At 40.1% G+C, this 72089-nt stretch overlaps 2 protein-coding genes across 6 annotated transcripts; one reads left to right on the plus strand and one right to left on the minus strand.

The window, feature by feature from the left end:
- Positions 1-363: 363 nt before the first annotated feature.
- Positions 364-27762, plus strand: ppp2r5cb (protein phosphatase 2, regulatory subunit B', gamma b). Of its 5 annotated transcripts, none has more exons than XM_071478879.1 (16): positions 364-513; positions 1055-1114; positions 4197-4362; positions 16380-16579; positions 20433-20543; positions 20660-20752; positions 20865-20995; positions 21108-21167; positions 21307-21415; positions 21539-21592; positions 22202-22372; positions 22490-22617; positions 22743-22844; positions 23102-23174; positions 23711-23827; positions 24704-27762. In XM_071478879.1, exons 1-16 carry the CDS (start codon positions 487-489, stop codon positions 24836-24838), a joined length of 1737 nt encoding a protein of 578 aa, XP_071334980.1. In that variant the 5' UTR covers positions 364-486; the 3' UTR covers positions 24839-27762. The 5 variants fall into 5 exon arrangements, with proteins under 5 accessions (XP_071334980.1, XP_071334981.1, XP_071334983.1 ...); XM_071478880.1 differs by having other exon boundaries at positions 4200-4362; XM_071478882.1 differs by lacking the exon at positions 1055-1114 and having other exon boundaries at positions 421-513; positions 4200-4362.
- Positions 27763-45664: 17902 nt separating this feature from the next.
- LOC139621907 (thyroxine 5-deiodinase-like) lies at positions 45665-47155 on the minus strand. Its single transcript, XM_071478875.1, has one exon. It carries the CDS (start codon positions 47028-47030, stop codon positions 46224-46226), a length of 807 nt encoding a protein of 268 aa, XP_071334976.1. The 5' UTR covers positions 47031-47155; the 3' UTR covers positions 45665-46223.
- Positions 47156-72089: the final 24934 nt, after the last annotated feature.

A 72089-nucleotide genomic window follows, 5' to 3' on the forward strand; every position in this document is an offset into this window, starting at 1 on the left:
AGACAGTTTCTGTATGACTCCCACAATGTTTCTGTGTTTTACCTTAGACATATGTGATTTCAAAAACTACATATTCAACTGAACATACTTGCAGCCTCATCTATTTTGTAAACGGGTGTGTGTTGTAGGATCATTTTCATTATTGGTTAGCCAGCCAGTGGTTTTCTGGATTAATCAATAAATCATTGGGTCTCTATAAAACTGTTGAAAAAGTTCAGTTGAAATAGTTGAAAATTGAAATTTGCAAAACCCAAGCTGACATATTTGGTACAAGGTAATTCATCACTTAATCATGGCCAGCAGGGGGCTCCCACCGACTTGCAAAGCTCAGCTTGTCACCCTGAGACGTTGGCGTCAGCTGACAGACAGCAGCCAATCACAGAGCGAGGACGCACTGAACCGCCTTGCGGTGTGGTGCCCTGAGAGTTGTCAAGGTTTTGGTTGTGGAGTATCCGAGAGGGGAGCAAGGGCGGCTACGGTTGTAAAATGCCGAATAAAACGAAAAAAGACAAGGTGAGTTTGAATATTGCTGTAAGATTATGGCGGCAGTGAATAACGTACGCATGCGGTGCATTTCCGTGTAATTATTGATAAACCGGTCTCACAACAAGACATCGAGCTATTAGCGCAGCGTCCCATCCCATTACCGTTAGCCAACCAGCAATCATCACAGCTAGCCGCTATCCTGCCAACATGTTAGCACTTGGTACGTTGTGCTGCATTATTTAAATACCGCGCCGTTATCCAGGAGTGAAATTGTGTACTTTGAATGCTTTGAATACTTTGAATTTCGGTGTAAATGTTAGAACTTTTTGTCTTCAAAGGCTGAAATCCGGGGTCGTGTAAATGGTATTGACGGTGAAGTAACGTTAGCTAGCTAGCAGGAGACTTACCAGTGTGTTCAAACAGGAGTGTGAGACTGGGTGGGCAGGCGTGCTATATTTAGCCGGGATTTGTGCCCGGCGGCATTCACTGATAGACTGCTTATTGATGTTGTCAACCCACTTATCCGCAAATGCCAGGTTGGCTTAAGCACTTCAACTTTTTCTTTCAGGAGTCTCCTAAGTCTGGCAAAGTGGGAAAGAGTGGAGGACAAGAGAATTCAGAGCATGAGGTAGGCTAAACCAGGCCACCTTATAGACATTTTCTGGGGAGGGATAATAGGTTAGTCCTGTGTCTGACACAAGTTCAATGCCACCGATATTGCATTGTCACTGTTTTAAAATGGAGTGCATTATCGGTGAGATAATGGATCAACACGCCCAATCCCTGCATATTCACTGCAGTCCCATGCTGTGATTCTGGTGAAGGTCTAGACAAGATGATGCCCACTGAGCCATAATTTTTTCAACCCATGATGAATCTTGGTTGTATGGCAGAAATATTGTATCCTATTATTTTTCTAATATATAATATAATTGTTATGGTTTCAGTGTTATTTATCTCATATAAAACACAGTTTGTAATAGTATTGTGGCTGAAATAACAGGAACACCTGCACAAAACTGTGTAATCTGCCACTACAGTCCCCTCTTATAAAGCTTGTTTTGATGGTGTAATTACCATTGAAACAGTCAGGGTAATATTGATAACACTGATCATTTTTAGGCAGTAGTTTGTGCCCCAGTAACTGTCTTAACACCCGTCTGTATTTTTCCTCTCAAACAACAAGTACTCAGTGAACCCTTGCTGTTGCCTACTACTGTAAGACAGGTGGGGGGGTGTTACACCTGTCATTTAGTTAAAGAGGCACGCACATGGAGGACAGAAAACCTGTGGAGTGAAAGGACAAAACCTTCTCTTGCATTTGTTTCATGATTCTTTGATTGTATTTAAGAAAGTAACAGCTGTAATCTAGTGCAATGAGAGGAATCATAGGTGTAGATACTCGGTTGGTTGAGGAACCAGCACCAAATCAGAATTTCATATCGATAAAATATGCTGTCAATCTTTGGTTGGTCTGTTTTCTAGCCTCTCCTGGTGAGTATAGCATTCAGTGATAGGACTGGGTTGCACCTGCATCGTGATTGTCCCTGTCCTAACTCATACTGCAGTTTGTTCATAATACTAAATTACTTAGAGATGATCCCATCTAGGGAGCCAGCAAATCAGTTCAGAGGCTTTTCCTCTATTTGAATTGTATTTATAAATAACAGGCTTTCATTCAAAACATTTCATTTGCATTAGTATACTTTACAAATCATTTCCAATACTGCTGTGGTGTAAGATTTCATTTTTTTTTCAAAATTTTGATGATATTGAATATAATTGAAGCTAGTATTGTAGAATGCATGCCTTTGTGCATAGTACCTTCCATATTACTTTACTACCACCTTAATCCATGATGCAATCTGTAGTTCCAAAGACACCGAAGGAGAACATTCTTCAACATCATGGCAACTTGTGGATTTGTGATTTATAAGGCCCGGATTTGTCATAAGACTGCTGTTCAGAAACCACTTGTATCAAAAGCTAATGCTCCAATATGTGTTACCTGTCAAGAAGTACAATAAAACAATTAAAGAATGGTAATATGGCGCGACATGCCATATTACCTGACATTACTGACATTTTTACTTACATCTGGAGTGGGTAACATCTGGAAAGGCCAAAGGGTACCTTCAGCCCACATTAGAAACTGTTAAACACTGTGTTGATCTTGTAATAGCACAAGCATCTGGTGTGAATCATTACGTCAGATTATTGCACTGCATGGCCATATACTGTATTTGTAAAGGAATATGAGGGCATTCAGTGGGACCAGGTGAACATTGTTTTCCTGTGATATTCCTCTATTCCAAGCTTAAAGGCACCTGTCAACAAATGCAGCTAACATCATAATTAAGTCACACTTGCCCTCAGCTATGACCACATCTAAACAAACACTGAACCATTTTGGAAAGGTTTAAATTTCTGGAGGCTCTTTCTCTTTCATTAACAATCCGAAATCTTGCACTCATTCAGCCGACCTCTGTTTGGAAAGCAAAAGGTGGCGCCCCTCTTTACTAGACATTTAATATTGATATTATAAGGGCTACTCACCACCTGTTTGTATTGTATTGACTGCTGTTATACATAGCCCACTTCACTGAAAATAAAATGTCAGTTATCTGGTCCCTGTTTTGGAACCCATATATACTTTTTATTCAAATGTCACTTTAATGTATTCCCTGTATATTTTATACTTTCTGCCTTAATGCTAATTAGTGATGAAGAATTCAGATATATGTTCCTCCCCTGTTTTTCTTTCTGAAGCTGTGGTTTCAGCCTCCTGCCTGCCTCTTGCTGGGTAATAATCCTGCATCTTATTGTGTGTCAGCAGTCATGTAGCAGATGTACGAATGGAGCAACCGTGTGTCAAATTGAAATCGCTGGGCTCCAAGCTGTTGTGGTTACCACCTACCGCCCTTCCTTTTGTCTCATACTTCTGGTAACCAGAAGTGTATGAAACTGAGAGGAGTCTATATACTGTAATAGATAGGAAGTTCCTCATTTTGCTTTCTTGGTATCAAACAGTTGTAAGGGAAATACATTCAAAGCATTAAATTAGAAATTCATAAATGACAGATATTTGTTTCTTTGGATCAATCAACTCGAAGTCATTCATTTTTATCTTCGTATTACATTAGTTTGTAATCTCGTTCATAATAGAGGTCAGCTCAGCTTTATTTCCCACTTTACTTGACAGCTTGCTAGTTGCAGAGCCTAAGCTGCTGTTTTGTAGTGCACTAGACTGAGGCCAAGTTTAGCTGGGTCTTAAATGAATTTGATAAATCCCCTGTGACTCAGACTGGCACAGCTCCACAGCTGCATCTGGTGAAACAAGCTCTGTGCCATCAGGTGTGTACTGATGAATGGATCCCAGCAGGCAGGTAGGACCAGCTGTGAGAAACTTGCCACATTCAGTTAATCCTACATCAGGATTTTATCCTGTACTGTTATATGCAGTATCATAGTGCACTGTGTAAAGTGAGGTTTATGACCTTAGTTACATAACGCAAGGCACTGTCTTTTTGAGCAAATGGTGACACATTGTATATAATTAAAAGTACCTGTCTACCATATCGTAGGCAAATAGCTTGACTAGTGGATACGTGCCAAAAGTTTTATCAGATTCATTCACGTTCTGTGCACCACTGTTCAGCTTGTGCTTGCTCTCACTTCACTGTCACTAATGTGGCTTTTTCTCATTTCAGCAGAGCTCAAACAGGAAGGCTAGCAATAGTGTTCCTCCCACCACTCAGCTGCTAAAGGGGAAACAGCCAGGTTCCCAGACACCTGTCAAAAAGGACAAGAGGCAGAGCTCCTCTCGCTTCAGCTTGAGCAACAACAGAGAGCTGCAGAAACTGCCGGCTTTCAAAGGTATTTACCTGTGCAACAAGTCAACTCTGTCACCTAATCACCTAATGATTTTGGAGGTGTTGCATATACAGATACAATGCTGCTGTTTCTGGGCTGCACTTGGTTGAGGAGTTGATTTAATAGGTTTTGAAGCCTGTATTGAAGAAGTTGTACATTGAACAGAATTTTCCTTCAGGCAACAGAGTTGCCTGTTTGAGTTTAATATGTAAGAAATCCCTGTAATCTTGACAAAGATAAGTGCAAGCGTCACAGACAAATGCTTATTTACAAGCACACACAGTCAGTCATTTACTCAATCTTTCCACATTGAAATGTCTATGAACATCTCCTGCTGCATCGCCCTCAGTTTAATACCAAGCTGAGCATGACATTACGCAATGCAAGGAAACAAACAGAGGACGTACATGGCATGGACTTTGCGCTGGATTTAACCCAAGTGTCTATATTTAGTGGTAATCCAGAGATAAAGCTTTAATTCCATGGTCCTTGTGTTTCAGGATGTTGCCAGTGACCAGATAAGCAATGTCTGACAGCTATACCACTATTCCTTCTCTCTTCTACCCTTTGTAGAAGAAAAATCTGTAGATCTTTGCAGATGTATATTGATGTTTAATGTCTAAGCTCAGTGCTAGCACAGCACCAGATGGAAAAGCATAGAGTGGCCACTGGTGTCAGGCCTCTGGGTAATATTGTCTATGCATGTTTCTGGGTATGCATGCATGAATACACACAACAATGCTGCCCACTTCCTTTTCCCAGCTAACTACCTGACTTGGTGGTGCACTGAAAACAGACAGTTATGATTGCATTATGGGATATTAAATACATGTCCAAATAAACATTTTTTAAAACAAGAAATTTGCAGATGGTAGGGGCAACAAGTCTGACAGCAAGAGAGTCAAATGCTCTGTGGAATGCAGTAAAAAGATGCTCATCAGTGCAAAATGCATAGTCATAATGTGAATGCATGGTGAAAAGATATGAAGAAGAAATCTCATTGAAAAAAAATCTTTCAGTAGCAACTGAAATATCCCCTAATGACTATGCTAAGCAACGTTCCTAAAAGTTTGGACACTGGAGGTATTGCTTGCTAGCTTAAGATGGGATAGGCAGAAATAAAACCTTATCCTTAAAGACAGGTTGTTAGAAAGAAATCAAGATACACCAACTCCCCATTTAAAGCAATAAGGAGCTTGTGTTGTGAGCTACAAACTCATGATATCACCTGAATGAAGTAACTTTTTTCATGACAGACTTTGCCACTAAAACAGGGGCATTCATTTTTTGTTTAGTTATTTTTTTCTTTGAAAATATGTCTTGGTTTTCTTTGCAACTCTTAAGTCTGAATACCCTACTTTCAGTGAGCATCTCATGAGCAAATGCTGCATTCCTCTTTAGTTATTTCTCAAAGTGGAGCGACTATCTGTGACCTAAGGCAACAAGCAGCTGTTGTGTTATTGTGTACCATTTGTTCACCATTTAGTCTTTTCTGTATGATTGGAATTAATGGACACAAAACTGGAGTTCACTCTGCAATAAACTATAGCTGTATCTTTATCTTGGTTAGCCATTACCCTTGTGCTGGGTCAAGCATAACTTAATTTCTGATAAAGGCTGCTCACTTCCCACACCCCAATGAGAGCTTTGATAACATTCTGCAAAACATTATCCCACAGTGGCCCGGTAGATGTTATCACTCAGTCCTGTCCAAACAGGCTCCTCGCTTGGCCTGTTTTCATTCCAGGCATGTTCACCACCTCCTGATGGAAACACATGTCCGTGAGCCTGTCCTGCAGAGCCACAAGGCTGAGGCGAGACTATAAACCCTGACCAGAAGCAGGCTTTTCCCATGAATTCACCCCAAAACCAAGACTACTTGTTGTTACACCACAGTGCATTTTAACTGCCCCAGCTTTTGCATTTTGTAGCACAACAGTTAAATTGCTTTCTGCTGAAAACCTTGTATGGCGAGCAGCTGCTTCTGTCTACACATTTTATAAAGCTTTACCAAAGTACACAAACCAAAAATTGTGTGTTTTGGATCAGTGTTTGCTAGAGATTTTCTAAATGCAGAAAGTAAGGAGGAGATAAATGCTCTACAGGTACCTGTTTATTTCCTTGTGGTCTCATTTCCAGTGTAAACACACTTGCCAAAAAGCGGAGGACAACAGTTGCTACCTCTGTATGTGTTCTCTTTTAAAGCAGGAGCTGTCCTGCATGAAGTTTCTGCCTCATGGGGTTTGTCGCCATCTGCTGGTTAGAGTAAAGCTGAAACACACATTTTTATTGTCAAGACAGAAATATAATCTGCACCTCATATTGTAGCTGTCAAAAACAAACAAAGCCAAGTGGGAGATGAAATCCATTTTTAAAAATTAATTCCTTTATTAGTGAACATTAGTTGAATGCTTTTTGTACAAAATTAATCTTATGAGGGCACAGTATGGATTTATTAAGTGTATAATAATATTATTGCAGTTTACTCAGTATAATTTGAAAGGCACGGCATATACAGGAAGATGAGACTGTGGCTTTTAATGGGCGGATAGTTGGCAGGAATATAACACATTTCCCACATTCCCCCGAAATAAGTAACTGTGTTCAGCTGTCAACTGATTCCAGACATGTTCTCCACCAAAGAAAGAGAAGAATAGAAATGTAGCTGTGATTGTCATTTGAAGGGATACTAAAGCTTTCAGGAAACACTCTCTGTGTTGCATCAGTTACTACAGAGGTTACATCACTTACTATAGAAACAGAGTGTCTGTCATATTGTTTGTTTAAGACAGTGAGTGTACTACAGTGTTTGCTGAACATGTGTAAGACTAATAGTAGTAGGCGCCACATAAGTAGAATCAGACCTGTTGGACAATTTTGTTTAATGTTATCTCATCCTCTTAAAGTCTTTTTTATGTTTTTTTATCAGCCAGGTTAAAACTTAGAAAAGTTCTTAGTACCTTGCAGGGTATCAAAGTTTGACATGGCACTGAAACTCATGCAGGTATTTTTAATGGGGCTGGCAAAGCAGGATGCAGAGGCCAAGGCCGGTTTCAGGGAAGGATTTCCTCTATCACTCCCGTAGGTGGTGGAGGAAAAGACTCACATCTCAGGAGAATGACTTCCCTGGTCACAACATCTAACATAAAAATACAAAAACCAAAAAAATGTAACTCACTATCTGTGATCAGTCTGTCAGTTTGAAATATATGAGATCAATAGCATCACATACAGTCTGACATCCCACTATATGGATGACATTAAATTCTACAGTGTTGGCATGATATCATTCTCGTAATGGTTTTTGTATAGAATGGTTTTTGTTAACAATAGATACACTCAAAGTATACTTCTGCAAAGATCCACCAACACACAGACACACACAGAACAACTCTCCCACTATCAGCTACAAGCAACACAAGTAAATTGTCAGCTTTTGGATGAAATTATGGTAAACTGTTCCTCAGTTATGTAACAGTTTCAGCAGCGTTATTAATGGTGATTTATATTGAGTGTATTCTGCTTACAGTCATGCATTCACAGGTGTTTCCACTTAGCATGTACAGCATTTGTGACTGAGTCCCAGAGAAATACTCCCAATATAACTGCAGCCAAGAATCTGCTGTCTTTCATGTTTTCAGTCTTCATGTGAAAATAATATAGATACAGCATTATATTAAACATGACATCTCTCATTAATGGATCACTTTCTTTAAGTCTTGGAGTAAGCAGATGAATTGAATTGATCTAGGGTACAGACGGTTAGCTTTCTCTCATTGGAAGCTGCTTAAGGGGAAAATTAGGGTTCAGCTACTGTAAAAAGAGCTTGTGTCCTCAGCTGCTTTCATTGGTCTATTTCTCTAAATAGATTTTAGCCTGAAGCACATAATACTGAGGTCCATGACACTGAAAATCAGCAGACCTGTAAATGAACCACTCGGCTATGTATTTTAGGCTGGCCTCCTGCTAATACTGATGAATATAGAGAAAGCCCAGCTATAACACTTCCCATCCCATCCTGTACAGACTCATGATGTCTCACAAGTTCACTCTTTCCACTGCCAGAAGTAGCACGGACATAGCAAAAAGCACAAGCCTGATGAATGCATGTGCCAAAGAAGCATTTGAAGAGTATTTGTAACAAGTGGGCGTATTTACAGTTGTCTTGGCCAGAACAGCAGATCTTTAGATGGGAGGCTGCCCTATGGCTAGAGAACAGAATGGCAAGAAAGAGCCTTTTATACACTCAGATTAGACCCTGCTGCTGAAATACCCCATTATTGTATGTATTAGGACTGGCCAGACTGAATGTTGGAGTTCTGTTTCACTTCTTCATTGTGTTTGATGGCTAAATCATTACAGTGGGGATGCACTCACTCCCATTTGATCAGTGTATCCTAGTTTAAGACATTCAAGGTTTCAAACTGTCTGACAAACATAAATGGCTGGTTTACATCTTGGCAGTGTTGCAAAAGCAAACATTAGTCAAATCACAAACCTGGGAGAGTTAAATACAAATGTGATATCCCCACTTCAACCAACACAATACCTCCTGCACTTATAAAGCAGAAGTACAAACCCAAATGTAGGAGCTGTGACAAACTATTATGTGTTAAAACAGTTGTGCTTTCTGAAATATCAGCAAAAATGCATTTTGCAAACACATTACATAAAGTGATTCTTTGACCTAAAAAAACCCACGCTATTTTGAATGTGGAACTGTTTACAGCTACATCTGCTAGACAGAGGAAGCATTGCTAGCAATAAATAACGATTTAATGGCTTACATTTTTGGCACATAAAAAGACGGATACGAATTGGACTTTTATATGCAACAATATGAAGACTAAATGTGCATGTTATTAAATTGTTTACATGTCACCTTTATATAATCTTGCCCTAACACTGCCAATCACTGAAACATTCAAAATCATAAGTAGTCTAAAATAATGCTCAAACTCATTTTAAATGTGTAAACGTGTTAAGATGTGTACATTTTCTTCTTAAACTGTGAGATAATGTACTTCACAAAAGGGAAGCATACACCAAGGTTAGTATGCTATAAGCTACAGGCTATGTGTTCACATAGAAAATGTGTGTGGATTATCTTTGTCAGTTATAAAATGCTAATCCTCACGGGGTAAGCAGAGCCGGATTGCACAGGAAATGACTTTGTCCGACTCCTTAGTATTTTCTCACTTACTGTTTTCACAGCGTTCTTCAAAAAAAATGTGATACAGTAGTACAACAAGCATTAGCAGATTACACATTTTAGACTAAAAATGCAAATAATATCCACTACATTGTATTTGCTGGGTTCTGCATGGTACGTAGTTGGAGATACAAAAGCCATTAGTTGAATCATTGTACCTGCACCTTGTGTGTGTGTGTGTGTGTGTGTGTGTGTGTGTGTGTGTGTGTGTGAGTGTGCGTGCATGTGAGCGTGCATGTGTGCGTGTGCCCATGATCCTTGCAGCATGATGACACATAAAGTACACAACGGGTTTGGTGATATTATATGTCGTGTATATGGTGCAAGTGCAGTGGTTGGCTGCACACTGTGGCTCAGCCTTACAGCCTGGTAGGATGCAATACAGAGTGTAATGTCTGACTGGGTGAAGAATTATCCTATTGTCAATTAATTACGACTTCTTTATTGATATGCCTTTGCTGTATTTGAATGGCTGGTTTCATTGCGTTCACTGCAGATTTGCCCTTTTCATGTACAGCTTTACAGTGCACTGTTTTGTCCCCAGTGCTGCTGAGGTAGACAGAGTGCTGCTCACTGCATATGCACATCCTGTGTTGCTCACATTGAGACTTCCTGCCTTCCTGTTTCTCTGTCACATACACCTGGGCTCAGGCTGTGCTCCTGGAGAGCCATCTGTCATGCAAAAACAGACACACATGCACACACAGAGACAGCACACACATACAGACGGGAACAGAAGAAAAAAGGGCTTTTATAACAAGCAGTGTTCGGCGGTCTCTGGTCTCGTCTTGAATAAACCTCAGCTACAGTGGCTGTCTAGATTTCCTGTTACCTCTTGGAGCTGTTTTATAATAAGCAAAAATATGCCCTAACTTGTTCTCTGGCTTGCATAATTGATACTTGTGGTTACATGTGTGTTATTTTAAGTGTATTGAACTTTTTTTTGCATCTGATCTAAGTGTTGTAATTTGTTAAATCAGTTGTGGTATTGGGATTTGTTGTTTGATGTTAGGCTTTAAATGAGAAGTGTCACTTTATCCCTCTTCTGATTGTTATAAACAGCCTACATGTTGGATGGGAATGTGTATTTCTTGGCTAACAGGCTAAATTGAACGTGGATCTGTAGTTTGTGCTTTAAAACTCTTGACAGATGTAGCTGCTTTTGCTCCAATCACAGTCACAGTCCCACCCCTTCCCCCTCAGCCCACCAGCCAATCCCTTCCCTCATGTTTATTTATTCTGACAGCCAGCCCATGTGATTGCAGCCAGCCAACCGGGCGGCTGCAGTGGGGGATGACATCACTAACTAGCTGGTTCCCTCCAGCAGCAGGGGAGCTTCATTTTCTGCTCTGAGTGTTCGTGCTAAAATGGAGGCTGGCTCCTCGCCTTAGCCTGGGCTGCCCTCTTCTCCCCTGTCTCCTGCGTCAGCTCACTGATGTTGGCATGTACTAGAGCTGCCAGTGGGATGGTTCTGGATGCACCGAGCTCCAATGGGCCTTTCCAGCCTGTGGCCCTAATGCATTTTAGAGGTGAGAAGAAGAAATTTACCTCCTCTGCTGCTCTGTGTTTGTGGGTTTCAAGGGGCGATAGGCAAGAATGTTGTTGTCATTTAACAACTGCAGCTGCTAATTTGGATTTTGTAGAAGGAAAATATCTGTGCTAGAGGACTTTTGTGAAAGTTACTGCAAGAGAGTGAGAGCATTTATCCTTTTAGCATTGGTGGCATGAGTATTTTTGGAAGAGGAAGCAGGGGATTGTGTCTGTATGTCAACGAGGAAGGGTTTTGCCAAGACATTGCATAGCTTAGCTTCAGTCAGAAAGGGAGGGGGAGAGAGTGAGAAGGAGTGCTAGTTTTGAGTCTCCCATCCCCCATCAAGACTGCTGATGTCATAGGAAGTGAGGTCAAAAAACTTGTCAATTTGTATGGGTCTGCATTGTATTGTATTGTGTTGTATATAGGCTTGTGATGTCAGTTGACACATGTGTAACTTGAAATGCTCTGCTTGTTGTCGCTGAGTCAACAGGAGGCTTCTGAGTTACTGTCTAACCGGACAAGCTGGGACCCACACCAAGTGTACTGGCTTAGAGTGTGGAAAACAGGAACTGACTCCAAATGATTAGGAGTTTGCTTGTGTATTATTTTCTTTACAATCAACCTTTTCTCCAGAAGCTGATGTACAGTGTTCATGTAACATGCAGCTTATTGCAGCACACACATGCTTCTTCTGCTGAGTGATGGTGTTAAAACAGCTTCATGATGTTTAAAAGCAAAGGGATACTTGTAGCCAAATAATAGCAGATAGCCACCTGTCCCAGTTCGCATTGGTTGTTCTATGTCTGCATCTGCACAGAGTTTGTACAAAGTTTTCACCAGTGCTGCCGATTGGGTCATTATATATTCAGCAGTAGACATTGTTTGAGATTTGTACAGGAGCAATTTCCATGACTGGTTTCCTGTGTGCAAGCTGGAGCCTTTAGATGAGTAAAGGTTATTTGCCCATCCATGCAGAGAGGTCTGCGTGTGAAGTCTGCAGTTGCACAGCATGTCCCTTAATATTTTAGGCTGGTTCAGAAACCCTAGTGCTGTTGTGTAACAGGAGCTGCTAGACCTCTTGGCACTGAGGGGCTGATGAGATGAAGTGCTCACAGATGGACCCATGTTTCAGATATAGGTCCAGATACAGGTGTACTGAGCCTTAAAGTTTCCTTACTGATTTAGGGACATCAGAGTAAAACAGATGAATATTTCTGCATTGTTCTATTAATTTGCATACATATGAAGAGCTTTGTTTTCACTTTGACATCTAAGCGTTAGTGTCTAAAAGGACTAAATACTTTTATTATATGCACAGTGTGAGCTCAGGAAGGAGTAGGGGTGATATTACAGTGCTGAACACAGAAAGTGGTTGCATGGTTTTCCCAGAAAAGTTATATGGCTCAGTGATAACTGCTTCACAGTATAAAACTAGAGCGTGTTGGAAAGGAAGACAGAATACAAACTCTCTACTGTGCAGAAACATAAAACAGATCTACATCAGGGGTTTCCATGAATGTTAGTCAAAGTTTAAGGGTGAAATAAATTGCAAGCTGTGTGACCTTTTTATGGTGTCAATTAGATCCTGTTTGTGGCCAGTAGTTGGATAGAGGGAATGAAGTATGATGTTACTGCAGAGCTACTTACAGACTTGTCACTATTCTACACAGTGTCTACATATAGACTCAAAAGTGTTCTGTAATCAGTTTTCCTGACTTCTTGTTTCAAGGTACCGTTCTGCAGAAAGAAGCCCTAAAGGCTGATACAGTCACAGAGCAAGTTGTACTGTATGACGCCTCGTCCGCCACTGCTTGTTAGAGTGCGCTGTTTCAGAGTAATTATAACACAGAAGGTTCCTAAATAGGCAAAACATATCACATTTACAGGTAGCACACAGGTAGCTGTATCGCATGTTGTGTGTTGAGCATCTGTGCCACTGTGACTCACAAAGGTGGAGGTGTAGGGAAACTCCGTTCGATGATGCTGCCAGTCCAGGTTTGTGTGGGAGTTTGCACAATCTACAGTTCTAGATCCCTCACTTACTTCACCACTGCCAAGTTATTACATTTTTTCAGTGGTATCAACTCCGATGTTGGTAACAATGCCCAGGTACATGCTGCAGAGGAGGAAGAGGGCTGCGCAGAAAATGCTGCAAATGAATATACAGATCACTGTAGTTATTGTTGTGATCACTGTTTCTTCAGTGTAAACACTAGATAAGTTTGAATGTCACCAGGATGTTTTAAATACATCTCTTGTAATTGTTTTTTTAAAAGACAGTTTAATGTTCTGTGAGCTAGAGACAGATTATACAAATGATGGTTACACAATGTTGCTTAAACATGTAAGTTTAGAAGAGTGTGCATACACATGTGAGTCATGAGTGTGTGTGTGTACATTTATGCAGAGTTTTATGTATGCATCTATTGTCTATTGGTTTCCTGTTATGAGAAAGTACATATAGAAAATTGGAAGTTGTGTTGTAGGTTTATAGAGACATTATAGAGGGTTTTGTTACCTACAGTGTTTGTTTGTGGTAAACATGTGTGAACATCCTGGTGCTGGTTGCAGTTACATGAGGTTGTGCGGTTCACGTTTTTAACTAACATAACCTCCTTCTTTGTTTGCACAAAATGTCGTAGTATTTGCTACAGAAAAGAAGAATTACGCAAATACACCACTGGGTTTTGCCCAAGTGTGCTGCAAGATGTTTTCTTCAACCTGACAATAGTAGTCTGTCTGATTTTGGCTATTTCCTTTTTTTGTCAACCTGATTTTGTTTGTCTGAATAATAAGAACAATTTTCTAGTCCCCTTTTTGTGTAATTTTGTGGCTTGTCTTTAGGATGTGCTTTGCAAGAACATCTTGGACAGTCCTTTGTCAATTTGTTGTCACCATGATAAAGCTGTGTTATAGGTTCCACCTGTTGCATACCTAATGACATTTCCAGTTTCTTTCTGCTTAATTTTTGTGAACATAATGCAACATTATGGTTTCTGAACACAAGAGCTGAAGTGATAAGTCAATTGATCGACTAGTCAGCAACTGTTTTGATAACTTAATAATTGTTTTAATAATTGTTTGAGTAAAGATAGCAAACAATCCCTGGTTCCAGCTTCACTGATGGTGCTTTGGATATTTGAATATTTTTCGGTTTTGGACTATTAGTTGGTAAAAATAAGAAATTTGAAGATGTCATCATAATTGCCACTTTTCACTATTTTCTGACATTTTATAGATGAACATTTAATTCATTACAAGGGAAGTAGTCTGTAGATTCGATAATGACACTGATTTGATATCAACAATAATGACTCCCAACACCTCTGCATTTCTTCCCTTTATTAACGGTTGAGTAGTAGTGAGTATTGACTAATCGTGTTGAAATACATTCTCTTTAGTAGTAGTTAGAATTGTCCATATTTTACACGGTCAGTTTGGCAGACACCTCCTGGTCGCAGCTGATGGGCTCAGCAAATCAGCAGCATATAACAGCAGCAGGCTGCATGTGTCTCTGAACAGCAACAGTCACCCCCTGGTCCAAAGTCTGATCTCGGTCCATGGTTGTCATGGTGATGTACAGTACACATACAGATTGTTAATGAGGAGAAACGACTGACTGATGAAGCGCAGGCTGTGACAAACAAATTAATGCTGCCCCATAGGTAGGTTTTATAAGGTGATTTTGTTTTAAGCATCTAATCCTGACGTTGGGTGAAAATGAATGAACACTGTTGCATTTCACTTGGTTTCAGGGACTTTTTGTAGCTTGGGAATCTGACCAACTGAGGCAAATTGATTTTCAGGAGAAGCTGTTTCTCTGTTGCCTGCGTGATTTCCTACAGGCTGTTACTGACATCTTGTCAATTTAAAAGCAAAACTATTCTTCTCTTAGTGAAAACAGTGTCTCATTGCAGTATCTACATCATGGTAGAGTATATAGTATGACTACTTAGTGCAGTACATAGACTGGTTATATTAATGGTATCCAATCTCACCATCCCAAAAAGCCATAAGTCAGTTACACCTGATCCAGAACTCTGCTACCTGAGTACTGACAGTGTAGTTCTTAGGTTCTTTTACCTGTTTATAAAGCGATACATGGACTTACAACTCATGTGTCTGAAAAATTTTTGATGTGTGAGTTGGGAAAGCCCTTCAGGTCCTTTGGGAGCAGACTTGTAACGGTTTGAAAGTGCAGAAAAAAAATATTTGGTGATTCTATATTTAGCTTGTGTGCTGCGCTGGCGCTGCCTCCATATTGGTATTTGAGGGATGATGAAAATCTCAATATATATTTTAACATAAAATCAAAACATGCACTCTGGCACAGAATGGATGTTGGCTCATTGACAGTGCAGTAGCTACAAAAACATGTAATGATTTTTAAATTGCAGGTTAATGATTTTACACAGACAGGTGTGGCCCTGTGTTCGTTCAGGCATATGCATTATTAATGTAGTGGTGACACTGTCTTTGAAAGGCTAAATAATTGATTTATGAAGTCTTTAAATGAAGTGTCTGCATGTCACCACATGAACTCCAGCTGCACTGAACTGAATAACTCTTGAAGCTTCAGTACAAATTATCAGTGACTCCTTGAGAGGGGATGGGAGGAGAAAGAAAACAAAGATAAACCTTTGAGCAATGATTTTTGGCAATGATTGCGGTAGCAGCAAACCAGACTCTAAAGCATGTAAGTAATTAACACCTCCTGTGCAGCAGAGATTACATAAACTACTTTTGCATTCTCTATAAAAGACAGTGTCATGCATGTAATTTCTGAAATATCAAACTTCTAGCAACTTTTTGGGCCACTTCTCTCTGATCTCTGTTATGTCTAATATTTAGCCTTCCCTGTATCGTTTGGTCTAGTTTTGGATTACTTGACCGTACAGGCATCTGCCTTGTATAGTTTTTCAGAAAATGTTGGAATGACTTGTTGTCCTTAAAGTGTGATCTCAGCAAGAGTCCCCTCATTGCTCTGAGACAAACACACATGTACACATTTATCCATGGTAATGACTGTGGTATAAAGCATGGTAGTTGATCAGAGTGACAGGCAAACTATGGCTTTGATAGTGTGAAGGATAATTTCTCAGATACAGTGTTATTACACGCACAACTGCATCTTACTGCTCTTGTCTTTGCTGTTAAATAGGATTAACATTCTGCTTTGTGAAGACAATTTGTTCCTGTTCTTCTCTGATAAAAGTGAAATCTTCACACACAGACACCTGTTAATTCCCATCTTGCTTCGTTTCTGTCTTGCAGATGTTCCCCCTGCAGAGCAGGAGAAGCTGTTCATCCAGAAGTTGCGGCAATGCTGCGTCCTGTTCGATTTTGTCTCAGACCCACTGAGTGACCTGAAATGGAAGGAGGTGAAACGGGCAGCGCTGAGCGAGATGGTGGAGTACATCACCCACAACAGGAATGTAATCACCGAACCCATCTACCCAGAGGTGGTTCACATGGTCAGTATAAAAGCAGTGTGAATTAGGGACTGAATAATTTTTATTTCCTTCACAATGCCGGCATTTCTCTCCTCTGTGATGATACAGTATGGACTTTGTGAATAGGTTGCTGTGGCAGGTTGGTGAGTAGAAGCTCACTACCGCTAGCTACTGCTTTTTTTTCTTTAAAGATATTTTTGGGGGATTTTGTGTATTTTGTTTATTTGACAGGACAGTAGAGAGTGACAGGAAAGGGACAGAGAGGGGGGAATGACATGCAGGAAAGAGTCGGGCTGGTTAGGAGTCAAACCAGCGACTCGCCTGCTAAGAGCATCATGTGGTATGCTCCCTAACCATTTGGCTATTGGGTTGCCCTGCTACTGTTTTTAAAAGATGATAAAGAAGTATTGTGATACTTCTGTGTATTAATGACTATATAACAAATCATGGTCTTTTTCTCCAGTCCATAGTATGTGCTGGGGCTTGCATAGAGTACGGTTTTGATTGATTTTTTTTGTATCATTGTATCTCAAATGGTATTCAGCAATATCATACGAACATAAAATACTTTATAGCACTTTTTACTTCCTGTTGTTGATTACAAACATTTACCTCATCACTTTTATCCACAAATAAGGGCCGCTTCTAATGTACCTATATCTATATCTATATATATATCTATATCTATATCTATCTATATCTATATCTATCTATCTATATATCTATATATATCTATATAGATATATAGATTAATTAATTAATTAATTCATCATTACTAAGATAATATATATATATATATCTATATATATCTATCTATATATATATCTATATATATATATCTATCTATCTATCTATCTATCTATCTATCTATATATCTATATATCTATATCTATCTATCTATCTATCTATCTATCTATCTATCTATCTATCTATATATAGATAGATAGATAGATAGATAGATATAGATAGATATAGATAGATATAGATAGATATATATATATATATATATATATATATATATATATATATATATATATAGATAGATATATATATATATTATCTTAGTAATGATGAATTAATTAATTAATTAATCTATATATCTATATAGATATATATATATAGATATAATAGGCTTACCCTACCTAGTGAGCAAGTGAGTCTGCTAGTGTAAGCTTATTTTATACCATAAGCCCATAATATTAAACTCCATAAAACGTACCATGTCTTGCTGTTGTCTGTCAGGCTCAGATAGGTACAGTAGGTCAATCAGGTTTAAAAATGTTCACTTGCATCAGTTACATGGTCATGAGAGTTGCAATAGTTGAGGTGAGAGGGATTTTCTCTTTTGTAAGGCATGCTTGTGAATAAAGCTCCTCTGTGTTTTAGTGGATACATGTAACCTTGAAGAGCCATCTGACTCAGTGGGTTGCAGTTATTGCTTTAATATTCAATTAACCTCTTAGTAATGATGAATTAATTAATTAATGAATGATGAATTTATGAAGAAGCTTCATTTTTCTTTTTCATCTGAGTTTTATTCCTGGACAGTGGTTTCCACTGCCAGCTGTACTTACTGGTTTCAGACCCCTTTAGTCTTTATTCTCTGGCTCCTCACTAAGTCATAGGAAACTCACATGAGCATCACTGACCTCAATTTGAACCCAGAAATCTGTGTAACATAAACCTGACTCAACGGTTACCCTTTAAATCATTGGTAAACCATTAAGTGACCCATTTATTTTGCTTCCCTGAAGTGGTCACTCAGTGGTGTTTGTTCAAAGATCCTTCACCCATTTGAGGTCAGTAAATCTAAATTGTCTGTAGTTCCTACCTCTATAATTCTGAGCCTGTTCACTCAGTGGGGCTGTAGTCAGTGTGGCTGTCACTGAGCTCCTACTGTATATTTATTAGAAATGTGTCCCTCTGAGGTTGTGGCCTGGATGTGTTCATGGTGCCAGGTTTGCTTTCCCAAGCCAAATTAACAGGCCTTTGATGTAAATCAAAGCCCTGCCTCAATGCCACATGGTAAACTACAGATGATCAAGGTGCAAATTTCCCTCCATCCTCCTCGTCGTGGCTGTATTTGATCAATGCAGCAGAAAATGCAACAGAGCTGCCAAATCAACATGAAAATATACTCTTATTCCTGGCGGCCCATTTCCCCTGCCCCCTTAAAGACAAGGACTCTTTGAAGTCCACTGTTGGCTTTCATCATCAAAGTACAGAGATTGACACGACAAACTCTTTTATAACCATAAAGAGTGTATTCTTATGTTAAGACTGTATGCATTATTTTCTCCCATAAGCCCTTGTTCTTCCAGAACATGTTTGATGCCTCAGTGTTGAAGCTTTAGAGCAATATTTGGCAGACCTTTGCATGACACGACACTGGTTGCTCCATTAGTCCCATGCTCTGAGGTGAAGTAAGAAATGGTTTCTGCTGAGAATATAAACATAATGATGAGTGAGTGTGTTTTGACCTCTGGTCGACTGCACTCTGAAGGGACTGTCTAAGTGTGCTGTCTGGAAAGTGATAATAGACTCAGAGGGAAAATAGATGGATGCTTCCCAGTTTGGGGAATGATATTGTCAGGCAAAGCGGCTCTTATCTAACTAACTAACACAAGAAGAAATATTCATTGATCCAAGTTTTCCTTTGTTGTTTTTCATAAGAAAATTATTTTTGTCATTATACATATTGTAAGTAGATTTATATTATATTTCTATTTAATTGTGCATGGAGACAGTTTGAGGCAATATATGGAGTGCTTAGTAAGAGATGTCATTTTTTAGTAGGCAGTTCAGTTTTTCCCAAAGGCAAAATAAATGTGGTGATGAACCAGTTTGCATAGGCTACAGAACAGTGAAGCGATGTTTCTTTGCTGTGGTCTATGCAGTAGAATAGCCAGCGTATCTCACACTTTTAGTCCACTCTGGCATGAAAAGGTTGCTTGACAGAGCTGCAAAGAGGGTTTTGGAAGTCAGTTGCACCACAACCTATTGATTATTATTTGCTTGTCAAATACTGTGCGTGATGGATCAGAATTCCCCAATCAGTTTCATTGTTTCAGCTCTCTGATGTGTTTAAGAAGCATTCAGTCATTGGCTGTCCAGAGTGGCAGGTAGAATAGACAAACCAACAGTATGAGGTAATGTTTACCAGGGTTTGATGATAGCAACTGTTATTTGCTAAATATAAGGCTAAATGCAGTATAAAAAGTAATTGTAGGTCAAAAAGAGTTGTGTTTATTAAAACACACTAATGATGCACAGTCACCTGTTGAGCATCCTGAGTAAACGGTGAAGAAAGACCAATGTCCACTCCTTCCTGAGTGTACATTCAGTTTCTGTAGAGATCCTGTCTTTCTTCAGTTCACAGCCTGATCTGTCCACCAGCACTTATAGAGAGCAACAGTTGCCAGACTTAACTTTGAGATGCTTTTCCTCACTGTTGTCATTCATTTATAATTTTACCAAGCAACAACAGGAACATAATTGTATTTCAAATTATTTAATTAGTCTCTTTTAATTTATTTTGATTTTTTTTTTAAACTTTAAACAGTAAAATGAACTGCACATTCACTGTTAGTTTATAACAGACTAATGCTGGACTAAAGGACCATCTGCATGCTAAATCACCGTAGGCGCAGTCACATGACTATATTTTTCCACACTGAGCCGTTGGATGTCATGGTTCTGAAGAGAATTCTTGTTGTCCTTCCTGTATCTATTGTATTGTGAAATGAACAGATTGACTCTGACATCTGTGTCAGTAGTTGAAATGTGGTATCATGAATCCTTTGTGTTAGTTAAGTATTTTCAAATGTTCAAGTGGTGTAATAAGCTAACCTACCTTTCTTTGTCTGTTCCCCAGTTTGCTGTGAATATGTTTCGAACATTGCCGCCATCATCCAACCCCACAGGTGCCGAGTTTGACCCAGAGGAAGATGAGCCTACGCTAGAGGCTGCATGGCCACATCTACAGGTATACACACACACACACACACACACACACATACAGACACACTACAGACAACATCTTTCTCATTCACTGGGAACTGATGAGGAGAAATCCATTCACCTGTTGCTTTTCTTCCACAGCTCGTCTATGAATTCTTCTTACGGTTCTTAGAGTCACCTGACTTTCAACCAAACATAGCCAAAAAGTATATTGACCAGAAGTTTGTAATGCAGGTGAGCACAAAATGATGCAAGTTTGTGTGTGTGATTGCATGTTTCTTGTCTTTGTATTTGGTGATCAGTTGTATTACCTGTTAGTGGATGAATAACCTTTTCCTGTGCACAGCTCTTAGAACTGTTTGATAGTGAAGACCCAAGAGAAAGAGATTTTTTAAAGACCACTTTGCATCGCATCTATGGCAAGTTCCTGGGCCTGCGAGCATACATTAGGAAACAGATTAATAACATATTTTATAGGTGAGTGAGTATTTGAGTTGGACATACGTGTTAGTGTCATTTGTGCTGTTGTTAAGAATTATGGAGTGTTTTCCACTGATGAATCCACATGTTTCTGTTTACTGTTTTTCAGGTTCATTTATGAGACTGAACATCATAATGGAATAGCAGAATTGCTGGAAATATTAGGCAGGTAAGAAGTAGTTTTACTTTCATTGCAGTTATGGTCATAATGATGTATATAGGTATCTTAAAGTTTCCAGAGTCAGTTGGTGAGAAGCTCATAAGAACTACTACAGCTATTTCCCTAATGACCACCTTTCTCCATACAGCATAATCAATGGATTTGCATTACCACTGAAAGAAGAGCACAAGATATTCCTGCTTAAAGTGCTGCTGCCTCTACACAAAGTCAAGTCACTTAGTGTATATCACCCACAGGTAACTGTTTTGTCAATGTTGCATTATGCTTTGCTCTGCCATAACCAAGACATAATAACAATAGTGTTCATAATACTGTAGTTTGGTTAGCAGTGGAGAAATGATGTTGTCTTTCTCCCTTAGCTGGCCTACTGTGTGGTACAGTTCTTAGAAAAGGATAGCACCCTCACAGAACCGGTAAGATTTGATTTATTAATGTTGCTATGTTGTTAGTATTGTTGATTGAATTATCCTTCAATATCCTTTCTGTTCAAAATAAAACTCTGGTATGAACCCAAGGGCTCCCTCGACAAAGTTGTGATTCATTCATTAATTTCACTTGTGTGCTGAGTTGTAATGTGATTTGTCAGCTACTTGTGGACAGTATATTTGGCTGGCCATGAAAAATATTATGTCTTTAACAGCAAAGGAAAAGCATTTGAATTATTTGATAAAAAATAAAAGGGGGTAAACTGAGAGAAAATAAGATGTAAGCCATTTCCTCGCTGAGCCTGTGTGATTTCAAAACAATAGAGAGAAAAACAAACTTTGAGTCCGCCAAAATCAGATAAAGTCCCCTATCCTGGGAGACAAGCACAATGATATATAAACAAAGTATCTGCATGGCTGTTTGTGCTTTATCTCTCTAAATATGTTTCCTACTGTGTCTGTATTGTGGAAACGCTAACCCTGTCGTCCTTCACAGCAGATTATAAGTTGGACAAATCAGCTGTCTAAACATTCTTCATTAATAAACCTGTTGTCCTGTGTGTATGTGCGCGTGCCTGTGTGTGCGTGTGCCTGCAGACGGTGATGGCTTTGCTAAAGTACTGGCCAAAGACCCACAGTCCAAAAGAGGTGATGTTCCTCAATGAACTGGAGGAGATCCTGGACGTCATTGAACCCTCAGAGTTTGTCAAAGTCATGGAACCCCTCTTCAGACAGCTCGCCAAGTGTGTGTCCAGCCCACACTTTCAGGTCTGACATTTATTTCAGCACACAGATGTGTTTTTTAGTATCAGGGTACATTTTCCTTTTTCTACGAAATGTTGTCTGTGTACACATGTAACCTGTTATGGACTAATGTGTCATTAGGTGGCAGAGCGAGCTCTGTACTACTGGAACAATGAGTACATCATGAGCCTGATCAGTGACAACGCCGCCAAGATCCTGCCAATCATGTTCCCAGCCCTCTACCGCAACTCCAAGACTCACTGGAACAAGTGAGTCACTACAGCGGCTTCGCCCTCTGTCTGTCTCTGTCTCTGTTTGTCTATCTGATGATGGCTTGTGATGATAGTTAAGTGCGTAAATCAAGTGACCCTTGCTAATCTTCCTTTGTCTGCAGGACCATACACGGGTTGATCTACAATGCTCTGAAACTCTTCATGGAGATGAACCAGAAGCTGTTTGATGACTGCACCCAACAGTTCAGGGCAGAGAAAAGCAAGTAAGTCACACGTGAGACATAAAGTCTGAATTTCCTGTGCAGCTGCGGCTCTCTTGGTCTTATAACAGTTACATGCTGCATTGAAAGCATCATAAAACACTATTGAGATGGAAAAAATGACTAAGCAAATAAGTAAACTGAACCACAAACTCCTGAAAGGCTTTGAACTTAACAGATTTGTGATCTCAGTGTATGAGTAAATTCTTCCTTTTGAAGTAATTTTTTGATGATTTTGTCTGTTTTGTTTGGTGTCTCAGAGAGAAAGCTAAATGGAAAGAGAGAGAAGAAGCGTGGCTGAAGATTGAGAATCTAGCAAAGTCAAACCCACAGGTGAGCAAAGAGATACAGCTTTTTTTTTTTTTTTTTTTTTTTTTTCAAAAAACTAAAACCTGATTGGCTCAGCCTCCCCCAGCCACAAATACACAAATGGTCACTCGGCACATGTTAATGTCAAGTGTTAACACAGCCTAATGTATTTCAAGATTGCCTCAGCTAGACACTTTAATCTTGTACGACAACTTTATGTGTCTGTGATTACAGTGAACACCCAGTGTGCCTCGTTTGCACTTGTCCAATCACAGCCTTTGAGTCTGCAGCATACATCAATATAACCAAATTATGCTCATTGAGAGAAAGGAATAGAGACTTCATATGTGTGTATATTAGCATGAGAGGAGAGCTGTTTGACATGTTAGCATGAGAGGAGAGGTCTTCAATTTTCCAAAATGAGTCTGAATATGAAAAATAAAAAATCCTCAAAGTTGATCAAAGACTTAAAGTCAAAAGCTGTAATAACTGAACCTGCACAAAGAGTGATATGGATGGTGTGATGCCCTTTAATATTCCCTTTTCTTCTCTGTGTACAGTTTCTGATGTATGTTGACTCAGTCGGCTCAGGCAGTCCAATGGACATGGAGACAGATGGGCCACTGCTGGACGATGTCAACATGCTAAAGAAAGCTGTTGAGGAGAAAGCAACACAGGTGAGGGATGGTGTGTCAGTGTGTGGTGTAGCAGTGAATATGCAGACATGTCCGCCTGAGGATGGGTGGAGTCCCTGTTCAGAGTGGCTTCCTTATTTAAAAGGGTTTTTCAATTAAATTACATTCAGAAAAATTTGCTCACAGTTGCAATTTGTTTGTTTGAAGAAACACAACTATGCTTTTATCTTTATAGATTTGTGCTTATGCAGAAACACTCCCTGGCCGTTTGCAGTCAGTTCTCAGGAAATAATTTCTCATTTGATAATTACATTACCATAATTGTACTTCAGTTTGCTTTCAAACTCAATGAAGATTTGTTCATTATAAAGATTGGAAACTGCTTCATGTTTTTGAGTGAATGTTGTGTTTGGACAACATAGAGACATCCAGCCATTTAGATGTGGATGGACATTTTGCTGCCAAGCACAGCTCACACACTTGAGGCTATTTCAGGTAACAGAAGGAGGAAATCATCCTTCACTCCATCACTTAAATAATTTAATTTGTCAAGATGTGTATTCAAACCTAACAGATGTGGGTCATGTGATTGACAAAGCATCTTTCCAGCAGTCTTCAGATTTCCAAGTTGAACAGGGGACAAACCAGGAGAATTTTTTTCTTTTTTTTTTTTTTCAACTTTCACATTTCAGAATGAGTTTTGTTGCTCTTGTTGAAAGTGTGAGAGCTTGGTGCGTGAGAAGGCAGACGTGTTTTTGTATGCCTTGGATTTCAGAGGTAGAAAAATGAGAGATAAGTGTCACACTTTTCTGTTTCCCATGGCAGGCAGAAGTTAAGTATCTGTGAAGCAGGCCTGGAGGGTGTATTGTTGTTGAATGTTTCTAATCCCAGTCTGTCCCACTGTCTCCATGTGTCTAGATCCAAAAAGATCAGCGAAGAGAGCGACCATTGATGCGAAGGAAATCGGAACTCCCCAAGGACATCTCCACCGTCACAGCCTTGGAGTTGCACAGGAGGGCCGAGGAAATGTTGACGACGCACGACGGCCACTAAGAGACCACCCCAGATCCACCATAAACCAGCAGCAGCAGCAGAAGCATCCACAGAGGAACCACAGGCCCACAGAGGCCCGCACAACAACAGAACTCTGGTAACTCAGCCCAGCACAACACAGAACTGAAGTCCCAGCTCCACCTGACACAGAAAATGTCTAAAGCCGCACATCTAAGCCCGGTCCAGCTTTCCTGGACCAGCGGTGCTCGGTCCTTACTGACCCCCCTCTCTCCTCACCCCTCACCTGGTTGTTGTCCAGCAGAGACGTCAGTGGTGCTGGATGGTCCTGCATGACCAAGACACACCGTGAACTTCACCCAAGATACTGTAGTGTTGTTTTCTCTTCTCCTCCCTGGTTTTTCTCTTTTCCTGTCCTCTCAACCTGTTGTGTTTTCGGGGTGCTGTGCTGCCCCCTTCTGGTCATTTCTCTCAGGTGTTCTGTTCTGGTTGCGTGTGAGTGTGTGTGTGCGTGTGTGTATGTGTGTGAGCTGTCTTCTCTTCTTGCCTCTTCTTTATAGATGTCAGGTGCTTGTACAAATAATAATATGAGCCCCTCCACAGAGGACTTCTTTTGGTTTAATTTAAAAAAAACAAAAAAAAAAAGCATCAGTTGATGAGAAAATGTCAGTTGTTTCTATATATTTAATATTAGCTATTTTTCTCATAACATTTAATCTAGACAGCTGTTTATATTTTTTCCTACATAGTATATTAGGAGCTCTTCTCAGAGTAAAACACACTTCCTATCTGTATAACTGTTCTGTTTGGAGCTTGCTATTTTTTCTCAGTTCATTTTCCATCAGCTGGGAAGATTCATTGATCATTCTGGTAATCAGGGCAGGGTCACCGGGGACTCGCCAGTGGAGTGCGTCTGGATTAAAAGTGTTCCAACACAGTTCTGTTCTTCAAACAGCGCAGGCCTGACAGGGGTCCAGGTTCCAGGTTTTCCATCCACCAGATGGTTGTCCCTGTGTAGAAGCCCAGTTCAGTGCCAACTTCTCTCACAAATTTAGTTCCTTTCTTAAATAATGATCCTTTTCATTGTGTAGGCAGGTTAACACGGGTTACAGCGCGTGTCTGTGGCTCAAACAGTGATCGGATACATGTGTTATTACATGTTTGGATCCATTTGATTGGTCCTTGGGATGAGTCCAGCTCAAGGCCGGTTTGCTGCACCAGTTACATCAGAGGGGATTGTGGGATTTATTTTTGGTTCCCCGTTGACATCTAGCCATTGTAGGAGTGTGTTAAACATGGACATTAGCATTCAGTACAGGTCAGTGTCATTCATGTGAGGCTCATGAGAGGTCAGAGAGATGTAGTTGCTCGTCTGGGATTTACACAATGTTGCTGTGTGTTGAGTGAAGTCAAACGGGGGCAGATACTGTGCTGATTGTAGTTGCTTTTTCTACTCTTCTCAAGCAAGACCCTTTTGTTTATAAAACACTTGTTAGAGATTAGACTGCATCATAGATGAGGTATGTTTGGTTTGAAGAAGTCAAACATAAGCTTTTCTTTTCACAGTGCCTTTTATAGTCTAAGGGGATATTTGCTCAACTGAGAACCGAGTAGTAGCATTAATGAAAATGTCGGATTATAAAATATTGTGACATTAGTTTCCAAAAAAAAAAAAAAAAAAAAAAATGCGTTCAAGTCTGTACCCAGCACACTCCAGCACATGCCTTGTTGAAGCTACAAAGTCCATTTTGTAGTTAAAAGCTTGAGAGGAGAAGTAGAGTGGTCGCCCCAAACCACTTCAGCAATGAAGCACTTCCTGATAAAACTTGAAAGAAAATAGAAACACAACTGAAAAAGAAAAACAAACTAGTAAAGAATTGAAATCTGTGATGCTGTCTGTCTTGGTGTATGGGGTCACCTCCCCTGGGCGCCTGTTGATAAGAGCTAGCCTCCACAGGAGAGGAAATCACCTCCCATCGTAACTTTTCCATTCTGTTCCCCCTCTGTCCCATTCCACTTTTGATTTGTACCATTGTTTGACCCCTCCTTCGCTCCCTCGCCCCCCTCCCAGTTAAAAGCCGACTACTCCCCTGTAGGGCTCTTTATTTGGACATCATTTTGATCTGCTTCTGGATGCTTGCAAGTTGTTTTAGTTGTGGTTTTATTCTTCCTTTGCCTGCAGAACCTGTCAGTGTTTCAACTGAATGTGCAAATTGTAAATAATACTGCAGTCACATTGTTCTGTTTTCTTCATGTTTGTCTGGAAGAACAACATTCACCAAAAGCTTTTACAAAAACCTCACCCCCCTCTGCCCCGGTTTTACGGTGGATCTGACGAAAGAAAAGTGATTCCATCCCTTCAGTAGTCTGCATCCTCTGATTGCTGGTTGTCTGCGTTGTCATGCAGTGCAGCAGCAGCACATTGTTCTTGTCCCATTGGTGACTGTTGTTCTTCTTGAAATGGCTTTAATATTGGCTTCTTTGGAGCTCTCTTCATTTTACATAAGCTTTGTTTTCTTTTTCTTTAAAAAGAATAATTATTGCAAGTGTCCTTTAGTATACGTCTCATACTAAATGGCTTCATCTAATATTGTACATATAATGTACTTTTATTTTATGTTATAACTATTATTAAATGGTAGATTTCATATTTTGTACAAAATACCCTGTGTACAGAATACAGAGGTTATTAGCAACTGCAGACAGTTGGTATGTGGCACAGACTTCAACACATGTGACGATTTACATTTAGAGACCGTATAGAGTTTGGATAGTTTTTTATCAACTTGTAATCCAACATCTTTTCCATTTTGTTTTCCACCACCAGACATGTGTTGAGATCCTACATACATGAGCTTTTTGTGTGTGCTTTTATCCAAATCTCCAGTGGTGTACATCTATCTATATACAGCAAATAAAGAGAACATGTGAGTTTTATATTTTCATCCTAAAAAAAAAAAACAAAACTGCTCTGCGTGTCGTTATTAGTTTCATTCAAGCTATTTTTTCCTTACAGCGCTCTTGATGGATGCCAGCCCGCCCTCAGCCCAGAGGGCCTGTCAGAGAGTAATTAATCATGCAACTATATATTTCTCTCTGGAGAGGTGATGTGCAGCTTTTCATGTTTTTGTCAGGTTAGCATGAACATTAGTTTCTCCATCTAAAGAGAGCAAGTGGTGATGTAGAAAAGTGAAAAATAGCCATTGCTGTCGAGACTCCAGAAATCCCAGGATGTGTAAAAATGTATCTGTATTCTTTTACTGCAAACACTTCAGGATACTTACACCTGTGAAGCTGCTGATGGTGTTAGCAACCAGAAAGTGTCTGTGTTGTGTAGATGGCAGCCAATCAACACTCGACACAAGCTGATGGAGAGAGACAAAGCTCTGGTGGTGATTGTATGCACGTGTGTTTAGTTTGGATGACTGTGAGGCGACAGGCAGAATCTCAAATATTCATGAAAGTCAAGTGAGCGGCAAATGAAGGTCAAGTCTGCGGTGTTTACTCTGAAGTCTAGAAAACCAGTGCAAGTCATAACAGATGAATCTATTTCAGTTTATTACTGTAAATTTACAATATTGTATTGGAAAACTGACTCATTAAAGTTAAAGTCAAGACCTAAAAAAAAAAAAGAGTTCAGATCATATGACCTAAATCCTATATGTCTTCAAATGGTTGTTCCAATCCTTCCCATTACCCAAGAAGTAACAGCTGATGTGATGAGCAATATAAAACTATTGTGAACGTGCATACAAAAAGAAATCTGCACATATTTTACACTGGACAAGTTGTGCCTCAAATTTAAATATGACAGACAGTGCAGTCTGCTCCTGTCAACAGGCTGCACAGCAGAATGAGAATACAGACAGGACAACTTGATCATAAGACATATTTCTAATCCCTGTTGAATAAGACCAACTAAAATGAAAATGCAGTCCTCTGCTGCCACCTGCTGGACAAAGCTGGTAAACATTCATTGCTGTGAACACCCTGGACGTCCAGGTGATTCATCTGGAGGTTTATCCTAAGAACGAATATATCTGTCACTGTAGTGTTGGGTTACAGCATTACTGTTTTAATCTATTATAATGCTGTACAAATTATACTAAAGGAGATTCTGACCTGCAGAAGATTACAAAAAAAAATCTTGTATGTGTCGGTAAAATAAATGTAAAGTAGCTTGTGTAACTCACAGGGGGAATCTTTTCATGACGGTTTGAAGCTTACTTGGTTCCCTGTCTTTTTTTTTTCTTTTTTTTATTGCAATTAAAGATGTTAACATAAAAAATTAATGACATGATTTCTTAGACCAATTCTCATCCCTTATTTAACATTACATAAACAGGTTCAATCAAGTTTTATTTTTTTCTTACCGTCACAATTACTTTAAAAAAAGATGAGCCTTATTGTTGTATTTTCTCTAAATGATTTGACACCTTGCTCAATGTTTAAGTGGGTGTTGAAAAGTGTGCCTCCTTTTGTTTTGAAATCAGTTACTCTGATGTTGCTGCAATTCTGAATGAGGACACGCACACAATTAATTAATTCATTACAGGCATAAGTGGCATTGATATTCTGGTTCATTCATAAGCAAGTCATATTTTCATACAGTATAATTTGAAGGACGCCGCTTGCTTCTCAGCAGGAGATGTTGCTAGGTGCTGCCATCAGCCATTCACAGTTGCCTTAACACTCTCTAAATTGGCTTGTTTGAGGTCACTTAAGTTCTTCTATTCATTTGAAGACAACAGTGAGGTTTGGCACCCGCCCATCCTCTTGTGTCTAGCACCCCTGCTGGGATCTGTGCTGAACCCGAATGAACCTGCGGGGATTTAGAGAACAAACAGACCCACACATTTTTCACCTCTATAACAAAAACGTTGGCGTGCTGCTGGGACGCTGACGACGCAGTGAAAGGGTGGAAATTACATCAATTATTGATCATGCAAATACTTGATGGATTCACCCTTGTTGCATTCCGCAGTATCCCATTTTTTTTTCCAGGGTTAAACCAACATTTCTGCATTTACTGTAACAAAACAAAATATTGTACCATAATAGCTCTGGTCTCTAAACGACTGGACTAATGAGGATGCAAATTAAACCCCAATTTGCTTCATTATCAACACACTGTACCCCAATTATCCGAGAGGGAATATTCCTCTGGGCTGGATGCGTCATTGAATATCAAAATACGTCAGTGGTTCTTGTGGGTGGTTAAAAGACTCAGATGAGGTCACTTGGGTTCAGTAATTTTGCCTGCAGTCAGAGCTCTGTACCATCATTCTTGACTTGAACTGTAGTGTGTTGCTTTTTATTTATTTTATTATTATTTTTGATCCCCTCCCCTTCCTGGTCCTCGCAACCAAAACATATCTCGTCACGACTGGAGATGTCAGAATCTATCGCCATGGAAACAGAGCTCAAAAGTTTGAGAGTGTCGACCCCCTTGTGACTACATCCAATCAGATTTGAGGAAGAGCTTTCAGTGCTGCATTACTTTACTGTGTAGTGCAGTGTGGGTACATCTGTGTGGACCTGATTCTATGAGTGGGTGTGTGTTGGTGGAGCAGGGAGGGGGGTGGTTGTGGTGAACGGGAGCCAAGTGGGAGGAAAGTGAGTCATCACAGCACCCTAGGGGTCTGAGATCTGACCTACCTCCCTGGTCTTGTATCCACCTCTTCATATTCTCTCCTCACACTGAAGCTCTGTAGCCCCTGAAGTCCTCCGGAGCAAAGTGACGAGTCACACCTCGCACTTCCACCTACCCCTTCCACCCCCACGCCTGAGGACGGAGGGTTGGGGTGCAGCCCAGTCCCAGTTTCTTTGATGCTTGACACTCGGCTTCAAAGTCCTTCTCATCAAAGCCGGGGACTTGGGATCAGGCCCAGCAGCGGCTCGGCATCCTGCCTTACACACACAAGAAAGAGACAGGATGGAGCATCTTCCCCTTTACGTTCTTCCGACTTTAACAAGGGACACCACAAGACAAAGTTGATAAAATTAACATGAAAGGCTCCAAAGCTAAGTTCAAAACATGTTGAAAGTATTTTTTTCTCAGGGAGATAACAAGATATGAAGTTGGACAAAACTACAAAATATAAGATACAGGGTTGATTTGTGAAGACGAGTGAAAATGAGATGAATTATTTCACAAATATTAAGGTGAGCGTGTGTATCAAGATCTCAAAGTGCACAGCTAAATATATGTACATTTACATTAAACATTTACAGATCCAAAGTGACTGACACGTGAAACAAAATAGGGTAAAGCTTCAGTGCAGTGGGAAACTTTCATTTAAGTATTAGGTACTACATCCATTTCCATAGCGCTGGGAGAAGGAAGTGCATCAAAAAGTGCATAGTGAGTACCAGTTAGACATGTTGAGGTTTCAAGAAGGGTTTTAGGAAATTATATATATCCTATACATACATACATACATACATATACACACATATATATATATGTATGTATATCGTGAAATCACAAACATTTCTTTATTTTACAAAAAGCATTTTTGGAAGTCCAAGACCAACACAAAAATACAAACCAACTGCTAGAGGGCTGATATCTGGAGCTGGAGATTTCCCACTGATTGATGAGTGCAGAAGCCTTTATTACCATGTGGCTGCCTTTCAGAGCAGTTTCTGGCTAATAAAGATCAGCTCAGTAAAACACCAGTATCAGAAGCCCGTTGTCCTGCGAGCTCTGCTTTCAAATGAAGAAGAAAATCAGAGTTATCTCCCGACCCTAAATGTTGCTTCCCCCTAATCGCAAAATATAAAAGCAACACCTGGGGAGTGTTGACATCGTTAGCCCTTGTATACATGTATTTGTGCGGGCTCTCCATGTGCGTGTGCGTGCACATGCTCTTGTATGTGCATGTGGGAGATAAAACTGTGGAGAAACCTCTCCAGTGGTAATCCTGCTGCCTGTCAGTCCGGGTATAATGGAGCCATACCGGGACGCTCCTCCACTGTGACTGTCTGGACCGTACACACATGCAACCTTTATTATCTTCCAATATCTGGGCCACCTGGGGACAGCCGCATTGTCTGCCGAAGCCGTGCAGACACATAAGCGCTCTGTCTGTACAAGGGACGCAGATAACTGTCTGACTATACATGGGGCAGATGAAGCAGAACAGTGTAGACATGGCAGCCTCACCTGACCGTCTGGAGTCTTGCTGCTCTCAGCACATAAGGTCAGAACGCACTTGAGGGACATGAAGGGCAGGAAACACTGCGAGCGGAGCACTTGTACTTGGAAATAAGATGAGGAAGACAGAGGGAATCGGAGAGAGAAACAGTCAGGCAGACAGAGACACACACACACACACACACACACAGAGGTCTTTCACACTCTTTTGCTCTTTTTCCACTTGGCTGAGCGACAGACAGATGCACAGAAAGTGACGGAAGCAACCTTTCTCAGACGGGGATGTTCAGATGAGAGGCTTTATCTAAACAGCATGGGTGAATGATTTTTCTCAGCATGTGCACGGATGCATTTTTGTGTGCAGTGGATGTTTTGCACTTACTGTGCAGGTAAAAAGGGGAATGCTTAGCAAGTAAATTGTTTCTTGGCATATTATACCACAAAATATATAATCTACGGATAACAATTTGTTAAAAAAAAAAAAAATGGGGATATCACCTCATCTAACCCCCTTCAAGTTCCTCTCTGACTGGCTATGACCACATGTGTACTCAAACAGACACAATGTCAAACTCATTCCTGGGGCCTGTTATTAGCATGAGCTCACAGACATTATTGCTGGATGTAAACATACTTTTTGTGGGTTTATTACAGATTCCTGTGACTATAAACACATCATAAGTAGGAACAAGCATGCAAACTGTTGTAGAATTGATAAACATGATTATACGGGGTTCGTTCTGCGACTTGACTTTGTCCATGAAAGTCACGCTGCCACATGTGATCCTTTCACAGATGCAGATACACTCCACCGATCGGATCGCTTCAGAAAGCAAATTGGAGCCTCTCCTGCTGGATCTAATTGAAATGTTACTCTTATCTCTGGTGGGCAAGTGGGGTCAAGCTGATTTAGCGCTGCTCAGTTTGCAGCGCCTCATAAAAATGCGGTAAAATCGGACTACTTCTTTGATCTTATTCTAGGTGGCACAGGAAGGAATAATCTGCTTAATGCTGGTCAGTTTTCAGGACGAAAGGTGTGGATTGTGTCCTTGCTTTTTCCTGGACTTATGTTCTACCCTCTCAAGATAATTCATATGTCAGGGTTGTTTTTCCCTCCATCTGCATGTGTTGTGTAAACTTGGAAAAGCACATTCCCTGAGGTTACTGCAGGAATCTTACAAGAGGAGCTGCAGGTGTATGTGGGGCCGGAGCCTATGGTGTCTGTACACTCACAGAGAGAGTTGCACCTGGGTCAAGGACATTCAAAGGGTGTACTGAACTGACATGGGGGTTCCTAATTGTGGCAACACTGAAGCAGGTTATTATTGTATATTATTAATGGTAAGAAAAGTAGACAAGGCAAGGTGGCACAGATGACAAACTTTTTCTGTAAAGCTTTTCACAATTGTCATTAAAATTTCTTCAAAGTCTGCTGCCTGCCTAACTGCACATCCTGATTTACTACACCCACTGTACACGTGCATCTCACAGAGGAGCAGCTTGCACTCCTAAGAAACACAGGATATGGCAGACAGCCATCATAAACAATGAGATTTTCCTAATTGCCCATAAGTTTAAAACTTCATCAATCAGGGTGACGTTATCTTACAAGGATCTACTGGAAATAGTGCTTTCCTGGTTGGGTAGTGGACCGTTTGCGTGTGTTGCCTTGCATGATAATGTGCACACTGACACAACAGTTAGTTCAATAATAACATAACAGTGGCAGGATAAAGTGCCTGAAAATCAAATCCAGTGTAAGAGGAACTGTTGGGCGGCTTCAGTGAGTAAATCTGTTTGTGTGATGTGGTCAACAAATAGATTCTGGAAGGTTTCGACTGTGTTTTTTTGAATTCAGTGAAATGCCGGACTACCGCTTCAGGAGAAAAAAAAAAGATTGGTATTTGGTCAGCACGCTCATTTCACCATGTTGAGAATCTTGACATGGACAAGTGGTTAGACCCTGTCACATGCACCACAGCAGCTGCAGGATGACGAGGATTTAAATGAATGGAGGCCGAGCTCTGTGGCAGTCTTATGCAAGGCTGTACACCACGGGACATAGTGTGTGCTGATGGTTGCCAGACTGTGTTAACAATATTAATCTTTCAACAATTGAGAATAAATTATTTCAAATGGATTCTACTGGGGTGTTTGTTGTACCCTATAATTATAATCGCTGAACCTGAGGCCGTTTGCCTGCTCAATAAAACAAAATATATCATTTTTGAGCCAGAATCATGTTCAAACTGTGCGTTAAAACCAAGCCCCAAGGAAATTGAGCGGGCAGCCTGTAAAATGTTTTTGTTTTTTTTTCTTTTGTTCAGATGAAACAAGACTAGGACTGCATTGTGGGTAATCTGCATACTGCCTAGTGTCCGCTGGTTTCAGCCCTTCATCTGTTTCTCTCTGTGCTCTCATAAACAATATTTTAATACTGCAAATGATCAATAAAGCTGTCGTCACTTACATGTTTTTCTGTCTCCCATTAGACGACATGTTAACACAGCGGTCACTTCCAAACCATTTCCAAGCTGCTGCTGAACTTTGATGTCGCCTGACAAAATCACCAAACACACAAGTTAAAGACAACGGCTGGTGTGATTGCACATACTGCTGAGTAAGGCTAAAGTGGCTAGCCATACCACACCATTTACACTCACATGTGGCTGGCAAGATCTTAGCTAGCTGTATGTTTTATAAGCTATCACATGACATTTGTCGTGATTTGCCTTCCCTCGTTCCCTCCTCTGGACCTACCATTACCACTGTTATGATTCATATGTCAGCCATATTTCTTTTGGCCTCCCTTTCCTCCCTGTCCCAGTCACCTGACTGCTGGATCCACCTTCTCACCTGAGCTTGCCTGCATACTCACACACCTGTTCCCAGTTTCATCAGTGTCCCGGCCTGTATTAAACCAGTCATTTCCACAAGCTCCTGCTGTTACAGGAGCATTAGTGTAGGAGTAACTTTCTTTGAAATGCTTATCTTTTTGCTTTTTGTTAGCAAAGGTCTCTGAACAAAATTAACTGTAGCTTTTGAACAATTTTTGAGCCTCTGAGCTGTAGTTGTGTTAAAGCCTGAAATGTTATGTAAAAAAAAAAAGTTGTGAAAGCTCCAAGGAATTTAAGCAGGCCATTTATAAAACTGGATTTATTATTTTACATTATGAAACAACCACCAGACCTGCATTACAAAAGAGCCACTTTCTTTTAGTCACATAGTCACCAGCTGAGAAAATGCAGCAAAACAGTGCCTGCCTTAAAGAACCAATAATTTAGACTTTTCCAGTGTTTTATTTGAAGTCTTGGTATCCATAAGAAATATTTATGGTTTAAAGTACCAAAAAAGCCATCACAGTGTAATTTTACATCACCTCTCTCAGGAGCTCTAGCAAGAGTAGAGCATTATGTGTCAGTCTCTGATGGAGGGACACACGGCCAAGCCAACCACAGGTAACAGATCATAGTTTATTACTGCAGCTTGGTAAAACTCATTGGTAAATGCAAATGCCATGGTCAGTCAGTGCTGAAATTAGGTCAAATTCAGGCTAAAATGCTCTGGTATTTCAGAAAAAATTGGTCTCTAATATTACCCTCCTTAGGAAGGTGGAGCACTGATATATTGGCTTCCTGACATCCAATGATGCAGTGCAATTTCCTCCTGTTGTTTGGGGCATGGCTGAGGGCATGATTATACTTGAGACACCTCAAATATTTGGAAGTCCTGAGGGCTCATCTTAAGGGATGGTTTCTCAGTGCAGACTGTGTGCCTTGCTCCACACAGAAAAAAGAGTTTTGATACTTCCATAGTATTTATATAGCCCCTTGACCTTTTGAACGCCAAAATCTAATCAGTCCATCCTTGAGTCCAAGTGAACGTTTGTACCAATTTGAAGGGATTCCCTTGTGGTGTTCCTGAGATACTGCATTCACAAGGACAAAACCATGCTTTGTGAGGTCACCATGACTTTGACCATTGACCACCAAAGTCTAATCATTTCATCCCAAATTGTCCCAAATTTGAAGAAATTCACTCAATGCACTCCTGAGATATCGCGTTGACAAATGGAAACCTGAAACCCCCAAAACAATGAACATGGAAATCTCACTTTCTACATTATGGGACCTAAAGTTTAAAAGTTGTATTCAGACCAAATGTGCTTTTAAGTCTATCAAAAGACACTTAAATATACAAAGATGGGGGAAAAATAAACTGAAATAATGCAAGTGGATGACTCGTTATCAAGCTAATATGCAGCCAATGTACATTAGCGGTTTAAGGTTAATAAACAGGGCCTGCAATAACAGTCCTGTGATCAAATTTGTGTGTAATTTTGATAAAATTTGCTTGTGTTCAGGGCAACACTGTGGTGCAGTGGTCAGCACTGTTGCCTCACAGCAAGAAGGTTCTGGGTTTGAACCCCTTTCTATGGGGAGTTTGCATGTTCTCCCCGTGTCTGCGTGGGTACACTGTCTTCCTCCCACAGTCCAGACACATGCAGATTAGATTAATTTGAGATTCTAAATTGCCCGTACATGTGAATATGAGTGTGGATGGTTGTTTGTCTCTGTTTGTCAGCCCTGTGATAGACTGGCATCCTGTCCAGGGTGTACCCTGCCTTCGCCCAATGTCAGCTGGGATTGTCTCCAGTCCCCCTTGACCTGGTTTGGATAAGTGGAATAGATAATGGATAGATGCTTGCATTCAGTGTCAACACATATCTTTGCAACACTACACCACACAGGTGACAAATTATGATTTTCTTTTCTTTTCTTTTTTTTATGAAATAACTTTCAAATAACATGTTGTCCTACCTAATTTTTTTTTGTGTTTCTGACACATCTTGTCGCAACATGCAGCGATCCCAAAACTTCAGCTTCTCTATCTAATTTAAAATTTTTCCTACAGGATGCTTTTCCCCCCACTATATGATGCAGACTAGTATGGCTAAATGGAGCTCAGCTTGTGATTAGAGGAAACAGGTGGGCAGTGTTAAGAGGGGCACCAACACTAATGGTACACACCTTTACTTTAAAACCTTAGGAACAACTCTAACTACTGTACTTGTAAGGGCATTATATTGATTAGAAGTCACTCACTGGAGGGGAATGAGGCAAACATAACACCACCTAACCTTAACCGTGTCATAATTCTTCAACCCTTAAACAAACTCTTAGTTAATAATTAGCTGTGAGAACTAAACTGTTGTCCGTAGATGGGAGTCAAAGCTCCACATGTGATGATTTGAACAGATTTTAGCCTTAATGTTGTGATTAATACAGAAGAGCAATAAACAGATTTTCATTTGCCGCTCAGGGTACTAACCACTGGAAAGCAAGTAGGTGGTATTCCCACTTCTGAACAGATCCACACGTCAGAGGTGCAGAGACATGCGTCATGCAGTGGCCGCACTGTGCCGCACAGCACTGAGGCTCTGAAGTGGAGGAGGATGGGAGATAAGAGGGAGGTTGGAGGGGAGGGCTGTATGTCGGGCTGCTCTTTGATCTTGACGAGCATCTTATGGTATTCATCAGATAGACTGAATACTCCACAGTGCGCACTTGATTTGATATTTCTGACAGAACGAGCAGAAGAGGGGTGATGCCACTGGGTTCACTATACGACGCTATCCAAGCTGCCTGATACTGGACTAATGTTTTCTGTCTTTTATAAAACCTACTGTCAGCTGGAGTCAGAATAAGAGATGAATGTGTGCCCTAACCGTCTGTAATTTGACCAAAGCTTTGTTACTGAGGGCAGCACCCAGTGACATCTGCAACTGCAAGATCTCCAGATAAATTGATCTCATAGCAACCACATTGCCATGGCAACCAGGATACAGATGCCATACTGAGGTGAAATGCAGAGTGACTGGCTGCCAGACTGACATTTTTTCCAAAAGAGGAAAAAAAACATAACTGAATGATTCATCAAGTTTCCATCCATAAATAATTGTATGCATCATTTCCTGCCTATTCTTGTTGCTCTAATTACTTGTTATCATTTTTTGAAAGTGGCCTTTTCTCACTGTGTTTCATGTACCGCTTCAGTATGGTCAGTTTGTAAAAGTTGGTGAACTTTGTTACAGGTTACATCTTTTAGTTATCCTTCATACATAAATAATTTGGTAAAAGAAATGGTTTCAGCTTTGGGGGTATTAAAACATATGAGGGTGAATGTGCTCATGTAAGTGCTCTCGAATCAGTAATCAGTAATCAGTAATCAGATTTTACATGCACAGTGAAATAAAGGAATAAGAAACAGTTGAAAAAAAAAAAAAGTGCTGGAAATTTTTTTTTGTGGTTGGCTGTATGCAAATTCATTTTACTCACCCAAAATGTCAAGAGATGTTATTCATTTATAACGTGACTTTAATGAATTTTGTACGTCTGTCTTGTTTTGTTAATTTTAACTGTGTTATTGTTATGGCTACTTTTCTGTAATAATAGCTTTTATTATTACTCAACTCTAACTTAACTTAGCTAAATGTGCCTGTGCTCACCTTTCCTCATAATGAGCATAAATCAAAATGCCAACTAAAGGACAGGTTCACATTTTTCAAGTCTGACTTCAAACAGACTTGAAACATTAGAATAAAAACAGCACACACATACCCATGTCTGTGCTTGGAAAGTTAGTTGTGTGTGTGTGTAAACATTCCTCCTCTCCATGCTGGTCACAAGGAGATCTCTTTAAAGCAACTGCAATGTAAAAGATGCAGCGTCAGATGTAGCAAAACTTCTGTCCTCGTTCTGTGTAAAAATGTATTCTTAAATTCAGCTTCAGCTGTTCATTGTTTTGTTACTTTGCCTCTGCAGCAGCTCAGCAAGGAAAACGCTGTGTTTTCAGTCACCTGTTTTTCTGTGCATGTTTAATTTGTGTCTTAAAAATTGGTTTGGAAACACTGAAAAATAGAAAAAGTCAGTCTGGTTGTGGTGGAAAAGTTAGTAGGATAATAAGCAAAAACGACAATGCAATGGAAAGGGCAATGGAAAAAGATTTCTGTCCTACAGCGTGTGGTTTAAAGATGCTATATGCAAGTTTTTGGTCTTTCCACATAGCCAACGTTAACAATAACAACTGTTTATTTACCAGTCTTACCAGCAAAGCTAATGTTAACTCTTATTTTGCTTTTATTACTGTTACTTCCATCCTTCTACTGAAGTTAGCATTCAAAACCCACTAGCTCCAGCCCATCTGATAATGCCACTTTGCAATCGTGAGTCACAATGGCATCCAGTTTACCCTCAGTTCAGCATAAAAAGGATGAAGTAGTGCTGCCCAGGAAAAAAAATTCTAACCTCTTTTCTTGTAAATGCAACAGTGGCTGAAGCTCTTAATGGACCACCATTATCACCACCACTCGCTCCTAGAGAGAAACCAGCTACAACACAGAAAAATGATTTTATAGCACCTTTAAACTCCAATCAAGTTTCATGCTCCACCAAAGAGAAGAGACCATTCCTCAAATTAATACATTACTTGAGGTTTGACTGGAGCACTTTAACAATGTTATGTCGTAGTTCAAATAAGTGGAAAGCGGAAACGCACATTACATTGCATTTTCTTTTGCTGATATTCTGTGAACTCAGTTAAAATTTTTGCTATATCTGCATGGAAACTTGACTGTTATATGGAGAAATATGTAAAACCTTACCAGAGGCACATTTTGCATATTGGCACATTTTGCAATGACATCTATAAACCCCCTTAAACCTGCCATAAAGGTACTATACAGTGCGCCACAGCTGCACATAAGCCGCCCTAAGTGGGGCCCCTGATGATGTGTGTGTCTTTCTTGGTTACATATTTACATGTTGCTCCGTCTTTGTTGTTCAAATACTGTATTTGAATGGTATTATTTATTAATTTTTAATAAATGATTATGACATTTGATCAAACACAATTCACTGATGGCCTTCTTTGCCTGCAGCCCCCCCCCCACAGTCTAGGATCACCACTGATCAAAAGGACTAATGAAGTTACTCCATTGATTGGTCTAACTCAGACTGCTGAAGCTTCATACTAGCTTCATTCTGCACAGAATAAGGACTGTGGATTTTGTCTCTCATCTATTAAAGCTACATTGAGAAGGGATCTCTTCATGGTCAGTATGGAGAGAAGGAATGATCATAGAATGCAAAAAATTTTAAATACAGAATCTCTATTGTTTCAAGGCAGATGTGATAAAATGTGAACTTGTCCTTTAAAGAAATGTATAAGTGCAAATGTGAAATAATAGTGATTAACCAAAAAGCGGTGTGACCCTTTCATACAATAGGCTTAACTTATAGGGAACATATATCAAAGTCACTCCTTGCTGCTCGTATGATTCTCCCAGTCTTGTTTTTATTACTTATGCTGTGTGCATAGTTTATGAAACTCACTCTAATCCTCCCAGTGTTATTGTCTCCTCTATTCTGTTTATTGTTAGTATATGTTGTTTTCACAAGTTATAGTGTCTGCGCCTTTCTATACATTATATGAGACTCTCAGGAACTAAAATCCCTGCTCCACAGTGCTCATACTTGTTTCTATTAAAATTCTGTCCTGCTGAGTACAAATTTGTTGAAGCCATCGCACTTTCAGAATAAAGTGAACCTACAGTGGCAGGAAAAGGGATGTGAACAATTTGGAATTTGGTTTTCTGCATGAATTGGTCATAAAATGTGTTCTGATCTTTATATAATCACGCAATCAAACATAATATTTTGCCTTAATTGAACAAATCCATTAAATATTCACAGTGCTGGTGGAAAAAGTAGGCGAACCCTTGGATTTAATCAGTGGTTGAACCTTCCAGTAGCTGCTGATCAATGCTCAGGAGGAGTTATTCCTACAGAGCTGCTTCAGCTCAGCCATATTCTTAAGCTATCTGGTATGAGCAGCTCTGATTTTTTTTTTATTATTCTGGAGAGCAGCAGCTTCCTCCATGGTGCCCATGGCAGGACACCATGCTCCATGTAATCATAGACCAGGATTTTCATGTGGTTGATCCATGAAGAGAATTGTTAATCAGCTCCGATGATTCCTTTAAGCCTTTAGCTGTTACTCGGAGGTTCACTGTTATGTCACTGATCGTTCCGTGTTGCGCTTTGGAATCATTGTAGCTCTGGGCCCACTTCTAGGATGAATATTTTCTCTGTAACCCTTTTAGCATTATGGAAATCTCTTTCCACAAACCTCTTGATATCTCTTTTTTTATGAGACATGTTTCACATCAGCAGATGTTTCTTGTAAATAAAATGTTCTGGTGTTTTTTTTATGAGCAGCTCTAACCCACACCTCCTATCTTTCATTGATTGGACTCCAGGTTTGATAACTTCTGACTCCAATAAGCTTTTGTTGATGCCATTAGCCGAGGGGGTTCCCACACTTTTTCCAGCCTACACTGTAAATGTTTGAATGATGCTTTCAATATATAATGAGTTGTGTTTTCTTAGTTAAAATAGACTGTGTTTGTTCAAAATTGTGACTTGGATGAAGATTTGATCATATTTTTTGACAAATTTATAAGTGGAGGTAATTCCAAAGGTCCACTTACTTTCTCTTGCCACTGTATCTCTAAAAAAAAAAAAAAACAGCCAAATTAATGTCTTTAGTCGTCAGTCTAAATCAAAAGCTTAGATAATAAAACGGTAAATTTACCTTCAGGGTCACTGAGGTCAGGGAAGCTAAAATTGTAAAGGGTGTCATAGACTGTCTCTGCTCATGGATACACTGTCTCATGGCTACAAACCTTGTTTTCTACATCATATGACTTCAAGGGCTTGCAGCTGAATAGACAGTCATGGGATTGGCCAGATAAAGAGATATCATTTCAACAAGGCATTTTATGTCCTGCCAAGCAGTACCTTGCCTCAAATGGCATAATAATCATTTTATTTCATGATCTGTGCACACCAGTAGGGTTTGGGAATATTTTCTGACACATGCCAAGTCATTACTGACTCAGGGCACAAAGGGGCGCTCTTTATTTGACACACTAAAACGTGACAAAGATTAGCCTCCTGTGGTCTGTGAGTAATTCAGCATGCAGGGGGTGGAGTCACGGGTGGAGCTGAGTGACTGAAACAAAAACAGCAAAGATGTACAGTGCAACCTTCAGAAGACAATAAATGAAAATAAATTCCAACAGGTGCACAACCATATTGTTGAATCTGTTGTTAAAAGTAATTTTTCTAGTATAGTGATGATTTAAAGCTGCATTATTACTGTAATCATTCCAACAGAAATGAAACAAAATTAGTATCTATTCTGAGTCTCACTTGTTTCTGGCCATCTGACACATTGTAAGTGAGTATTCACTCTCATTTTAGCTCTAGCTTGGTCTCCACCGATTCCTGAGGGAAACTTCTTTCATTGCTAAATGCTCCATTGTGTTCACCAGTTGCTAAGTTTGTAGGACTTTAGGTTGATGTAAGACAGGTAATGCACATCAGGTTTTTGGAGCTGTTTTGAAAACCTGCCTGATGCGGCTGTAAAAAGAATAAAAAACATTACATTTGCAGGACAGAAAACCAAAACAATGAGCTGACCGTACTGCTGAGGGGAGCTGCAGGGAGTTTTAATTCTTTGTGAATTCATGACGACAAGTAATAAATAAAGTAAAAATACATTCAGAAGATGCTGCAACATCAGAGAGAAAGTGGACTACTATGTCGTTAACATATATTTTATGTTGCCCCTTCTTGGAAATTCCCAGCATGCTTCAAGATTGTTTATGAGCTGAGACTATTTGTGAGTTATTCAACAGTTAATAACTAAATCAAATCACATTTCGTATCATTGCTACTTCTGCCACTTGGTGCCTGTATGGCTGGGAGATAAATACAGAGGTTAAGGCACAAAAATGTCTTCATCTAACAAAAATCTGAGCAAAGTGTTATTGTATTTAGGAAAAATAGACATCACATTGTTACTAACCTATGCTGTTCCCCTCAGCTCAGCGTGGAATAAAAAAAAATCAGCTCTTTTTATTTTTTATTTTACTTTCATTTCATTTCACAAATTGCTGCTTGTAGTACAACGAGTTCCACCTTTAGACCTTCAAGCTGCCTTCAGTGCAATAACACTGATTTTGCTTTGGAAGTGAAACAACTACTACATGTGCCCAGTAGACAGATATATTTTGAAAATGTGAGAGTAAAAGTATGAATCATTTTTTAAAGCCGATTCATATTTTTCTAATGACAAATTATGAGTCAAAACGCACATTGGAATCAGTGTAAATGAGTGATAATTAGTTTGATTTACTGATAAAAGATCGACACTACTGCTCTAAATTGTAACTCGCATTCAGACGTGTTTACAGGCGAGTAATGTTGGCAAAAACATCTCAAATGCAAAAGTACTAAAATCCTTAAGCAGCCATAAAAGAAAAATACTACATTAAATATAAAAGTAATGCAATTATTTTTTCTTAAGGAAAATGTTACTGTGAGCAATGCACTCAAGGATTAAATGAAATAAAGGAAGAAAATAAAGGTAAAATGAAGAAGGAATGCCCAAAGGAAAGACAGCTGAGGGGAGGAGAGGCTGGCAGTTCATTTTGCCAAAGGCAGGATGATATTTCTGAGATGCAGGGTGGCACAGACCACAGGCTAGAGAGAACAGACAAATGTCAGTAACATTTTGTGAATCACTGTTGAAGAAACCAGCATCCCCTACTGTGTGGAGTCGGTACCCCAGTACTGACCTAATGTGAGACAGAAGATATTCACAAACCCCTCGTGTGCACCTCATTTTAAGGCCTGTCTTCGGTGCCTTCTATATATTTAACGTATCAACTGAGGAGTATGTCAATGACTGTGTAAGATAGTGAAAATGAACTGAAGAATAAATGAACATGTCTGATTAGTAAAAAGGGAAAGATTAGTTCACCTATTTCCAGGACAAATCACAGGTTCCATGAGTTTTCTTACATAAAATGTCATATTCCTTATTCTTGTGCACCGCTCTGTGGTGTTTTTGAAAAATGACACTAATTACTGTTAAATTCCTGCAACATGGGTCGAGACACAAAAGTCAAAATCAAGACAGTGACAAGGTTCTTTTTAATTTTTTTCATGTTTTGAGAAAAATAACTGGAGAAAGCTGAATCCGAGATAAAAATGACCTGACGAGACAGACTTTTTCCTCGGAGAATCAGCAGTTTGTCACGCTTGACAGTGATGGCCTGCTTTTTTTTTCAGCCCCTGACTTTTCATGTTATCAGTCACTCACAGGTCACCATTGTAATTTCAAAAAGCTCTTTGGTCAGACATCACTGATTGACTGACCCTCTTTTATCACGTTTACACTGTGTTTGCACCCGAAGTGCTGTAACGTATTTAAAAAGGCAGGTTTTGTTTTTTTTTTTCTTTTTGAAACAGTGAAGGAGCTTTCAGGACGGAGGCGGCAGGGCACGTCAGTTCCCCTGCTCTCACTTCACCTCCTGCAGCACGCTACATTGAAGCGTAGGCTAAAGACACACACAGCCATACAGTACATGCATGTGGTGATATAATGAGAATGAAGTGAGGCATGAACGAAGCTGAATACATTAAAACCACACAACAGAGACTTGGGCCACATGGGATCTACAGTAATCACACTGCTCTCTAATCCTAATTATATGTGGCAGTGTGTCTGGGTGTGAATTCCTGTTTGTGTATGTGCATACATGAGTATATGTATATGGGGAGAGAGGGAGGAAGAGGGGGTGTTAGAGAGATTCCAGGAATAATGACAAAGTAAGAAAGAGATAAAGGTAGATGGATATGGATGGATTAAAGATGCTGCATAATCAGCTAGACCCTCTGTTGTTTCTTCAAACTGATCCACGTATAGAAAATGCCACGGCTCTGTATATTAAACATAAAAAAAAAAAAGGCATCACAAAGAAATCTTTGTACTTTGATCTACTTTTTGTGAATAATTTCCACCCACAATGCAACTTTTTCCAATGAGAATACATACTTTTTTACTCAAGAATCACCCCCCCCCCCTCACCCACCGCCCCCCCACCTCCCCAATCAGAAGATCCAGTAATGACTTGATTCAATTCCTCAAATTAGCTGCCAGAGAAGAGAACATTTAAATTCAATAAAGAGCATATAACAGATATTAAATTAGCGTTTCCCCACATATTTAAAGCACTGTTTGCTAAACTGTGAAATCCTGACCTTCTCTGGGCTTTTCACCTGATCATCGCACCAGTGTCATGATTCATGATCGCGTCTGATTGGACCTACACGACATGAAACTGCCATCTTCTTCTGGGTTAGGCCATTCAAATTAAAGGCTTTCCTCTTTCGCCCACACACATGAGAAACGTGATTCCTGGTTTTCCTTGTAAGCGTGTGTCATGGCTTAATTAAGAATGGATGCCTTACTAATCAATCGAGACGCATTTAACACTCTGCTGTAGATTATGGTGCTAATGGTGGATCACTTTGACTTGAATAGGCCTGGTTGGAGGACGGGAACGTAAACAATGAATTCCTGCTGTAAACAATCGTGAAACATCCTGAAAAGCTGCACAAGAAAGCGGCTATGACATCATCAGACCCCCCCCCCAAAAAAAACCACTTAAGAATCAGTCAGTTGTTGTGGCCTGAACCCATCCTTCCTCTTCCTGTGTATTCACAAACAATAAAAGCACAAAATGACCAAAGGAAGAACTTTAAGGTGTGCGCTCCACAGTCGACAGTGAATCATCAGTGTGTGATCTGACATTTATTAAAAACGTTTGTTCATGACATGGTTTCAACATTACATCGTTTGGCGAGCCGTCGTCGAGGAAGGCGTCCTGCTCATACGAACCCCTCCCGGTGTCAGAAACATCAGTGTCGGTTTTCTGGCTGAACCTTTTAAAAACCGAACTTCATAGAAACACCCGAGTGAGATATTAGCCTGAACGCACGCACGCACACACACACACACACACACACACGCACGCACACCAGTATTGTAGAAAAATAGAGTGATCACTATCAGAATCCAGTTTAAACTGATTCAAGACTTTTCCATACAAAAAATAAAAATCGCTATGGGCAATTAATTAAGGTCAAGACAAGCACAACATACCAGCCTACAGCCCAGATATAGGCTTCGACATGACTTTAGGCTATTTGTCAAAGAGTCCTGAATATCTTTATGCAAGAAAAACAACGTAATGTGCCGTGTATGAACATCTGATAGCAGCATCTGGATATTTTGCACTGTGGGTTGGACACTTAAGCAGAATGGGGAGAGCAGCAGGCAGTTCAGCATTTTCAACTACACATGGAGCACCGCTGTTTGGGAATTCACCAGATCGTTCCTGTATTGCTCCAGCCAGTTTCTCAGCTCGGAAATCCGGTATCCCTCTGGACCTCTGCCCCCCTGATACACCACTCTCGCGTCCCTGACGATGTAAAGTCTCTCAAAGTAGGCTCCGTACGCGGCGTTGGACGAGTTGGTCATATTATCCACCACCACGTTGCTCCCGGGCATCTCAGTGAGCATCAGCTGAGCGGCTCTCAGTCTGTCCTCCAAGCAGCGGTGCTTAGGGATCTGATATGGCGCGTCCGAGCTCACCCAGCCGTCCGACGGATGCGCCTCCTCGATATATACAACTAAAAAGTCCGCAATGTCTGCGTACTGGCTCACGACGCGCTGAAACGCCGCCAGGCGCGTCATGAATGGCGGTCAGGAGCAGCTGCCAAAGTTAAGAATGAGCGGTCTCTTCCCTTTCATGCAGTCCAGGATCCTGACCTGCCTCCGCTCCTGGACCAGCACCACCTCGGTGTTGGGCGCAGTGCGCCCGAGGTGCGCAGATTTGAGAAAGTCCAATTTCTGTCCGTACCACACGGCCCTGAGGGACTCCAAGGTGAACATCTTATTTGAGTCTGAGACGCACACCGGCGGGTCGTCCGGACTGTCCTGCCTCTCCCCCATTTTCAGCAGCACTTTTTTCCTAATGCACAAGAAATCCAGGAGCCACAGCATGACGGCGGCCAGGAGGAACCGGGGCAGCAGCATCAGGCACAGGGCTGCATGCTTCAGCGCCCTCGCCATTTGGACACCGCCAGAGTCGTGCATCATCTCTTCCCCTGCCGATAGGATGCGACCAGGCCGGCGAAAGAGACAACTAGTATTTAGTCACCTATACCCATTGGAGAAAACTATCTGACGCACACAGGCACTCTTTTTATAGGTACAGCAGCATTTGAATAATGGAAAAAAAAGAAAAAAGAAAAAACAAAAAACACGCCTCCGGTACCCGCACCGCCCACTCACATGGTGGGGATTACCTCCCGTCAACTCTAGGCTTCAAAGATCCAGAGAGAGAGAGAGAGAGAGAGGGAGAGTGAGAGAATGACTATCTTCAGTTGACATGTGAAGATAAAACATGACAGTGGATGGATGCGTTTTATATCAGTGAGAGACACTCGGATTAGTTTTAATTGTCTGTAGCTGAACGCATGGTTGGTCCTGAAAGTCGGGGAAAGAAAAACATTTGACTTCGTCATTCTGCCTGTGAACTCAGATCTCCCTGGAGTGAGTGTAGCAGCCTCCACGGCCACTAGACGGCGCTGGATTCATACAGACTGTGAGGGCTGGATGAGTCATTCACTGATCTGCTACAGGGCCCCTGAACACCTTGAGAGGAGTGGAAGGCAGAATGAACCTGCCACCACCAGTTTGAAAACTGATACATATTCACTCAATCAGAGTTCAAGTCATCCTTCGACCATTTTAAATATAAATAAATGATTCCACCACGATAGGAGAAAAATCAGCACTCTTAATTATTCTTTTTGAATGAATAATAAAATGATATTTGGGATTTTTGTGATATCTGTTGTCTGTTTTGCACTTCGCTATACTACCTCGCAAAAATTGAGCTGGCAAATTGAAGTTCGAGCAAAATACTACACTGAATGATTGCATTCTCGTTTTCAAGCTCATCTGCTAAGACACAAAGCGATGACAGCGCGGTCTTAACCTCGATCACAGCCACTCAGTCACAGTCAGTTTCCTTGCCACAGGTGTTGACGGGATGGCATCCATGTGACTGCTTGTATCTGTTTCTCTGATTCCATAATAATGCCAGCATGTGCCTGACTGTGTATCCCACCCCCAAACCTGCCCCTGCCTCTGTGTGTATGTGTGTGTTTTTTAAACCATGTCCCTCCCTCTCCCCTCCTTCCACTGTCTCTCTCTCTCTCCACCTCCTCCAGACCACAGGCTGAAAAATACAGTCCATTAACAAGAACAGAAACTGCCCTGTAGATAATTTCGTTTTTAATGGGTAACATTTTCATCACCAAGAGATCGAGGAGATGCCGATCCTGAAAGCAGACAGTGACACTTAAATGCAGAGCTGAGGGGAGATGTAAAGCGCAGGGCAACGGAGAGAAGATCTATATAAATGAGCAAAGTGGCATCTGGAGGAAGCAGAAGAGGGGGAGAAGGGAGGAGGCAGATGTGTGGCGAGCTCCTTTGTCACTTTGCAGAGAGAAATGAGGATGCTCAAAGAGGCACTGTAGCCTTCTTATGCACGAAAACTTTGGGGTTATATGTAGACATACCGTGAGCAATTCATTTGTACTTGAAAACCCTGTGCACATGTGACGATGTAAGCTGAATGACAAAAGGAAGCAATTGTCAGGAACAGTGTGAGGAAGCAAAAGTGGTTTCTTGTTTCTTCGATAAAAAAAAAAAAAGAATAAAAAGAGAACAAAGTCAGTGAAGATGAACAACGTAGAGTTATTCCTCATCCTTTCATGTGGACAAAAGAAATGCCTTCAACATCAATCAAGGGAGAAAATAACAAAGAGATGCAAAGGGGTCTAATTTGAACAAAGTGTTATAATGTTGGGATTGTTTTACTGAAGAGTTGGACATTTGACAATTGAATATACAGAACTTGTTCAATGTAAAGCTATATCTACTTAATTTTACCTTTAACAATGGACTATGGCAGCATTTGGATACTTTTTACTGCAAAGTCAAATCTATCAGAGCTATCAAAAAAAGAAGAATTAGACTTCTTCCGTCATAACTGTGATTTGGGTGTTGACGTGACTGCTATTCACCAGAGGGAAACTCCAGTGGACACTGTGCCCTGCCAAGAAATAATCCTGCACATAACCCCCTGCACAATGTGTTGAGTTAAACAAATGAGGTAAAACACGTCAAGGTGCTCACAGCAGATTTTGTTCCCTTTGGACAGAGCCCTGCTAAAAAGTGTTTTTCTTCCTCGTAACTAACTACATCATTTGATATGTGAGATCTTAAAACCCTAAAATCAACTACTGTTATGTGAGAACTTCATCCATATTTTTTCATATGCATTCAAGTGAGAGTCATTCAACATGAAATCAACATTTGATGTTGTGAGGAGAGTTCAAAATAAGGCTTCAGAAGATTACGCTGGTCATGATAACACTGGACTAAGATTAATATTTGAGAACTGGGAACACTGTGACACCAACACGGTAAAGTCAGACAGGGCAAGAAGACACAAGCAGTAAGATAATCAGACATGTGGTAAAACAGCCAACAGTTTAGTAATGCCCCCTTCAACTTTTTTTGAAACCAAAAGTGAGTGTACGGTAAATTTCGGTTAGAATCCGTCATTACACAGGAAAACTGTAATTGTGGAAAAACACAAGTGGGTCAAAGTTGAACCAGGAGGTTGGTCTTAAAACCAGCACACTGCTTCCTGTTTCTCCTTCCAAAGAAACACAGCTCACACTGACGGTTGGTTTAAAGCCAGTCTGATCATCAGTTTTCTTGTCTTTCTCACCTTGTTTGACGTCTTTTTTAGTGATGTCACCCTGATCTCAGGAATTAACTTTAGATATAGAATCAATGGCTACGCCTACGACAACAGGACTAAGTTTGTAATAAACTGAAATGATCCTTTAACACACACAAATCTGTTTGAGATCTACACCTGCGATCACAGCGCAGACGTCCAGGCTGGCTGCAGGCACCTGGAACTGTTTAGCAGCTGCAGCACTGGAGGCCTCTGATGGTGTTTTGCAGAACTCTTCAGAGAACAGCAGACAACCTGGTGAGAAATGGCCGTAACAAACCAGATGTGCAACAGCTACACGTCTCCTCTTCTTTTACACGAACACCTGCAAGAGCCAAGTTTGTTTGTTTAGCAAAGTAGTGGAAAGGGATGCCAGGCACCATCCACTACGAGAGGCTATGACAGTATGATTATATTAAAAAAACACATTAGACAACATATAAAAGTGAACAGAATAAGTGACATTAAGGGGCTTCAAATTCAATTACAGCTTACTTTCCATCAAAACAATGTGACTACTGGCCCTATGGATTTACCTCTGAATGTTAAAAAATGAGAAAACAATAAGAACATTGCTGTCATTCAGAAAAGGGCACTCTCTTGAGTGAAACACAGTTGAAATTCTTCATTTTGTTATGAATTAGTTACTGCTGAACTGTTGTCCAGTGATAGGGTGGAAAATAAAACAACTCTGATATTTGAAAAATAACAATGTTCCTGCACGTCTGACATTCTTTTCACATTGTGCAATTCAGGGAGAAAGGCTGAACATGGTTGTGATGAAAGATTTTCCATTGAGATGGAAGTGACACAGATGATGACAGGAAAAACAGACTGCCTGCAGGCCCCAGAAATCCAGTCAGCTGATGACATACTGCTTTGTCTCACGAATTCTTACTCTAACATGCAAACTCCATTCATTTCGTCCCCTCTTAACACAATCTGGATTCCCGACATGACACACATTTAAGCCTTACATATGACAGCAGTATAACAGAAACTTGATTAGTTTAAACACTTGTTACAGAAGGAAAGCGGTGATATAACTTCCATTCAACTCAATGCCAGTTAGTTAAAATAAGCCACTGATTACCAAGAAGAGTTTCTTATCAGAAGTAATATCATTACTACTGATGTAATTTGTACTGAAGGTCATTGAAATGCGGCTAAACAAGACGTTTATCCTGAAAGTAAGAAACGTCACCCATTAAGTACAAAGAGTGTCTGATCTGAGTCTGTAATAGAGAAACAATTTTAACACTTGGTGCTCTATAATCAGGAGTTCCTGTGAATTTGGTTCCTCCACGCCACTCTGTTCAACTGCTGCTGTGATCTGGATTAGACCACTGGCGTCTTTTGGTTGTTTACATCCAGGCTAACCACAGAAAAAAGCATGTGTGCTGGCTCGTGGACAACTCTTGGCCAGCGTTGGTTTCTTGGGCTGAATGTGATTTTCTTAGAATCATTAGGACTTCTTAGATCAGCCTGGGTTCAGCCTCGTGTAACCCAGCGGGCCGAGAGGTCATCGCAGAAATACTGAGTCGCTAAAGCTCATTAACTCTAGCAAAGATTGTCACCACATAAACACTCAGACATAGATCCCTCAAATTAAATCGCCTTGCCTGTGCACGCACACGCATGCACACTGACCGCTGAATACCTTCTAAGCATATGATTACAAATGCAATAGTTGGAGGACTAGGACACTGACTTGCCCTCACTTTCACTTCCTAGATTACGCTGGCACCCTTATATGCTTCTCCCTGCCTCACAGGAACCTTCATTAAGTCAGTTAGTTTTATCAGTTCATTAGGGATTTTAGATGTTTTGCCAGTAGTGTTTAGAAAGTCTCATAAATTCTTTTTCACTTCCAAATAAGAATAATTTTATTTAAGTGTAGTGTGTGAACATACATACACACAATGACACTATATAAATTCCAGATAACAAAAAGAACAAATAAACCATATAAGATGGTGTTGTTTGCAGCTCATTAGGGTTTTTCTGATCACTGTTCCAACAATGTTTCCTGAAAAAAGCAAAGTATCAAAAGTCTTTTCTTACTAAAAAAAAAAACAAAAAACAATAAAAGCTCAATTTTCACTGTGTAAATACCACTTTCTCTTTAAACCTCCCAGTCTGCCACCACAATCCTACAGCTACTGCTACTTTTCACATTCTCAACCGCCAGCTTGACAAGCATGGCTTAATGAAACGCTGGTGGCCTGAGCCTTGATTCTGTTTTTTCAGAGATTTTTTTTTCAGAAATAAACTGCTGGAACCCTACTTTCATTAGACACAGCCTGGATCTTGGCATGGGAGCACAGGTCATACAAGGACATCCCAGAGCAGGAAAAACAGCTTGGACAGAGCCTGCAGCAAAGCACTAATAGTGGCAGGGATCCAGCTGAAACCACTATTAGTACACTGGCCACCGGAGAGTCATTGTATACACACGTCTCAGGTAGGATAAACACACACACACACACACACACACACACACACACACACACATCTTTTATTGCAACACTAGATTAAGGGGCTGTTAGGGGATTGTTATGACATATGTCTCATGTGTAGGTAGGGCTAAAATAAAAAGCACTTTTGGCCATTCATGGTTAAAATACAGCCATGTCCCTTATGTTCATCAGGCATTTGAGTAGACTTGTAGTTACTAAGCAACCGTCATGTAGTCACTCTCAGGCTAATCCGTCTAGGCCGCTGTGGCTGCATGGAGCCTTCGGTGCACACTGATACATCACCTTGGATCACCAGCGTCCTTTGTCCACAAGAACAGCACTGACACGCCAAACCTCGTGTCTTTAAAGAAGGTGATTTTTTTATCGCTTCACACAGCCTGGTCATTTAGCCCTGAAAAATAACTAATTGGTCGTGTTGATAAAGAATCAGAGCTGGGAAGATAGGTGCGTTTTACACCGTGTTCCTCGCTGCTTTTATCAGTGTGCTCAGAAATGAGTCACCCTGCCTCTTTTGACTTTTCAGCCAGAAACACCACCAAAACTAAGCAGATAAAACTGGGACAAAGTGCGTCAGCTGAGGTTTGATATGATACTGTTGTGAAAATGAAAGACTATTCTCAAATGTCAAAGCACAGAGTTATTATCCAGGGGAGATTTCCAATAGAGCTATTAATGTGATTTTGATTTGGATAGGAATTTCACCCATGTTTTGTTCATTTGTATCCCATTTCCAAAGTAGATCTTTAGTATGTTTTGAAGATTGGTTGTCATTACGACATGATAGCAGAGGCTTTCTTTGGAGAAGTATTCCTGGAAGTGAATGTTTATTTGACCCACTTGGAAAATAAAAACTACTAATGAGAACAAAATACCCCAAAACAGAATTCACATGTTAGTCCTATCATGTTGGACAGTAGACAGGTTTCAACAAAAGCATGAAGCCATTAAGGGTCATGTTTTGGTGTTGTATAGAAGTCTATCCAGGATGCCTGTATGGAAACATAAAATTCAGAAATGCTGAGTATAGTACCACTTTTACCCCATGTTTAAATGTAAACATGGACATTTGAAATGGTTTGAGGCATTGTTTTACATTCATCCACTATGTGTTGTTTTGGCCGCGGGTTGTGCTGTCTCCTGAAGGCAAATGTGAAGTAACAATCTTAAACTAGCTGCTGTGTGTGAATAGGCGCAGCCTTGCCCTACTTATTTCTATAATGTGCCTGTGTTATGCTATGCTAGATGTATAGACGTACTGTTGCCTCACAGCAAGAAGATTCTAGGTGCGAATCCTTGGCCTGGGGCCTTTTCTGTGTGGAGTTTGCATGTTCTCCCTGTGTCTGTGTGGGTTCGCTCCCACTGTCCAAAGACATGCATGTTAGGTTAATTTTTTGGTGACTCTAAATTCCCTGTAGGTGTGAATGTGAGCGTTAATGGCTGTTTGTCTCTATATGTCAGCCCTGTGAGAGACTGGCAATAGATAGATTGACTCCAGCCCCCCGCGACCAGGTTTGAATGAGTGGTATAAATTATGGATGGATGGATAGAAGCACATCATTGTTTTTTTTAAATGAGTAGTTCAACATTTTGGAATATACATTTATTTGCTTTCTTATATTTGTCCATTAAATATGAAGCAGCAGCCGGTTTGCTTATCCTAAGACTGGAAACAGCTGGGTTGTCTCTGTCCAGAGATATTAAAACCACCAACCAGCACCTCTTAAGATCACTCACAACCATGTTTCCCCTTGTTTATGCTGAGCTAAGATAACCTGCTAGTGGTACCATGATATTTACTGCACGGAGTGGTATCAATCTTCTCATCTAACTCTCTGCAAGAAAGTGAATAAGTGTATTTCCCAAAATATTAAACAATTCTTGTAAAACTTAATGTATAAATGTCTCTTTTTTGCTGAAAAAGAAAAAGAAACATGCATCCTCTTTATGTTTTTACCTTCTGTGGGTTTTAACTGTGTAGAGACCTGATTTATAGGCCAGTCTTTATATTTCCTCTACTCCAGAGACTACACTGGAGACAGTGTTAAGACCATAATCATTCATATATGAAGCTTTAAGACATCCACATATTTTGGTGATTTAGGGATTTACCAGCTTTAGGAGCCTCACTTATCTAAACACAGAGTATTTAGAATAGGAAACTATATTTCTGTGCAGTCTGTGAAATGAATGGCGACTCTGTGTACGCTCACCTCTGCATTAAAAGTAATTTTTTCCTTTCTAGGTTTTTTTTTTTTTTTTTTACGAAGAACAGCTGGGACTTTGGTGTATTGGGGTTTGTTTGGCTGTTTCATTTGAATGGAGTTTACCTCTAAAAATATACAGTTCTTTCCTTTAATGTTGGATGAAACGCAATATGCTTTTGGCTCTCTACAATGTGTCAATGATTTTACAGCCTTCAACCTTATGCAGTTACTGACTATGCAGTATGTGATGTACCTTTGCCAAGGCTGTGTACTCGAACAATTTTTTTATTTTCTGAATCTATTCATTTTAACAATTTGAACCACTGTCAAGATGTCTCTGCAAATCCCTGCTGACATGTGCCCAGCCCATCCCCTATCAGCTGAACCAGCAGGGCTGTTATCTGCCCGATAACTTACAGTAAGTGTAATGAACCATGTGAAAATGCTAACCTGTCAATGAGCAACAAGCAACATATAGTTAAAAGGGCTACCAGAAACCTTTGCACTTGAAAAGCTGATATGAATTTCTTTAAGGAGTGCGGCTGAGCAATGTTTTGCATAATTTAGAGACCACTTTCGTGCTCCCTCATGAGCTGTTTTCACCTCATATGACCTGAAAACTGGTTTACGTGGCTGAGGGATCACAGAGTCACAGATAGATGAAGCTGAATTGCTAAACACCCTCTAGTATGGACGAATTTCTCTGTGCTTGTAGGTTCTCATCAATAGAATTTCAAAATGTGTCTGTTTTCTGTATTGGTCAGCCTGTCATGGTTTTGTAAGGCATGGCTCTCCAAAAACTGTTACACGTTAACAGTAAAACAGAATTGAATGCAGGTGTTAAACAGGTAGTAGTACATCTAATGTATGTCATTATCTTTCTTGCAGTCAGTTTTTTTCATGTATTTATATGTAAATCAAAACAGAAATTATCGCAGGGTAGTTTTCATATAGAACAGGTTTAAACCGTACAATATTACAGACCTAGCATTCTCCCACAAACAAGCACTTGGCTGCAGTGGAAAGGAAAAACTCCCTTTTAACAGGAAGAAACCTCGAGCAGAACCAGGCTCTGGGTGGGCAGCCATCTGCCTTGGCCAATTGCGTTGAGAGAGGAAGAGAGAGAGAGAGAGAGAGAGAGAGAGAGAGAGAGAGAGAGAGAGAGAGAGAGAGCTCTGAACCTTCAAAAGATTCCCTTCTGTCAGCTGGTCCTGAGACTTGCTGATCAAATAACACCCAGTACCGTTCAACCTCAGACCAGCGCTGCTTTCCAACCACTAATCAGTGTAAAACAAATTATTAAATTAACAAAAGATGCCTATCTGGAACACTGACTGAATCAAACCAAAACTCAAAACAAACTTTACTGTCAAACCTTGAATACATATTAGCGTGAATACCTCTGCACTGTCAGGACACAGGCAGATCCTGAACAAATACAGACTCAGTGGCCACACTGAGCACAATGCAAGTTCCACATAGGTACATAATAATAACAACAATAATTATAATAATAATAATAATGATGATAATAATAATAAGTGGGTGTTTAGCACTGGAGGCAGAAAGCGACTGAGGAAATGAGGGGAAGTGAAAGACAAAACTACAAGCGAGAGAGAAGAAGCCAGGTCAGTAACATGCGTTATTGAGATATAACTGCGTACAGATGGTGAGGAAGAGGAGGACAGTCTAGGTTAGTCTGGGCCCACAGCCAAGTAACTTGGGGATGGTTCACGATGAGCCGGAGTCAACCTGAAGTATAAGCTTTATCAACAGGACAGTTTTAAGGCTGCTCTTAAGCGTAGAGAGGGTGTCTGCGCCCTGGACCTAAACTGCAGGGTGGCCCCACAGGAGAGCTGAAGACTCTGCCTCCCATTCTACTTGTGAAGACTCTAGAAACAACAGGTAATCCATCATTCATTGTTCTAGTGGGGTGTAGAGTAACTATGTCATTAGATAATGTGTTTCTGAGGTACTTGGTACAATAACTACAGTTTTGAGCGATTTGAGTTTAATAGCAGAAAACTGCTGGTCATCAAGGTCTTTATGTCCTTAAGGCATGCTTGAAGTTTAGCTGACTGATTGGTTCAATCTGGCCTCATTGATAAATATAATCGAGTATCATCTGCATAACAACTAATGGTTATGGAGTGTAATATTGCCTAAAGAATGCATAGGCCTATATATGATCTTTGTGGAATTTTTGCATGCTTGGAGGATTCATCATTAACGTGTACAAACTGAAATCAAGCTGATAAGTAGGACTTAACCCATCTTAGTGCAGGTTCCTTTAATGCCAATTAAATGTTCCAGAGGCTTTAACAGGAAGCAAGTGCAGCACGAAGATCTAACAAGACAAGTACAGAAACAAGTCCTTTGTCTGGTGCAATTAGGAGGTCATTTGTAACTTTCACGAGTTTAGGTCTATATTTGGCTGAAACACCTGGATCAAGAATAGGCTTTTTAAGAAGGGGTTTAATTAGAGCTATACTTGAAAGGACTGTGGTACATAGCCTGTTGATAAAGACAGATTGATAATATCTAGTAAAGAAGAGCAAACTATGAGTAAAACTTCCTTAAGTAAACTACTTGGGAAGGTGCTCTTAGAGACTGTTTGATGGTTTACATTTAAAATTTATATTTACTAAGGTTACTGTGTTTGAGGATAAATCTGCGCCAATTGAAGGCAGAAGGTGGTGAATTATCTCTCTAGAATTTCACCATTAAAGAAGCTCATGAAGTTATTACAACTGAGAGTTACAGGCAGGCATGGATCAATAGCGCTGTAGCTCTTTGATGCATGTATCCCTATACTCACGACAATGTCTATTTTTAATCAAGATATCACGTATTAATGAAGATCTCCAGGACAACATGTGAACAGAGCATAAAACACATCACTTGATATTTCCTCTTGTGTAAATATAAAGTTTTTATTAAAAGCATAATAGAGCAATATTGTGCTCTCATCAAAAATTTAGAATAGGGGATATTATCCCAGCTGCCTCTGGATAATAGCTTTTTTAACACTATCTGAATCTCTTTTGAATATTTATCTAAACTTATGTTGTTGTTTTTTTTTTAACTACAGCCGTTTTTGATGGAGGCAGTATTCAGGCTTGGCTAGGTCTAGCTTAGGGGCAAAAGAACTAGACATCTTCGGGGCTTTCCCCTAAATAATACCGTCTTAAATAGGCTATTCTTAAATACCAGCTCACCAACACGAGGGGGTTTCCACCATCTCAGACAAGACTCCAAATTAATCATGGCATTTTTTTTTCTGGCTTTTCAGAGCTTTATTTATAGGTAAAGTGAGAGAGAGAGACAGGAAAGTTGGGGAGAGAGAGGGGGAATGACATACAGCAAAGGATTCAAACCCTGGGCCACTGCGGTTAGGACTAAGCCTTAATGGTACGCGCTCTACCAGGTGAGCCACCGAGGCACCCCAATCATGGTGTTTTTATAATTCATGTTCAGATACAAATATTAGAAGTTATAATTATAATGTATATCTACCAATGGTTATAGTTATAATGGACAGCAGAGGAAATAGAAATGAGTCTGTAAGAAGATAATGGAGAGGGGCTTGGTCACACTTGGAAACACTGTAAAGGAAAGTGATAGTACAAGTGTGAAAAAGGGAAGAAGGTTCCTGTCTACAACATCCTACTATTACAAATATCAGCACAGCACCAAATCCACAGATAGTTTTCCCCCACAACATATGATATATCCTCCTTTTTGAGAAACACTTGCCAAAAACCTCAGTGCTCGGATGTTTCAGGGAATTATTTAGCCCATTTAATGGCTGGAAGTATAGACTATATATGATAGTTTGTGAAGGTCTACATCTTGAATAGGAACACATGCGCTCGGGGCAGAGTGCCACAGAAAAAGGTGGGGAATTTTGTATTAAGTATGGAGAAACTGTCTGATGCACTGTTGGTTTAAGTTATTTTATGGGATTTGTTGATAACATGAAAATATAATTTGCTTCCAGCCTTACCCTTTAAGGCATGGGCGCAGCAGTTGGTAATCCTGTTTCCCAAAAGATAATATACACAAGAAAAGGTTCCATTACTCAGCAAGATTTATGCAAACAAAAGAAATAATTAACCTGACGGAAGACATTTATGAAGAAAACCAGACAGAGCAGAAAGAAACTCTTGCACATCAGCCCACTCACTAATGGAGATGTAAGAGTAGGACTTTCCTTAACTAAAGGCCCAAATTTAAACCAAAATCGATACATTCATTCAAATTCACTGATTGGTGCAATCAGTGAATTTGTATATGGGGCAAACCCTGGGCAGATTTTTCTCTTAAATTTTGCTCATTTTTGGTGAACTTCAAACAAACTAATTTGTGCTATTGACCAATAGCAAGCTGTCCTGTCAGTACTGACATCAGTATTGCCAGACTAGAGAATTTTCTACTTAGGCCACTTTTTATTTAGTTGGGCAGGTAAACATAGTTTGGGCTCTGTTGTGAAAATCTGGGCTTTTTTGTATGATTTTGGCAGTTTCAGGCTATATTCCAATAACATGTTCCCACCAAGCTCACATTTCACTCATCATATAGGTGAATATTTCTAACTTTTAATGTGACCTAACTTTATCTACAGAGCTTTTATATTTTAACCATTGTTTCAAGTTCTCATAATTCTATTGATAACATGGAAAACTGGAGTTTGATTTTCCTCTTGTTTTCTCAAAAATGTAAGAGGCTACTTTAGTTTATTGGCATCATCCACTTTCATTTAAAATTATGTAACTTCCTCAATAGAAATGGCTCCACAAGACACATGTGTTTTCAGGCAATTATGAGCAGGTTTTGACTGATATTCCTACATTAACCTGTATTTCCTTCCAGGCCTCCTAACAATAGCCCTCTGCTGATGCTCTAACTGGGCACTGAATTACTATATGTGATCTGCTTTACGGAAACAGCATGGCAAATGGTGACAAGTGCAGGCATGTGGAGTCATTTGTCTCAACTAAGGAATGCAACATTACACCATCACGTAAGGAAGATAAGTGGTGGAGCCTCCGTGGGAGGTTAAAATGTCTGTACACACACACACACACACACACACACCAGCTGAACTGAATGATTGGCATGCTGCACATACAGCAATCCAGCCTAAACCACATCCACAAACATGGATTAATAAATATCATAGTCACTATCTACTAAAACCGTACTGATAAATTATTCGATTTTTCTGTGTAATCTGGATATGATCTTCAAACTGGATATTACTTTAGCTCTTTAGCAGGGCAACAGACTCAGACCTTGTGGTACTGTACAGATCACCTGGGCACATACTCACAACTTTTAGAAGAATTTGCAGAATTTATCTCAGAACTCGTAACTCATTCTGATGAGATTTTAATTATAGGCCACTTCAATGTTCACCTGAATAAGGCATCTGATCTTCGAAGCAAAGCCTTTCTGGAACTTACTGATACTTTTGGTTTCACCCAGTTCATAAATTAACCTACTCACTGCATTGTCAACACCCTTGACCTGATTCTATTTTGATAGATAGTAGTATCCCCCGTCACATCCACTATGTCAGATCACTATCTTATCAAATTTGAAGCATTCGTAGCTTGTCCTTGTAACACAGGTGCTAATGTACTTACCACTAGATACATTAGTCCGTCAACTTTAAATGCTCTTGGTGAGTGATTAACATTGGCCCTGGCTTCTTTCACTGCAGCGACAGGCCAAGTAACTTAAACACAGCTCTTTCTGGTCTCCTTAATTAAGTTGCACCTCTTACTACCAAAAGTAAATGGAAGAAACACGTGGCCTTAAGCAGTCCTACAGGAGATTAGAGTGCAAATCTTCAGTTGCAAAAATGTGTACTGAATTACAAGCCAAGTCACATTTTATTCATATAGTCCAATATTGCAAATCACAAATTTGCCTCAAGGGGCTTAATGATCTGAACAGCATTTCAACACCCTCTGTCCTAAGACTTTGGAATTGAACAAGGCAAATTAGATATCTTATAGAAAATCAAATTAGAGGATTGCTTGTCTGCTCTGAAAAGCTGGATGTCAAAAAAATGTCTTGCTCCCAAATTTAGGTAAAACTGAGATGCTGGTCATTGTCCCAGCATGACATAGACAATTCTAACAACTAACAGTAACCATCGACTTCTCAGAGTGGGACAACCATGAACCTTGGTGTTACGTTTGATCCTATTCTCTCTTATGATTTGCATTTCTGTCCATGGCAGGGTTAGGGTCAGGGTTAGACCATTCATGAGACCATAAAGCCATCCACACCTATGTCATCCACACAGGGTAATTGTAACATTTTGTTTTTTCCTATTGTGCCCCCTCCCTCTGGAACAACCTCCCTGCTGACATCAGACTGTCTGACTCTGTAGAGGCCTTTAAATCCAAATTTCAAACTAATCCTAATGCCTGGACTTTCATTTAGCGGCTTGTTCTTTTACTTTCTTATTAACGGTGCATGTTACCATTCTCCCACCGGCAGATTGGGCTCAGTCCCAGTTAATCCATTAAACCTAGCACATACAGTAAAGTTCGTGTTGTCCGGCCAACAAGATTACTGCAAACTTTCTGATACCACTGCATTATTCTAACCCTCTGTTTATTTACTCAAGCACATGAGCATCCAAGCTGTATGCTTCTCTCTCTATCCCCCTGTTTTTTCTGAGAGTCATCCTGGGACATCTCTCCCTCATCTGGCTATTGGAGCCTCATTCCAGATGTTTTGTATCTGGATCTTCTTCCTTGTCTCCCTCTCCCTCTGTGTGTTTGTTTCCTTCTCCTAGATGTGTGAATGATTTACTTCAGTTGTGCCTGTTTGTGTAGTCTGTCCTCTTTCCAGGTCTTCATGGTGGTGTGGAGGCCATGAGGCTCAGATCCTATCTTTATGTACAGTCTATGATGGCGGCAGCTGAGCCACTCGGTCTGAGCTTCAAAATTGTTCTTTACACAACCTATGGGTGATGTCACAGAGGTTACACCCAGCGTTATATACAGTGTATGGGTGGCGACCACTGAAAGGTGCTAAATATCCACCCAGACCATATTATTCATTAATATTTACACTGTAATTTAACTGTAAATATACTTTATCATCCTATTTTGTATAGAGCAAGGGTATGAGTTGATTTGTGTCATCGGGCTATAAAGATAAAATTTGATTTGACTACTGGGATTATGTGCTGTATGTGCACTCTGCATATAACATATGTGATTTGAAATTTGTCCTCCCCAGAAAATCTATTGTGATATAGGAAGATAAACACTAAAACGTGGACTTAGAAAAAAGCATTTGAAGTACCAGGGTGGTTTCCTGACTTGGATTAATTAACATAAAACATGAGATGAAATTCCCGATCTGCCGATGAATGATTTAGGGAGGAGATGAAGTTCATCAATAATGGATTCCAACATGTCATCAATATACCAGTTACTTACCTGGAGACAAGACTGTTTCTGCCCTGGCTGCACTGCATGTCAATTATTGGTAATGTAATAACATTGTGATAGCTTGTTTAATCTGCATCTGACTATTCATCACAACTGTGATGACAACACAACAGGCAGTTCTTAGACAGTTTTACATGTTTAAAATCAGTGGTCTGTCTCAGCAACACTTTCACAGTTAATCGTTTTAAAGACTGACAGTTTTAATATTTATGTTTCACTGCTGAGAATGAACTTAAAAGCATGACAGACAGTAATTAATTTATGACATTATGGTATATGTCAGACATTATGAAATTTAGCTGATATATAAAACATTAAATGTACATGGTTTAAAGCTAAAAACTGAAAGTATTTCATGACTGTAGTTCCACTGGTTGGTTATATCGTATCACTGACATAATGGGTTATAATAGTGCGATGATTATGATGCAGGCCCAAGAAAAGGCAAAAAATTACAGAAAGCTGTTAGAAGACAGCATGTTGATTCAGCTGCTTAAAATTACTCAATGTCCATATGAACACACATTTCTTGAACAATATTTATTAATTATCCATTCATAGCACTTAAAATGTCTCAACTATGCATTATATTTTATGCATAGTTATGATAGCTGTAATAATCTGTTATAGTGTAACCTTTTCTTTTCGTTTACCTCTCACCTTTTGTTGGGTTCATTTTCTGGCATGCATTTTACCACCTTTCTTCTCATTTTTTAAAGGCATGTTTTGAACACTTCCTCGGGTTGGAATTGATTTCTGTAGTGCAAAAAATATATATATTTAATCTCTCTTCCCTGATTCTACTTTATTTATTCAACGGTTTGTAAAACTGTGCTTCAAGGAATGTAGTCTACACAACACTACTTACATCAGGAACTCCTTGACTGAACTTTCACCTGCATTTCTTCTAATCATCTAGTGTTTCTAACCCTCATGGGGCATCCCTGACAGGCTGCTGCGTCTTTAGATGTTCAGTGCCTTTATGAAATGAGAGGAGTGGGGCTGAATACTGAACAGCTTTGGTTAGCGCTGAGCCAGAGGGTGTTTATACTGCTGTTACCATGGTGATATGCTCTCCACTCTCCATTATGCAATAAAGTTTTAAAATTCATCTTTCTGAGGATGAAAGAGCAGTGAGCCTCAACCCCTTATAGAGAGACAGATTCAGGGAGTGTTGACAAGAATGCTTTTGCAGCCATCATTCTGCTAACTCGCCGTCAAGTTCATTATCACTGTATATTCACATCTGTTGGTTGATTTTCATTGACCAAAATTTATGAATGAGTTTGTTTTTCGCTGTTCATCGGTACTTCAAAGATTCATGAAAATGTCTGCAGCTATGTTTGATATCCAAAACCCTACAGCATACCTCAGTGAAAAATAACCTATACATGATCAGAGTAGGTGTGTATCTGTAGTGACGAGTGTATCTGATAGGGATGACGGACACATCAACAAATGTGTACAAAAGACTGCTTTTGTTTCCTCATTCCCCGTTCTGTGCTCCTGCAGTTTGTGTGGGAACAGTTATTGTATTACTATGCACAGCAATATGGCGTGCACTGTATTACTCTGCGGGTCAGCTGTTAGAGTCAGACAGAGCTAAGCGTAGGTGCAGTTGTGCGCAGGAAGACGGTAGTTCAACGGTTGAAAAAATGGAGTTCCAAAGGAAAGGGCTGTTTAACGGCAAGACAAAGCGGTGGACATATTCAAAATATAGCGTTACACTTCAACTGATATTAGCTTTTTTCTGCGAGCATGTTTTTTAAACGTGTTTTTGCAGATGGCCCTGTCCACAGCAGCACATCACTTAGCTTCTGTGCTGGTGCTCCCGGCTGCTTCTGTAAACTGGCAATGTACTGATCTGAATCTGCTGCAGGTAATACACAGACAAAAGATGAACACCCCACACAACCCCACATCAAATAACCTAAACTATCCCTTTAACGTGTCTCCGCCACACTACTTTACTCTTGTGAAGTCACACCCTTATAGATTTTTACCTCCAGCAGATACAGCAGATTTGTCATTCGTTGTATTATTGGAAACATACTGGACACAAATTTAGTGCCCTGTTTTTTTTGTGATGTTTTTGGTGAGTTAGTTCAGTATACATTCATTTGTTCTGTTTCACTGCTTTCTACGTGGTTTACCTTAAAAGTGTCATGTCCCAACCTGAGTGCTAGACTATGTGTTCTTTATCTTCATCATGCATTATTTCATTTTATGTTAACTTACAACCTCTCCTGTTCCAAATCCTTCACTTCCTGCCCTTGTGCATCTCCCACCAGTGGGATGAGCTTTATGTTTGGACATTCATATATTTCCTGTTTTATTTTGAAGTAACTTACCTTGTGTGTCCACTGTTCGTTTTACCTCCTTTTCTGCCTTTGTGATTGTCCACCCAGACCTGATGTGTTTCACCTGTCCCAGTCACTCCTGCTTCCCTTGTGTATTTAACTTATTGTATTTCCCTCTGTCTTGGTGTGTTCATCGGCTTTCTTTTTGTTGGAACTGCCTGTTCCCGTATTCCCTTGTGTGTCCCAGCATTACCTTCATTTGGATTTGGTTTTTCTTCTTGTTCCTGGGAATCTTCTTGCTTCTTGAGTTTGAATCACCTATGTTTAGTATCCCACTGCAAGTTTTGGACATTCCTTGTTTATTAAATTCACTGCACCTTCCTGTCTTTGGTATTTTGTCTGCATTTGGATGCAGTTATTGTCCTGATTCTTTGCAAGCTGCAATCCAGTGCAGATTTGACTTTTTGTGGATTCGGAATCCTTCCAGTGCTTTAGCCCAGCTGCAAAAGCCATCTCGTACAAAAGCTTTCAAATATTGATCACGGGTTGTTAATGGACGTGGGGCATTCATTCTTTATCTGTTGTGCAAACCTCATAAAATACTTTTTTGTGGTGTCATAGGTTATCCACAGGAAATTTAATTTTCCATCTGGCTTGATAAGTCTGTCCCTTCTTTTGCCCATCTTCGCTGCTGCGGTAATTGTTATTTTCATTACTGTTGTTACTTTGTTATGGAGAAATATATTATGACATCTTTCACTGCTGGAATAATTTGTCCATCCTCCTCTTGTGCTGGAGCTGTATTTTTCTATGTCTACAAGAAAAAGTTTCTCCAGCTCTGAACTGACTACCAAGGTTTGAATGACAATTATCAAAACCCAGTACCCCCTTTCTCTTATTTTATCTGCATTTGAACTCTTGCAAGGTGCTAACATCATTACCAACCCTGACCTCAGAAATACCTATCTCTTGGAGAGGATAAGGAAGGGGGATGAGTGGAAAACTGCTTTTAACACCCCCAGTGGTCGTTAGAAGTATCTTGTAATGCCATTTGGACTCACAAATACTCTAACTGTTTTCCAGACCTTGGTGAACGATGTTGTTAGAGATGAGTTGAACCAGTTCTTGACAACCAACATTTTGTTAAGGTGGAGAAATGCAATTTTCATGTCTGCACTGTTTCGTTCTTGGGCTTTGTCGCCTCACAGAACAGCAACCAGGTGCACCCTTCTAAGGTCAGTGGCTGGAGTCCCCAACACCCACCAGTCGTAAACAACTGCAATTCTTCTTCGGATGCCAGTTGTTACAAATGTTTTATCAGGAACTTCAGTGTTGTTCCTGCTCCCCCACATGCCTTAATCTCTCCTAATGTCAGCGTCCAGTGAACCTCCCAGGCTGACCAAGCCTTTCTGAAGTTGGGAGAAAGCTTCAACTCTGCTCCTATCCTCTCCCGGACCCTCATCTCCAGTTAATTGTGGAGTCAGATACTTCAAATCTTGGCATTGATGCTGTCCTCTTCCAATGTTCTCTCACTGTCAACAAGCTCGATCCCTGCACTTTTCTTTAGAAGAGAATGGCTCATCATCTGCAAATCCACCCTCACTTACCATCTCGGTCAAAGGGTCTGGGTTTCAAATAAAGTCTGTAAAGGAGATTCCACTGGTTCCCATGTCCAGAAGCCCGTCACCCCCTGTATCATCAATGGAGGACCACTGTATATGGTCAAATGCTTCCTGATGGTTCATCGTCGGGGACGTGGTTGTCATTTCCTGAAGGACTGCAAAGGGTATATTCCTAAGGAGAGGTCATGGGTTTCTGGACGTCATTGGGTATTTTCATCATCACCACCCTGATTAGTATAGGATGTCATTTGTCGTCACCAGAGGGGGGAGGGTACTACCATGCCCTGCTCCGAAACTTAGGGTAGGTGTTACATACATCGCTTCTCATTTCAGATCCTTCAATTCTTGCCCTTGTGTCTCTCACCAGTGTGATTGCCTGCGTCCTGTCCCAATTAACTTCACCTGTGTCTCATTGTCCCTTGTGCATTTAGTCTCTTTGCTTCACTGCCCCGGAGCCAGTTTGTCTTTGTCTCTTGTGTCAAGCACTACAGCAAGTCTCCCAGTGTCTAGTGTTGACAGTTTTGATTTATGATTGTTTGCCTGGACCACCCCTTTGGATTTGTTTGCCTGTTCTTCTGACTGCCTGTATACATACCTATGTTTACAAGTACAGTGACTGTGTTTTTTGAACCAAGTGATTTCTTTCCTGTTGTGGTCCAGTTAATACAAAAGGTACATTGCAGGGCTTCTGGTAGTTGTACATACCTGTATATTCAGAGTTTCTCACAATATCCACTGTGTGTATTATTCCTCATAAAATATTCCAAAAGGCCATTTTGTGAATATTTTCAAAAAAGAGCTACAATAGCCATGTTTTCATCCACCTAGTGCAAATTTTATTTTATTAATCTAACAAACATTTTCTCATCACTCGACACAGATGTGATGTTTTTGTTTGCCGCCATGTTTCATGTCCTCAGTGGAATGGAAACTTGTGGATGATTAAGTCATGCTTCATATACCTCATGATTTATTTAAGTCTTTTTCTGTTGCACTCTGTCGCATGCTAGTTTTAATAATAATAATAATAATAATCCAACCTTTCCACTTTTTTGTGATATTTCAAGTTTTTGTTTTCCTTCAGCCTTTTCACTCAGGTTTTCTCAAAGCACAAATTGAAACTTTGCATAAACACATGGATGGAAATGCAAAGCCATATGGCCAAATTCATGCCTTCTCACTGCATCTGTCTGGCAGTCTAAATTGCTGCATGTTAAACTGACAGCCAGGTGTGTTCACACATAATATAACACACATTATCACATTTCAAAGAGTGGTTGCTGAGGTGAAGGTGTCATTTAAAAGCTACTGAGCAGCTGTTCCACAAGAGGAAGGGTTAAACGTTTACTCATCAGTGCTTTGTAAAATAAATGATTGATTTGTGTTCATTTCAGTAACAACAACTAGAATGGAGATGACATGAGGACGAGCCTGAAAAGAATTATGCCCCCTCCCTCCCTTATTCTCCATCTTTGTTTCCTTTACAAATCATTCTGGGTTTAAGCCTAGCTTCACAGCAGTGGGAAATGTGTTAAACAGAGGAGTCACTGGGAGAGAGCCTTTTTTATCTAACAGCAGGCACTAGCTCTTTTACTCAGGAGAAGCAGCAGGAGGGAAGAGGCATGAAGGCAGAAACTGCACAGAGGAATCAGGGTCACACGAGGCCATGGTGTCTCTAAGGAACAAAGGCTGGGCACAAGGCACGGCTCAGGGGGTGACATGCAAAAGAAAGTGGTGGGGATATGAGTAGAATGAGGTTAAAGCAGGGAAACAGGCGAGACAACACGAGTCACAGAATAGGTTATTAGTCCACCACAGGGCAGAAAGAAAAAGACTTTTGACTTACAACCTCAAATATCTTATCAGAGGGAAAGTTCCAACCATGTTGCCAGCTACTGTGACATATTTCATATGCCTGTAGAGGGTGTTGAGCTTGAGGACTACACACACACACACACACACACACACACACACACACACACACACACACACACACACACACACACACACACACACACACACACAGCATTCAAATAGCAGGATGTAGCAGCTAGCACAGGAACGACGCTTGATGATTTGTGGTTATTTTAAGCATTGATAAAACTAGCTCCACAGGACACTTGTCAGGGCTCAGATGAATTTGTTTGGCCTATTGCATTGTATTACATAACACTGGTGTCACCATTAGGTTAACTGAATAATGTGAAGAAGATGAAAGAGAAAAAATAAATAAATTGAGCACATGTGCAGCGCAGTCCTTGAGCAGGGCACTGTTAGCAACAACACCAGCTCCGTACTGGTAAATACAGCGAGATTAATGAAGGAACAGCATCATAGAAAAGGAAATAATCTGCTAGGACCAAGCCTTTTCTCTGACAAGGTTTGTTTACTGTATAATTACAGGGAAGGGTTGTGCTTTTATTGTGAGATTGCAATGCTGTATATACTGTTTACATACCTCAATTAACTATAAAATCTGTCTGATATCCCAATGGAAAATGGGTCAAAAACAACTCAAAGGTTTTACGATTTATTTTTCTGGTTTTTCAGGGTTAAACCTCTTAAATACAGAGTAGTTGACGGACTAGTTTCTAACCAGAAGCGAAAATTACAGCTTAAGGGAAACTTGGAAGTGATAGCATACCATCCTACTTATATGTTGCATGATCATTTACTTTTTTTGGATGTGTAACTTTTTGTTGTTTTGGTTTGTTGGTAAAACGATGTTGCTTATAGTCACCTAAATGGCAGCATCTTTACCACAATAGATGTGATCATGCTTTACATATTTTTAGTTGTGTGAGATTTCATGTCCATCATCTTAAATAAACTAAAAAAAGAGAAAAAAATACTAATATTTATTTTCAAAGTGGAGTGAAATGATAAGAGGTCACTCTTAAGATTTTGTATATTTTAAGACCATTCATTTGGCTGAACACTGTTAGTCCTTAAACTTTAATCTTTGCCGCATAGCAATATGTTAGCCATGTGATGGTTTAGAAACACATTAGAAATAACAGACCCATCCCTCCTTAGGAATGGTCACATTGTTGAACTGTTAATATGTAACCATAACCCAGAAAAGACCGCACAACTAGGCCACGAGTGGACTGTCTATACACAAAAACAAATAATATGGACAAGCATAAAAAGCTTTTGCTATAACAAAAGCAAAACCAGGAATAATGTCTCTAGTGGATGTTTGCTTGATACTAGCGTGCAGCTAAATACATACTGTACAATCTGAAACTAGGCCAATATAAATAGATATTGGGAGTGTGTTGTCACTGATTGTAAGTCTCAAAGCATGATGCAAACTGGTCCATGTAGTTAGGTAAAATTTATATGGCACCACAGGGAACTCTGAAGCAACTGCTCATCAGGATCATCAGACTGATTTCTTATCGCGTTAAATCCTTCCTCTGGTAACAGATTGGATTAAGGTAAGCAAGGTAAACATGCCATCAAGTTTAATACTAAACAATCAGCGACGATAAGCCTGATCAAGACAGCATATATAGCCCAGACAATCTTGCCACCCTGTATGCTCCTACTAAAAATACGTAATGCTGCCAGGATTAGGGGTTGGCCACCTTCAGTGTAAGGAGACGGATCAAAAGGTCTCTTCTGAGACCATAGTTCTCTGAACAAAGGCCGAGATAATGAAAGCGGCTTGTCCTTCTTATCCTTGTTGCTCATAGTTTCCTAGGCGAGATAGTCTCTTCACACAGAAAACTGTGTGCCCTGTGGACAGAAAGCTGACTTCAGGCATGTTTAGTACAACCTGACTGTCAGCCAGTGTTTAGCAGTGGTAGACAAAGGCATGACAAACAGGTCTGTCTTCCGATGGATTGGATAGATAGATGGTTTTTAAAATATTGGTAAGATAAAATGTCAACCCCCTCCCCCCACCCCCCCCCCCACCCCATCCCCCAAAACAAACAAACAAACACAAAACAATCTTAAGCAATTCAACTCAGTTAGAAAGGGGGGATTAACACTCTATAGACATGCTAGCACCTCTCTGAGACCTAAACACAGACACTTTGAGTTAAGCTCTAACTTCAACATGCTAACAACGACAATGCTATTGTTTAGCAGGTTTGGCACCTTAGTTTAGCATAGTACCATGCTAATATTTGCTGAAGTAAAAATGCAAAGTACTAGTATAAGTAATGCATCACAGGAATGGACAAATTAAGGATGACAGTTAGACGATCTAGATATAGATGAAAAGAGATGACCATATATTTCATCCTGAGGTAGACATGAATGTCTATGTGAAATTCAATGGTAATTTAGCATGTACATAGTAGTTATTTGGCAGCCTTTGGTCGAAAGCAACATACAGATGAGATGAATCCAGGCCGCAGTAGATCAATGATAACATTTCAAAGACGTGCATAGCAAATGATAACCTGTTCTTATGAGATAGCAGATACAGATGAGTGAAGAGATAAGGGGAGAGCAGGATTCTGCTGACCAAATTGAGTTCAGTGGAACTTGGATTAATCCTCTGGGCACAACGAACAGATATTTCAGTCTCTAGATCCTGCTGCTGACAACAACAAGCCCTTAGAACTGCAAGACCCAGCTAGGGCCCAAAAATTCCCCTCCATGCAGTGGTTTTGGGCACACAGGTGCACACACAGGGTGCTTTGAAAAACACAGAATAACACTTTAAAATTTTAGTTAGAGCTGGGTGATGCACAATTCACTATTCATATTCATTCATACTTTAATTTATGTGTATGTCAGACAGAGAGTGATATATATGCAGCGTAAAATCAGGTGAATTCGCTTTAGTGAATGAGGTAATGTCTGGTTCATCTGAGGCGAGTCTATATCAAGGGCATGATAAAATCAGTGTGTCCCACAGTAGCCTGGATTTCCTTTTGAAATGCTGCCAACCCATCAGACCTTAAAGTGTGTCATGATACGCTACACAATCTGATATGCGTGTTTGCATGTGTTTGTTTACACACTCTTTCTAAAGTAAGCTGCTGTTGCAATTGTTTTGATTTGTCCCTGTGTGTGAACAGTCATATGATTTCCTTCATTATTTCACTTTCAAGATCAGTGTGTGTGTGTGTGTGTGTGTCAGCGCGTGTTTGTGCCTGTTTGTCCATTCTGAACAACCCTCCCATGTTTCAACAACCTCAGCGAGTACATTTTGTGTTTGTTGATGTGTGTTACGCAACCGTTATCAGCCAGTAATTCAAAGTCATCTGAAGTGGCTCCCTTCGCTGTCTGCCTAACGCGTCAGCTGAGTCTAACGTGCCATCTCGAAACTTAGTGTCCCAAGGCTGCCTGGAAGTTGCTGTCTGACAGTAAGAGTAAAACTTCTGTCATGTTTCCCAACCAACATGAGTCATAGGTGTAACACTACAGGGAACAGAGAAAAGAATCTGAGGCATCTGATTTTTTTTACAATGAAACATGTTGGTTTCTTGCCAGATTTCACTGATTTTTTTTAACCTCTTTTATAGCTTCCGAGTGCCTCTGATTTTTTTTTTTTTTTTTTTCCAATAACACCTGAGAGGGCATTTTTCCATACTCATTTAACTCAGTATTGTTCTGCATTTAGGTTCTTCTAAACATTACTGATCTGGATGTGTGTACAGTAGAATGAAGTGTCAGACTAAATATTTTTTGAAAAACATAGTGGCTGCCCCCCTACAGCCTTTTACATCTAGAGTTATACAGACTTTCCTTGCCTTTACCACCCTGTTAGCCAGACGCCTTATACTCCTTAAATGGAAACACCCTCAACCTCCATCTCATAGTAGGTGGGTTGAAGAAGTATTACTGTTCATCAGTCTTGAAAAGCTAAGATTTTCCCTCAATGGCTCCTTAAATTCATTTGAAAAGACTTGGAGACCTCTCTTAAGTCATATTGAGTCTTTGACATTTCTGCGTTACTGTGATGACTGAGCCCCCCCCCCCCCCCCCCCCAATTTTCCCTTTTTTTCTTTTTTTAAAAATTTTATTTTGATTTTTTTAAATGTATATTTGGTTGTTTTTCTTGATTATGGGTTTGTTGTGTGTGCTGGGGATGGGATGGGAATGTGGGAGGGATAAAAAAGATGGGGAAAAATGGAAGGATGGAAGTATTCCCTGTTGTATTGCTCTGTTGTACCTCGTGAAATTACTTCCAATAAAAAAAAGTTAATAAAAAAAGAAAAACATATTGGCTTTGAGGACTCTCATCACATTAAAACATGTAAAACACAGATAAACAAACAAGTTTTTG

The sequence above is a fragment of the Trachinotus anak genome, unplaced genomic scaffold (genome assembly GCF_046630095.1).
Source record: "Trachinotus anak isolate AG129_WGS33_773 ecotype Australia unplaced genomic scaffold, CSIRO_AGI_Tana_v1 ptg000005l, whole genome shotgun sequence".
NCBI lineage: Eukaryota > Metazoa > Chordata > Actinopteri > Carangiformes > Carangidae > Trachinotus > Trachinotus anak.

Coding starts and splice junctions, on each gene's coding strand:
- ppp2r5cb (XM_071478879.1), top strand. CDS start 487: ATGCCGAATAAAACGAAAAAAGACAAG. Junction 514..1,054: donor ATAAAACGAAAAAAGACAAG/GTGAGTTTGAAT, acceptor TTTTTCTTTCAG/GAGTCTCCTAAGTCTGGCAA. Junction 16,580..20,432: donor ACCCAGAGGTGGTTCACATG/GTCAGTATAAAA, acceptor TCTGTTCCCCAG/TTTGCTGTGAATATGTTTCG.